Source organism: Prionailurus bengalensis, chromosome E4 (genome assembly GCF_016509475.1).
Source record: "Prionailurus bengalensis isolate Pbe53 chromosome E4, Fcat_Pben_1.1_paternal_pri, whole genome shotgun sequence".
Lineage (NCBI taxonomy): Eukaryota > Metazoa > Chordata > Mammalia > Carnivora > Felidae > Prionailurus > Prionailurus bengalensis.
In genome coordinates, this window is record NC_057360.1 from 66,375,540 (window position 1) to 66,434,194 (window position 58,655).

The 58,655-nt window shown below is 51.7% G+C and overlaps 1 protein-coding gene and 1 long non-coding RNA gene across 2 annotated transcripts; one reads left to right on the plus strand and one right to left on the minus strand.

The window, feature by feature from the left end:
* The first annotated feature begins 10,746 nt into the window (after positions 1–10,746).
* Positions 10,747–49,279, plus strand: FCRL5 (Fc receptor like 5). Its single transcript, XM_043569382.1, has 17 exons — positions 10,747–10,943; positions 21,773–21,793; positions 23,026–23,280; positions 25,173–25,427; positions 25,709–25,993; positions 27,413–27,685; positions 30,344–30,622; positions 36,907–37,185; positions 37,559–37,837; positions 38,211–38,489; positions 40,459–40,737; positions 43,395–43,673; positions 44,085–44,201; positions 44,766–44,793; positions 45,752–45,834; positions 46,042–46,110; positions 48,156–49,279. The coding sequence occupies exons 1-17, from the start codon at positions 10,802–10,804 to the stop codon at positions 48,308–48,310; spliced, it is 3,357 nt and encodes a 1,118-aa protein (XP_043425317.1). The 5' UTR covers positions 10,747–10,801; the 3' UTR covers positions 48,311–49,279.
* On the minus strand, positions 23,691–28,186 carry LOC122476549. The gene is made up of 4 exons (XR_006295525.1): positions 28,005–28,186; positions 27,489–27,594; positions 25,005–25,043; positions 23,691–23,926 (listed from the first exon to the last, which is right to left on the minus strand). It is a non-coding gene; the product is annotated as an uncharacterized LOC122476549 (long non-coding RNA).
* Positions 49,280–58,655: the final 9,376 nt, after the last annotated feature.

Below are 58,655 nucleotides of genomic sequence, written 5' to 3' on the forward strand. Positions count from 1 at the left end.
CAGGCCCAGTGAGAAAGAGAAACGCAAGACGGCTTGTTCAAAAAGCAAGGGGAAAAAAAGTGTTCAAAATACAGAAACATAAAGCTTCTTCCTTCTTTCCACGGTCTCTGCCTCAACTTGCCAAGATGTTTTTTGCTACTTAATTCTTAGTCCTTCTACGGAGAGAAAAAAATAACGTTGGAAATGATCCGCATGGATTTTACTGTTCATCTTTATAGCGTAACTGCAAACGTAAAAGCTTCTCCTGCATCTGTGGGATCACTGAGATCAGACAGCATACACCTAGTAGCCGATGCTGTGAGAGGAGTGGAGATGCGGCAAAAATCTCTCAACATTTTGCGTGTATCCCTTCATACGTGCACCTCCCGCCGACACAGCCTGCCTCTGGGAAGCTGGAAAGGAGGGTCTGGAAAGGAGCGGGCTGCACACTGCCCCGCCTTCCTCTTCCCTTCCTGCCGCCCTAGCCTAGGCCGTCAGCTAACTTGGGGAGGCACCGTCGAAGGAGCATGGTGCGCTTCCTTGGCTGTTCAGGTTACTCACTCAGGACACACCCGCCCTCTTCCTACGTTCAAGCAAGTTCTGGTTCACATGGAAAGTGCCGCTTCTCGGGGCTGTCAGTCATCGACGTAACATGCTTGCTTTTCACTCACTTTGAGTCCCGCTGAACCCCCATGCCTGCGGGGCCCGCCCAGAGTCCTGTGCTCGCCGGCATTCCCGGTGTGGATGTGCGGCGAGGAAGGCGGGCACGCCTACCGCAGGCCTTTCTCCTGCCCTGGCGCTGACTTCACGGCCCCATCAGACTTCAGAACACAAGCCCGGAGATAAAATTATCAGGACCTTCAGGATGGCAGCAGAGCATTCAGCCAAGTTCAGGGCCTTCCCGAGTGCAGGGCTGAGCATCCTCATGAGGCCAGCGGCAGCCTGAGGCTTCATGTCGAGGGGCACTGCTCAGAGGCCATCACCGACTGAGAACCGACCTTCTAGGATCAAACAGGCCCCAAACAAGTTCTAGGTCTCTTGTTCTGAGTTTGTTTGTTTGTTTCTTTCTTTGTTTGTTTGTTTGTTTGTTTGTTTTGAGACAGAGACAGAGAGAGAGCGTGCACAAGAAGGGGCAGAGAGGGAGGGACAGAGAGAGAATCCCAAGCAGGCTCAGCACCATCAGCACCGAGCCCGACGCGGGGCCTGAACTCACGAACTGTGAGATCATGACCTGAACCCCACTGAGCCTCCCAGGTGCCCCTCTTGTTCTAAGTCCTTCGTTAACGATTTGAACCACTGTTGCATTCATAAGTATGTTAGTCCTGGGGTGAGAGGCCAATTGGCCCCGGATGCCCGGGGCCGACAGCGGCCTGTGGGCGCAGTGACCGCGTGAGCGGAAAGAAGGCCCGGGGTCAGAGGTCAGGGTGACGGGCTCATGACCTCTCTGCCCTCTGTGCTGGCGGCATAGACTTTGGGAACATCTTCTCCAGTCCTGACAACTGGGCCGCAAGGAGACGTCACACCTGCTTTATACCTGGGGAAGCCAGGGCTCACACCTTGCCACTTGCCCAAAGTCACCCAGATGGTAAGTGGCAGCGCTGGGATTTGGCTCCACGTTTGCCCAACTCAGGCAACCCCCTGCCTCCCACACGGCAGCCTCCTCGCAGGCTGACAACCAGCGTTGAGAGGGTGAAGCTGGAAAGGAAGCACCGAGGGAAGAAGGGTCTGTGTGCGAAGACTCTGGGTGAGATTCACCTTGGCATGTCCCCAAGACGGGCAGAGGTTGGCTCGGCAAACCTACTGATGGGTGCCTGCCTCGGTTATTATTTTTTTCTACATATAACCAGGCAAATTAGGGAATTGACAAGAAATAAAAATCCACGGAGACGGGCTGCGCAGGGCGTCCAGAAGTTGAATTACGTGGGACAAGTGGGCGTGGCTTCGGAACTCGCAACAGGCCGGAAGGCGGGGGAGCGTCTGTCCCCGGAGCCCCGTGCAGGGCGCCAAAGCCACCGCACGCAAAAAGAATGGGCAGCATTTAAGGACAGGAGTTGAGGGCCAGGCTAACCTGAGCTAATATCCCCTCTGCACGCGGTCAGGAAAAGAGTAGCAAGTGTGCAAAGTTGACCCAAAGGCACGGGTGGTTTGCTTCCAAAGCCCGGAAAGTCGGATGGCAGACGGCCATCTCTGGCTATGGTGCGTGTTCATCAAACTGAGGCTGGAGTGGGCAGCACCCTAAAGGAAACTGAAATACTCCAGCAGATTCTTAATGCACCCTGGTACCCAAGCCAAGATCGAAACCACAGAACATCCATCCACAGAATACCGACACCCGCTGTCACGGGGCTGAGCCCCAGGATGAGCCCCAGGACCTCACACAAAGCACAATGAGCCAGCCACAGAAGAGCGCATAGAGTGTGGGTCCACGCCGAGCAGGTGCCCGCGGTCGGAACAGACGAGACTCCGGAGGAAGAAAGTAACTGAGTAATCTGTGTCCTGGGCTTGTGGGTGGGAGTGGAAAGTGCAAATGGGCGACGAGTTTCTATTTGGGGCGATGGAAATTTTTTAAACTTCGATTGTGGTGATAAAAACAAGTGAATTTTATCACCGAAAACTATACTCCCAAGCAGTTATTAAACATGTATGTATTCACTCGGCAATGTTTAATGAGCATTCGTTACCACAAGTGACGGCAATTTGGTGGAAGTGTTGCAGGGGAGGGAGCTGGAGGGGCACCAGGGGCCAGCAGGTCTGGGCCTTGACACTTTGCCGACCCAGTGAGATGGGCGTCGTTGCCTCTGTTTCTAAAGACGAGGAAACCTGGTCTCAGGTTTAATAATTTGTTCAAGGTCCTGCAGCTGGTAAGTGACAGAGCCTGTGCCCGTCACCCCCCCGCCCCCCGTCCTCACAAAACATGGCCTGTCAGGTGTCCCCTCAGGAAGACGACCAGATGTACCATTTAAGAAATTAAATCCTCCTGGGGCGCCAGGGTGACTCAGTGGGTTAAGAGTCAGACTTCAGCTCAGGTCATGATCTCACAGCTTATAGGTTCGAGCCCCGCGTCGGGCTCTGTGCTGACAGCTCCGAGCCTGGAGCCTGCTTCCGATTCTGTGTCTCCCTCTCCCTCTCTCTCTCTGCCCCTCCCCTGCTCACGCTCTGCCTCTCTGTGTCTCTCAAAAACAAAGTAAACATTGAAAACACTTTTTTAAAACAAGCAATTAAATCCTCCTTTTGTGCAGATTTTTGCCCACCTTTTCTCGTGGCTGCCTCCACGGAGCACCCTGGAGATTCCACCCCTTTCCCAGAGGGACTGACAGAGCCCTGAAGGACCACAAGACGAGTGTGCTTAACCCCCCTTCCCAGGACACCTGCTTCTCTGGCCCACCACAAACCTCTGGCTTTGATGTGCGTGTAAGCAGGGCAGTGGTACATATACACATATAAATAGCACAATGCTTATTTATAAACTGCAGAACACCAGGTTTCCATTTCCTGCCATCAGGGACCCAGAACAGGCCCTTAATTGCTCTTGAGAGTCATTTGACCGTGTCTGGCTTTAGCAGTGTCGGACCTGGCTGCCTGCTCCCATGTCAGTGGCTGGTGAATCTCTTCACTGAAGTTGTCAGGCTCATGCTCAGACAGATGTGGGTTCTAGTCCTGGCTGCTCTGAGTCTCTGGCCTCACAAGGCACTTGAAATTAAGGCACTTAATGTCTTTGAGCCTCAGTCTTCCTCACCTAGAAAATCAGGATCATACTGCCTGCCTGATAAGCTTTGCCTGCGTTATTCACCGATCCACACGCGTCAGCGTCGACGCAAAGATTAAACCAGCTAATGTACGCAGAGTACCTGGTGCGACGTACGGTAAAGCGTCCAACATATGGGATCTCGTTCAGTTCAGAATAAAAGCGTATCGACCACGCTTTACTCTCTGAGACCAGCCACAAACGACAAAGAGAACGAAAAAGCTGCACCTTTGATGAAACTTTTGAAAAGCCACAATGCCAAGTGCCAAACGGTGAAGGACGGCTCTTAACCACAGTGAAACTCAAATGTGAAACCAAAGCAGGGGAAGAAAGAAGGCGACAGTGAACACAGGCTCCCTACACACGCCTCTGGGAAGAGCTGCAGCTTCTCCAAAAGCTGGCGGCAAGGTCCAAAGCTTCAGGAAGTAACTGACCCCTTGCTCTGAAGGCCAGGTTTGGGGAGTGTGGGGGCTGCAGAAGCCCCCCGGAGCGCCCCCCACCCTCCCCGGAGGCCCTCCAGGCCTGGGACGGTAGGACCGAATGAAGCAGCCCGGGACACAGGAGGAGACGGCGGGCGACTCTGCCCGTGCAAACGCTGTCCGCTGGACGGAAGCCTGCTGACCCGTCTCGCAGAAATCCCGTGACATACAGGAAGACCTCCTCTTTGCCCCCAAGACAGAGGCCGTGGCGGAGAGGGACAGAAAAACGCCCTGCGGCAACATGGCTCAGCGCAAGCCGGCCGCGGCCCGACTCACATCCCCGATCCTTTCACGCCCTGTTCTTCAGCTCAGGGAGCCTGAGCCCCGTGCAGAGATAAGCCGCGTGACAATGTCACTGGCGAGGGGCTCACTGTCTATACGAGAGCAATTTGGGGAAAGGGCACGCACGGCGGAAGAAAAGCCAGACCTCTGAGTCCAAGGGGGGGGAATCAGATACTGTCTTCCCCGTGATATCAGAGGAGTTTGTTTAAAAGCTCTCTTTTTTTAATGTAATAGACTTGTTAGGAGTGAAAAATCCAAGAAACAAGACTGGAGGTAAATTAACAACGTTTGGAAAGGGAAGAGGAAAACGAGCTACGTTAGGAAACAGGAAAGATGAGAAACTGCTACGACGCACCGAGCACGGAAGGCAGATTCGAGAAAACTCTGCCAACTAAAATAGGAAAGAATCCAAAGGCTAAAGTTATTCTGGGAAAACAGTGGCATGAGTGCTACGCAGAAGAGCCCACGCAGCCATTCGTGGCACACGGAGCAAAGCCAACAGAGTAGACGCAGGTGGACGTGATGGAAGGGGGCATCTGACACATTCTGACGAAGTTACGCCACTTCAGAGGTCAAGGGTGAGTCACGGGGAACGCAGCCACAGCCGCGCCCCACGCCCCACGACGACGGCTGGTGCTGCAAGAGAGGCACGTTTAGCCCAAGAAGTTTAGAGCCAGTTATCTTCAGAACAAAGACAAGACAAATTCTTTCTAACGTGCAAGAGCTCGGTGACGGTGGCACCGTGGAGCCCTGAAGACAAAGACCCAGAGTCGGAGGGGACTCTGGAGCCCACGTAAACACGGCACCAACGTTCCGCAAGTGTGAGAACTATGGTTGTAGGACTCGGCACAAATGTTCTAACTTTAGAGAATGTGGAAGTTCTATTATTACTCATCAGGAGGTGAAAGGGAAGAAAACATGGCAAGAGGTAAAAGTGAGCTGGTCTCTTTTCTTTTTTATCAGAAAATAAATGGAGTCTAATCAAGAAAAGAGCTTTAAGAACACTAGAGTTGCACAGCTAGCCACTAAGAGAACTGAAAAGACACTATACACTCTTTGAAGTATAAGCAATGTAATACAACCGTAAAAGAAAATACTGACGAGGGATCGAAAGAAAATAAAGCGATTAGAAGAGAAAGTTTGGTAACACAAAATTAAGTGACAGGATTAAGACCAACACAGTTGTCATCTGAATGCATAGGTGATAAATAAATGTTACAAAAGCAGTAGATACATTTGGGATCTAAAAATGAAACCCAATAGGTTTTTGCATATATTATATGTGAGAAATCGTTCTAAAACAAAGTGACCTAAAAGGTAAAGTGAATTGATGCTAAAAAGCATACCAGACAGGGGCGCCTGAGTGGCTCCATTGGTGGAGTGTCCGACTTCAGCTCAGGTCATGATCTCACAGTCCGTGAGTTGGAGCCCTGTAATCAGGCTCTGTGCTGACAGCCCAGAACCTGGAGCCTGCTTCGGATTCTGTGTCTCCCTCTCTCTCCTACCTCCCCCCCACTCCCTCTCTCTCTCTCTCTCTCTCTCTCTCTCTGTCAAAAATAAATAAAACATTAAAAAAACAAAAAATAAAAAAGCATACCAGACAAATAGGGACAGGAATCCTGACATTAATTTCAGACAAATCTAATTCAAACTAAAAAAAAAAAAAAAAGGTGTTTAATTGGACCAAAAGAAGGGCAGTATATAATGATGAAAAACATAAGATTGACCACAACTTTCCATATATCAAATCACATAATTTTACAATTTATAAATCAACCAAAAGTATTACATGAGAACACTGAAGATCTACTTAACATATTTAACCAGCTGGTTATACTAAATATATGTAGAACTTTCTGTCCTGAAGATAAAGAATATACATTCTTCTCAAAGCCCCATGGAATGCTTAACAACTAACAACAACGACGACCATATTAGGTCACAGAAAATCTCAATAAATTCCAGAAAGTAGGATATACACACACCATATTTTTGGATTACAATGAAATGATGAACGAAACGTCATTAATAATAGCGAAAAGAGAAAAAGAAAAATCTACCATCTAGATATTTGAAAACTCTAAAAATTCTTGTTTCAAAGACAAAATCAAAACTGAAATTGTAAACTACCTAGAACATGTTATAATGAAAAGACTGTATCAGAACTTACAAAATATGGCCAAAGCACACACACACAAAAATCCAGAGCCATGAATATTCATATGGCTAAAGAGGAAAAAAATTAAACATTTCATTTAATAATTTGAAGAAAACAAAAAAATCTACGAAAAGTAAAAATTTATAAATTACAAAACAAAGAACTGTAGTTAAACTCGAGAGCTGGTTATTTTGAGATTAAAGTAAATAAATACTAGCAAATAAAAACCAGGGAAAATAACTAAAAATAAAAACTGTCCTGAGTTAGGGAAGAAAGTCTGAACAGATAAGGTATCATGGTAGAAATTTAGACCATCGCTAAAGAACACTCTTATTAAAAAACATCAGTTCAAGACAGTTTCATAGCTAGATTTTTGTAACATCATTAACTATATTCCCTACACCGTACCATAAAAGTTCATTTTTAACTCAAGTTCCACATCCAATATGAGTCAGGAGCAGACATTCGGTCACCAAGAAACCCCATAGGGGGAAGATGACACGGGCTTCACGACTTTGTGCCTGCACTCTCTGAATAATGGCCAAGAGAAAACATAAGAATTGGAAAGAATAAGGTAAAATTATACATGCACAAAACGCAGAAGCTGAGGCAGACTAAAATTAGTAAGTATGCAGATTTGAGTGACATGATTAACAAGCCTGATCTAATCACAAAAATAAACTTGAAGACAAAGGAAGTATTAGGGATAAATGAATTATTACTTGATGACTAAAAGAGTATGCCTGGGGCGCCTGAGTGGCTCAGTCGGTTGAGCGTCCGACTTCGGCTCAGGTCATGATCGCACGGTCCCTGAGTTCGAGTCCCGCGTGCTGCTCTGGGCTGACAGGTCAGAGCCTGGAGCCTGCTTCGGGTTCTGTGTCTCCCTCTCTCTCTGCCCCTCCCCCACTCACACTCTGTCTCTTTCTCTCAAAATAAATAAACATAATAAAAAAATTCTTAAAAAAAAGATGGCCTAATCCACATGTCTGGGGCCTGGTCTGGGAGGCTGGAGCAGCTCCCCTTGATGGGACTGTCCAGTAGGGCGGTCAGACTTCATACTCGGTGGTTCAGGGCTCCAAGATAAAAACAAACCTTGCCACGTCTCCGAAGGGCCAGACTCAAAATGTGCTCAGCTTTACGTCTGCACTTTCTACTGGGTGGCTAGATTCAAGTGTGAAGGATATATAAGGAACTTCTGATGGGAAGAGGGTGAGGTACATACAGATACAAGAACTGCTTCTTAGGAGGCAGTCCGCACTCTAGCCACAAATATTTACATCCTTCTTACACGAAAAATAAGCTCACCACCTCCAGAGACCCCCAAAGACTCATCCAGTCACAGGATAGGGTTATCAGATTCAGATTCAATCATCTAAATCAGGTCCAAAGGTAGATGGGCCCCACCAATGCGTTCTCAGGTTAGAAACATATAGAGACATTTAAGAGTGGTGAGTCAAACTACCAGAAAGAAATAATTATAATTATATAAATTTATAAATATATATAAATTATACATAACATACATAAATATAAATAAATTACATAATTACATAAATAAATAAGTAATTTTAAATGTATATGCACCCATAAAACAACTTCAAATTATAAAACAAAAAAAAGACAAGAAATTAAAGAAGAAATAGACAAATTCACAATTATAGAGGGAAACTTTAACATAATTCTCTTAGTAATTGACAGAAAATCAGAAAAAAAAAAAAGCTGTAGCTATATACCGACAAAAAATATTTAGAGAAAGCTTTTAATGATACCACTTACAATAACATGAAAAATACATATCAACTATTTAGGAATAAGCCTAACAAACAAATGTAACTTCTACAAGAAAGTTACTGACTCCTGGTTTTGGCTCAGGTCATGATTCCAGGGCTGTGGGACCAAGCCCCACGTTGGGCTCTGCACTGAGCGAGGAGCCTGCTTGAGATTCTCTCTCTCCCTCTGCCCTTTCCCCCCACTCCCGTGCTCTCACGCACGCACGTGCTCTTGCTCTGTATCTCTCTCTCTCTCCTCTCTCTCTCTCCTCTCTCTCTCTCTCTCTCAAGTTAAAAAAAAAAAGGCAACAATTAGGACACTGTGGTTCTGGCATGAGAATAAACAGACAACTGGACGAGAACAGAGTTTCCAGAAACAGACCCGCATGGCTGTTTGTTTTACAAGGAGGTGAAATTGCATGGTGCTGTGGAAAGCTTGGATTTTCAATAAATCTGAGACCCAGGCAAAGTGGCCATCTGTAAGTGAATATGAACCCTTGCTTATACATAGAAGTCAATTCCAATGATACTATGGATACAAAGTAAAAGTAAAAGAAATCAAGTTTCTAGAAAATAACTTGGGAGAATAGTTTCAAGAGCTTGGAGTAGACAACATTTCCTGGAAGGGACAGATAAAGCTCTGACCATAAAGGAAGAGACGGCTAGATGGACCACCAGAGTTACAGCAGGGATTTGTCAAAGGCTCTATCAAAGTGTGACAGAGACAGGGAAAGACATTCGCAACACGTTACCTGGAAAAAGGATCCATATCCAGCTTTAAAAGCCCCACAACACAGAATGAGAAAGACCGAAAAACTAGAAAAAGGGTTCTTTCTAGATTGGAAAAGAGATTTCACATTAAAAAGAATATCTAAATTGCCAATTAAATATGAAACATGCTCAGTTGCAAAATTCATCAGGGACACAACAATTGAAACCACACTGAGATCATCCCAGGAGAAGGGCTAAAATTTACAAGACTGTGTATAATACCAGTATCGATCGGCAAGGATTTTAGAGGGACGAGAACTCACACACACAGGTTGATGGGGTATGCATTAGCACAACCACCTTGGAAGGCAATTTAGCGGTGCCTTCTCAAAATATACGCAAGCCTTAGGAGCCGCAGACTCCACTCCTAGGGGTGTACCCAGTAGAAATGTGTGCGCACGCGCACACCAGGAGACCCGTCCAAGAGTATACATAGCGACGCTGTTTGTGTCCAAAGGCACGGGAAGGCTCCTGGCTCGCGTTGAGGTCCTGCTGGGCTGCCGTGGGTTAAACTCTGTTTACCCTTATGATGCTTCTCCCGTCTCCCAGCGCCGCAGGTCAGGGGGGCATCACGTATGCAACGGGATATGCATTTGTCCACGTGAAATTAAACGTCCCCTTAGGAGGACCGAGGTGTGGGCCCAGGGGGAGAAAAAAGGTGAGAAACACTACTTGAAAGGAAGAAAGTGGCAGTCCTCATGCTGCTAATGTCCTAGGGATCTTTGTTGACCAGTATGCCAGGATGGAAGCTTGACTTTTGCAAGTTATCAAAGCAACGCACCAACATAGTATTTGTCACTAATTATTAACATGGTGGTTGTTTATAGGGACGCCTGGGTGGCACCCGACTCTTGATTTCGACTCAGGTCATGGTGTCACAGTTGGTGGGATCGAGCCCCACGTTGGGCTCCGTGCTGACAGAGCAGAGCCTGCTTGGGATCCTCTCGCTCCTCTCTCTCTGCCCCTCCCCCGTTGGCTCACGCTCTCTCTCAAAATAAACAAACGTTTAAAAAAAATAAAAAAAAAAAAACAGTAAAGAAAGCCATAAAATGAAGTATTTCCTTTCCATCCACAGTTCTTATCAACACAACTACTATCTTAGGTATACTTTCCAGGAAAAAAAAAAAAAACAGCGTATTTGTATCAGCTTGCACACACATGTTCTATTTGTCACATCTACCCCACTGGGACGATATTACGAGTACCAACCCACTCCTGGGCTCTCTCTTCCCACTCACCAGGGCGCTGCACGCCTCTCCATGGGGGCTGATCCCATTCGTAACGGCTGCACTGCATCTCGCCGCAGAGATGTACAGAATCTTCATCCACGGTCCCGTGTTCATGACCTTTCACGTGCTTTCAGTGTTTGGGGCAGTTATGAGCGACACCGCTGTAAACATTCTCTTAGACAATCTGCACATACTTCCCTTAAGGTAATTTCCCAGCCTTAGAGATGTGGGGTCACGGAGCCGTGTGTGTGTTTTTTTAAGCCTAGAATTTATTTTCTCACCTTGGTCATAGGGCAGGACATTCTGATTCTCAGTTAAAGAAGGGTACTGCCACTTCCTTCTTTCTAATTCACTAGCACGACCTGCTCTTCGAAAAAGAACTTTCTCAGATGAGCTCCTCGGGGCTGCTGTGGAGCTGTGCTTCTCAAGAACCAAAACCAGCCCTGTTACTCCTGAGAAAAGCCCTCGTCTGGCCTCATCCCGGGGCAGGCCAGGCCTTCATGCTTCTGTGGGTGTCAGTGCTGGTCCTGGGTGAGTACAAGTGCCCAACGCGGGCCCAAGGTGGGACGAGGACAGCCTCTCTCTCCACCCTGGGGCCGGCCCTTTCATGGGGCTCAGACGTTCTCTCCTGCGAGGGGAGACTGTTCTCGGGACTCCCCATCCAGCTCAGGGGTTTCTCCCTTGAGTCTGAAGCGGTGGAGGGAGCTGGGATAAACCTTCACCCTTACGGAGAAGGAAACCCAGTGACCACACAGTGAAGGATCTATTCGTTGTTTTTCTGCGATAAATCTTACTTCATGAAGTCCAGAAAATGTATTGTTTGCTTGTTCCTATTGCCTGATTCAGAGGAGACCTTCCTTGTTTCTCTGCAAAGGAGATCATCTATTGCTTGTATGACCAGCCCAGACCCTGGTCCTGGGCACGGAAGGGCACGGTCTCTAACACGACGATGTCTCCTTCCCCTACACCATGCAGTGATGGGCAGATAAAGATCACAGGGGGAGGGGGACAGCAGGGCCCCAGAGGGAAGGCAGTGAGGCTCGGGGAAAGCCTGGGGCACCTGACATTCTTTCCCCCGGGGTTGACTGAAGTATAATTGGCAAATAAAAACTGTACATGTTTAAGATGCAAAAGATGATGTTTTGACATACATCTATTATTAAAATAATCACCACAATTGAGCTAATTAACATCTCTATCTTTTCACTTCACCTTTTGTGCGCGTGTGTGGTAAGAACTCACTGTCAGGATCTACTCTCCCTGCCAATTTCGAGTGTCTGTTCTTATTAACTATGGTCCCCGTGGTGTGCATTAGGTCTCCAGGATTTATTTATCTCGTAAGTGAAAGTTCATTTCCTTGGATCCACACCTCCCTGGCTCCCCCACCAGCTGGGAAATACCATTTTATTCTCTGCTTCTGTGAGTTCCAACTTTTTTGGACTCCACGTGAAAGTGAGGTCACACAGCATCCGTCTTTCTGGGTCTGGCTTGTGTCACTTGGCGTTGTGTCCTCCAGATTCATCCATGCTGTTACAATGGCAAGATTTCCTTCTTTTTTGAGGCTGCATAATACTCCATCATATATATACATATATGTCATATTTCCTTTCTCCATTCCTTGGTTGGTAGACTTCCATACTCCTTGGTATGGAAACTTAGCATGTTTCCATATCCTGGCTATTGCAAAGAATGTGGCAGTGAACGTGGGAATGAACGGAGGTGTCTCTTCAAGACACTGGTAACATTTCCGGGCCACCTGGGTGGCTCAGTAGGTGAAGCACCCTCTCTCTCTCTGCCCCTCCCCCACTCTCTCTTTCTCTCTCAAAATAAATAAACTTAAGGACAGAGATTTTTTTTTAAAGGTACTGGTATCATTTCCTTTGGATATATACCCAGAAATGGGATTGCTGAATCGTTATGATAGTTTTATTTTTAATTGTTTAAGGAATTTCCATACTGTTTTGCATAATGGCTAAGCCAAGTGCATTCTCACCAACACTGCACAAGGGTTTTCTTTTCTCCACTTCCTAACCAATGCTTGTTATCTTTTGTCTTCATGATAATAACCACTCTGACAGGTGTGATGTGATCTCACTGTGGTTTTGATTTGCATTTCCCTGATGACTGAGTGATGTTGAGCATCTTTTCATGTACTTACTGGCCATTTGTATGTCTTCTATTGAGAATATCTGTTCAGGTCTTTACCTGTTTTTCAGTGGGGCTATTTGTTTTCTTGTTGATTTGTTAGAGTTCCTCATACATTGTAGGTACTAACTCCTTACCAGAATCATGACTTACAAATACTTTCTCCCATTCCATAGGTTACCTCTTCATGCAGTTGATGGTTTCCTTTGCTGTGCAAAAGCTTTTTACTTAGATGCAACCCCGTTTGTCTATTCTGCTTTTGTTCCCAAGTGCTTTTGGGGTCATATCTAAAAAATTGTGTCCCAGACCAATGTCAAGAAGCTTCCTACCTATGTTTTCTTCTGGCAGTTTCACAGTTTGGGGTCTTACATGTAAGTCATTAATATACTTAGAGTTATTTTTGTACAAATAAAAACGGCACAGTATACAAAAGAGACTATTCTTTCCCAATTGTGTGTTCTTAGCACTTTTGTTGAAGGTCAGTCAGCTGTAAATGTGTGGATTTATTTCTGGGTCCTTGATTCTGTTCCATTGCTCTATATGTCTGCTTTTGTGCCAGTTGGGACGACTATATCTTTGTAATATGTTTTAAGTCAAGGAGTAGGTCTCGAGTTTTGTTTTTGTTCAGTATTGCATTGACTCTCAGTATCTTTTGTGGCTTCACACGAATTTTAGGATCCTTTCTTCTATTTCTGTGAAAAATGCCATTGGAATTTTGAGAGGGATTGCCTCAGATCTGTAGATCGCTTCGATAATGTGGTGTTTTAACATATGAATTGTCCCAAGCCGTGGTGTTTTAATATATGAATTGTCCCAAGCCGTAAACACAGGATGTCTTTATATTTATTTGTGTTTTCTTTCATTTCTTTCAATCTTTTATAGTTTTCAGTATAGAGATTCTTCGATTCCTTGGTTAAATCTAGCCCTAAATATTCTATTCTTGTTGATGCTAATGGAAGTGGGATTGTTTTCCTGTTTTTTCAAATAGTTTGTCGCTAGTATACGGGAATGTAACTTTTTTCTGTACATTGACTGTGTGTCTTGCCACTGTACTGAATTGCTTATCAGTTCTAACAGTATTTTCGTGGAGTCTTGAGGGTTTTCTATATATAAGATAACCATCTGCAAACAGAGACCGTTTTACTTCTTCCTTTCTGGTTTGGACATCTCTTATTTCTTTTTCTTGCCTAATGATTCTGGCTAGGACTTCCAGGACTATACCGAATGTAAGTGGCAAGAGTGGGCATTCTTGCCTTTTTCCTGAACTGAAAGGAAACGCTTTTAGCTTTTCACCATTAACTGTGATGTTAGTTATAGGTTCATCTCTAATGGCTTTTACTATGTTGAGATACTTTCCTTCTAGACATAATTTGTTGAGAGGTTTTTTTTTTTTATCATGAAAACGTGTTGAATGTTGTGAAATACTTTTTATACATCTATTGAGATGATCCTATGATTTTCAAAAAAAAATTTTTAACATTTATTTTTGAGAGACTGAGACAGACAGAGCAGGCATGGGGGAGGGGCAGAGAGAGAGGGAGGCATAGAATCGACGCGGGTTCCAGGCTCCAAGCTGTCAGCACAGAGCCCAGCACGGTGCTTGAACTCAGGAACCTCATCTGCTCAGGTGAGATCATGACCTGATCAGAAGTCAGATGTTTAACCGACTGAGCCACCCAGGCGCCCCTAGATGATCTGATGATTTTTATCATCCATTCTGTTAATGTAGTGTTATCAACTTTATTGCACTGCATACATTGAGTCATCCCAGGGGCAAATCTCACATGTTCCTTCTGTTTGCTAGCATTCCATTTTAGGATTGTTTTAATTCTATGTATATCAGAGACATTGGCCTGTAATTTTGTTTTCCTGTAGAATGCTTATTTGGCTGACCTCGCAAAGTGTGTTCTCTCCTCTTCATTTTTTGGGAAGCCTTTGAAATGGTTTGGAGTTAATTCTTTAAGTGTTTAGTAGAACTCACCAGTGAAGTCATCTGACTTCTTTGTTGGGGGGCGAGGGGTTGATTAACAATTAAATATCCTTACTTGTTATCGGTCTGTTCAGATTTTCTATCTCTTCAAGATCCATCCAGTCTTGGTAGATTGCATGTTTCTAGAACTTTATTGATTTCTTCTAAGTTATTCAATTTGTTGGGATATACTGTTCATAGTAGTCTTTTTAAAAATATTTCTGTGCTATCAGTTGCAATGCCTCCTCTCACTTCTGATTTTGAGTCTTCCTTTTTTCTTAGTCTACCTAAAGGTTTGTCAATTTACTTTATCTTTTGAAAACATAGCTCTTAGTTTTGTTTTCTTTTCTATTTTCTATCTTCTATTTATTTCTTCTCTAATTTTATTATTTCCTTTCTTCTGCCAACTTTGGGCTTCTCAAGGTATAAAGTTAGGGGGGGTTTTATTTTAGGGTTTTTTTTTTATTTGAGAGCTTTATCTTTTTCTTGAAGTAGGAATTTATGACTATTAACTTCTTTCTCAGAATTGCTTTGCTATGTCCCATAGGTTTTACAATGTGTTTCCATTTTTATTTCACTCAAGATAATTTCTGATTTCCCTTTAGATTTTTTTCTTTGACCGATTGACTGTTCAAGAGTATGTTGCTTCGCTTCCGTTATGTGTGAATTTTCCAGTCTCATCCTGTGAACGATTGCTAGTTTCATACCATCGTGGTCAGAAAACTCAATCCTCTCAAATTTGAGACTTGTTTTATAACCTAATACATAATCTGTGCTGGAGAATGTTTCGTGACCACCTGAGAAGAATGTGTGTTCTGCTACTGTAGGATAGAATGTTCTGTATACATCCATCAGGTGTACATGTTAGATATGCAAACTCTTCGGTTTAGAATCTTGTACAAGCCTGCCATTTCCTTATTGATTTCCTGTCTGAATGATCTACGCATTGTTGAAAATGGGGTATTAAGGCCCTTACTACTATTGTATTGTTACTATTCCTTATTTCGGTTCTCTTATTTGTCTTCTACGTTTAGGTGCTTTCATATGGGGTGCATGTACATTTATGGTTGCATATCCTCCTAATTCCACTTTACCCCTGTATAGTAACTTTCTTTGTCTCTTGTTACAATTTTTGACTTAAAATCTATTTTGTCTGATACAAGTAGAGTTGCTCCTGGTCTCTTTCAGTTACCATTTGCATGGAATATATTTTCCACCTTTTAAGTTGAGCCCATGTGTGCCCTTAAATGTAAAATGAATCTCTTGTAGGCAGCATACAGTTGGATTTTTTTTATTCATTCAGATATCCCACGTTTTTTATTGGAAAATTCAATCCTTTTACGTTAAAGGCAGTTATTGATGGGTAAGGACTTACTATTGCCATTTTGTTCATTGTTTTCCCACTATTTTGTAGTTCCTTTTTTTTTCTTCCTTCTCCTACCATCTTCCTTTGTGATCTGATGATTTTTTTGTAGTAGTATGCTTTAACTTCTCTTTTTATCTTTTGTGTTATCTACTATAGGTTTTTTTCTCTTTGTGATTTCCTTGTGATTTTTTTCTTTGTGAGGCTTATATTAAACATAACAGTCAATTAAGCTAAGAAATCTATTTCTATCACATATAAAAACTCTACACTTTTTCTTCTCCCTCCCCACATTTAGTTATTAATGTCACAATCTCCTTGTTTTTATATTCTGCATACATTAACAAATGATTGTAGCTATCGTTATTTGTAATACTTTTGTCTTTTTAAATTTATGCTACAGTTAAAAGTGATTATATATCACCACACAGTATGCTATCCTCTGAATATATGCACCCCCAAATATTCATATGTTAAAATTCTGACCTGTCAGGTGGTGGTTTTAGGAGATGGTGAGGTCTTGAGAGGTGATTAAGTCTTGAGGGCTCTGCAAGGCAATGAGATTAGTACCCTTATAAAAGAGAGCATAGAGAGCTCCCTCACCCTTCTGCCGCATTACATGAGAAGATGGCTGTCTATGACAAAGCAGGCCCTCACCAGAGATGAATCTGCTGGTGCCTTAATACTGGACTTTCCAGCCTCCAGAGCTGTGAGAAATACATTTCTCTTGTTTATAAGCCACCCACGACGGTATTGTTGTCATAGCAGACTGAATGCACTAAGGTACCATATTTAGAGGATTCTGAATTGGACTATACATTTACCTTCACCAGGGAGTGTGTGTTTTTATGTTCCTAATTAGTGTCCTTGCTTTAGTGCCCTTGAGGAACTCTTTTGCTTTTCTCATAAGGCAGGTCTAGTGGTGGTGAATTCCCCCCAGCTTTTGTCTCAGAAAGTGTTTTTTTTTAATGTTATTTATTTTTGAGAGAAAGAGCATGAATGGGGGAGGGGCAGAGAGAGAAAGGGAGACAGAGAATCCCAAGTAGGCTCTGAATTGTCAGTGTAGAGCCCAACGCAGGGCTCAAACTCACAAACTGCAAGATCATCACCTGAGCAGAAGTCAGATGATTAACCAGCTGAGCCACCCAGGAGCCCCTGTCTTGGAAAGTCTTTCTCTCTCCTTCATTTTGCTGGGTATAGTATTTCGACTGGCAGTGTTTTTTTTTTTCTTTCAGTGTTTTGAATATATGACCCCACTCTACCCTGGCCTACAATATTGCTAAAGAAATCCACTATAAATCTTAAGGGGGGTTCTTTGTATGAGACTCTTTGATGCATTGTTTTTCTCTTACTGATTTCAAAATTCTCCTTGTCTTTGACTTTTGAGAATTTGAGTGTAACGTTGCCTCAGTTTAGACCTTTTGATGTTCAGCCTGTTAGGGGTTGGTTATTTGGGAGCCATGAACCTAGATACAGATTTCCCTCCCCAGATTTGGGAAGTTCTTGGTTGTTATATCTTTAAATAATCTTTCTGTTCTTGTTCTCTGCTCCTTCTGGGACTTCAGTAATAGGTACATTGATTCACTTATTGTTTTCCCAGAAGTCACCGAAGCTTTGTTCACTTTTTCATTTTTTCTTTTTCTTCTAACTGGGTAATTTCAAACAGCCTGTCTTCAAATTTGCTCATTCTTTCTCCTAAGGGACCAATTATGCTGTTGCCGCTACTGAATTTTTCAGTTTGGTCACTGTATTCTTTAGTGCCAAGATTCCTGGTTGAATCTTTTTCATGTTTTCTATTTGTTAAACTTCTCATTTGGTTTGTGTATCGTTTTCCTGGTTTCATTTAGTTGTGTCCTTATAGTTCACCGAGCTTCCTTAAGACTATTATTTTGAGGGGCGCCTGGGTGGCGCAGTCGGTTAAGCGTCCGACTTCAGCCAGGTCACGATCTCACGGTCCGTGAGTTCGAGCCCCGCGTCAGGCTCTGGGCTGATGGCTCAGAGCCCGGAGCCTGTTTCTGATTCTGTGTCTCCCTCTCTCTCTGCCCCTCCCCCATTCATGCTCTGTCTCTCTCTGTCCCAAAAATAAATAAACGTTGAAAAAAAAAATTTTTTTTAATAAAAAAAAAAGACTATTATTTTGAGTTCTGTGTCAAATAGTTCGTGAATCTCCTTTTCTTTAGGTTCAGTTGCTGGAGCTTTATTAGTTTCCACTGATGTTGTCATATTTGCCTGACTTTTCATGATCAGTGCAACTCTGCATTGGTGTCTCTATTTAGAAGAGCTGATACCTTCACAGACTGGTTTTGGAAGGTAAATACCTTCTGCAGCTTCCCTGGGGTTATAAGGCTGCCTCCAAGATATGGTTGAACAGAGCTGGAGCTGGGTTTCACGGCTGTTGCTGGGTCTGCAGTTGGCGGTTCCATTGCCAGGGGTATGAACGGATCTCATTTCTGCTGGGTCCTTGAGTACTCTCCCACTGAGTTAGGCTGATTCCTAGATGGCCAAGACTGCCTCTCTAGACTGCAGCAGAATGGCACTGGAGCTGGGGTCACAGGACTACTTTCGCAACAACAGTTGGGTCTGAGCTCAGCGGGCCATGATGCTGGGGCATAGAAGGGGATGGTTCCTCTCGAGTCTGTCGGCAGTAGGATCTAGATGCAAGACCATGAACAAATGAGACCAGATTTGAGTCCCCAGAAAGACGAGGCAGCTCTAGGTCTGCAGCTGGGCTCACAGTCAGTGAGTCTTCTGCCAGGGCATGTGCCCACCTTTTCAAAGTGATCCTCCTTGGTCTTGGGCTCCAATGGGATTGCGCAATCTCCTACCCAGGTCCCAAAGCTTCCCCGCTTTTATCTATGGATGGCTGCCAAATACTTGCTTCTGTGGGAGACACAGGTTGGAGAACTCCTATTCCATCATCTCACTCGTGTCATTTTTCTTTTTTTTTTTTAATTTTTTTTAATGTTTATTTATTTATTTATTTATTTATTTTTTAATTTTTTTTTTCAACGTTTATTTATTTTGGGGACAGAGAGAGACAGAGCATGAACGGGGGAGGGGCAGAGAGAGAGGGAGACGCAGAATCGGAAACAGGCTCCAGGCTCTGAGCGATCAGCCCAGAGCCCGACGCGGGGCTCGAACTCACGGACCGCGAGATCGTGACCTGGCTGAAGTCGGACGCTTAACCGACTGCGCCACCCAGGCGCCCCTGTTTATTTATTTTTGAGACAGAGAGAGACAGAGCATGAATGGGAGAGGGTCAGAGAGAGGGAGACACAGAATCCGAAGCAGGCTCCAGGCTCTGACCTGTCAGCACAGAGCCCGGCGCAGGGCTCAAACTCATGGACCGTGAGATCATGACCTGAGCCGAAGTCGGATGCCCAACCGACTGAGCCGCCCAGGCGCCCCTCGTGTCATTTTTCTAGTACACGGCACTAACTGCATCTGCGAGTGTGTTTCAGTCTCTAACAGTTCACACACACAAAGGGGTTTGTTTTTACCAACATTGAAAACCTTAGAATAAAATATTTATTCATGTATTTCACAAAAACTTTCAGTGACACGTATGCACAGCCCTGTACGGGGTGCTGAGAATGATGGGAAAGCATGGGAGGCAGCATTTCTGTGCTCAGAAAGCTCACGATCTAAAAGGGCCTCCAGGGGCGCCTGGGGGGGCTCAGTCGGTTAAGCATCCGACTCTCGATTTCGGCTCAGGTCGTGACCTCACAGTTCAGGAGTTCAAGCCCTATATCAGGCTCTGTGCTGACAGCGCAGAGCCTGCTTGGGATTTTCTCTCTCCCTCTCTCTCTGCCCTTCTACTTGTGCTCTCTCAAAATAAATACACAATAAGTGAATAAATAAATAAGTAGGCCTCCAGCAGACCCAGTGGACAAGAAACATCCACCTAACAAGAGCCCAGTTAAATAAATGCCCAAAGTTACCAACAGTGGTGTAAGCAAATACCACACTGCCTGCCAAGGAGCTGGTAATGCCTTCAGGAGACAGAGAGCAGGAGCTAGAGGAGGCAGACGTGTAGCGGGGCCCAGTGGCAGGAAAGAGACCCCATAGTTGGAAGCTGCACCGAACACTCCAGAAATAGGACATCCCGATGTTGTGCCAACACAGAGGGACAGGTTAGGGTAATGGCCTGGAGCACATGCTTTGGGGCCAAATAGCACGTGTTCAGACAAATGGCCCCAAACTCCATTCTGCTGCCTACTGGCTACTTAAACCAGTTTACAGCCTGTAAGACAGGGATGATCCTAGAACTTACTTCACAGAGATGCTGACAAGATCGCCTAAAACACCACACGTAAACATCTACCACACAGAATATACTCGGGAAAATTTTAGCCACATTTAAAACCATACAAAATCCACAGTGACCAAGATACTTGGGCAATGGGAAATAATCCACTGTTCTCTATAAAGCTCGTAGGTCTGGATTACTTCTCCCCACCAGCCTCGTGTGGAGAGGGACAGTGCCGCTTGCTCACTGCTGGATCTCCTTTGTCCTATCCAGGCCCTGGCACGTAGTCGGCATCTTAAAATTTGCTGAATAGGGGCGCCTGGGTGGCTCAGTCGGTTGAGCGACCGACTTTGGCTCAGGTCATGATCTGGCGGTTCGTGGGTTTGAGCCCCGCGTCGGGCTTTGTGCTGACAGCTCGGAGCCTGGAGCCTGCTTGGGATTCTGTGTCTCCCTCTCTCTCTGCCCCTCCCCCACTCAAGCTCTGTCTCTGTCTCAGAAATAAAATAAACATTTAAAAAAAATTTTTTTTAATTTGTTGAATAAACGAACGGCCCCTCATCTGGAGTGTCTAAGCAGTTTATAAACTTGCCAACTTTGCCTCCTCTGTCTTCCCGTTACCCATTTCTCAAACCTGTACCTCCTACCTCTATTCACTTAGTTACTTAATTCATTACTTAATAAATACACATTCAATATTTACGGAATGTCTCTTAAATGCCAGGCACTGTTGTAGATCCAGGGGGGCATCTAACAAACCTAAGAAGCCCCTGCTCTCACAGAACATCTATTCTAGAGGTGGGAAAGTGAACAAGCAAGTAATTTGGGATAAACACTCTGAAGAAAAGTAAACATCATCATCTCTCGCCCCTGCCTTCTAATCAGCCTCTCTGCCTCACATCCGGTCTCACGGACGTCTACCCACCGTCCTAATGCTCCATCGAAGTTACAAATTCTAACCTTACTGTTCTCCTACTTGAAGCCTTTCCATGGCTCCCTGTTGATGATGGTAACGCTGCAGCTTTTAGAAGAAACCCACAGCTACTTACCGCCCACGACGTGAGCCCCGCATGCCTCTCCGACCCCAGTCCTCCTCACTCCCTTCCTTCCAGAACTCCGTCTCAGCCCCCCTGAACACCAGTGGTATTTCTCCACTTCTGTGCCCCTGCTGCCTTTCTTACCTCCTCCACCATGTCTCGCCAGGTACAGACACCCTTGCCTGGCTGACTCCTGTTTTCATTCGGTTTTCTCAAGGATCACTCTTTCAGGTACATGTCACAGCCCATCCCCCTCACCACACATTCACACACACACCCACTGGCCCCGCTGGCCCTTCCGCCCTCAAGATGCCCATGTGTGTTTCTACTACTGCACTTCCATTCCGCACTACGTTATTTTGCTTCCTGCTTCTGCTCCCCCAGCCATCAACTCCTTGCCAGCAGGTACCGTTTTGTTTTTTTTTTTTATTCATCTTAGAAGTCCAAGGAGGAGACATTTGACAAGTGTCTGTTAAGTTTTTTAAATGAATTTCTATTGAAAGAAATAATAAAATGAACAGAAAACAACAGCCATGACTTTTGAAAAACCGAAGAATCCTTGCTCTGTGTTCATCTCTGGCTAATTTATTTATTTTGCAGCTCCTGTCAGTGGAAAATCTGGTGAGTTCTCGTCTCTTTTGCTCTTCGGGTGTCCCTGGATAAGAATGTCTCCCTAAAAAACACGAGGTGCTTGCAATGTCTGTCTGAGGGTCTCCAATAGCTCCTGTTCTCGCCGAGACCAGAAGGGATGTGAAAGTGTCACGTGCTCTACTGGCATCACCCAAGGGCCAGGACAGCCACACGCCACCCCCCCCCCACCCCCCCCACCCCCGCCTCTCCCTGGAAGAACTAAGAAATGCACAAGCGGCTCCTGGCCTTCGGTAGACCCTGAACTTAACCCTACCGCAGATGGAACCCACTTGACCATGCAGGACATCCTCAACTCCACGGCAAACGTGCAGGGCTTGGGATAAGGTTTTCTCCCATCAGCAAGCTCGAAAAGCGTCTCTGTAAGCATCGCACTGTGAAGACGCGAGCAGGAATACTACGTTCTCTACACATTTAGAAGTAAAATCCTGCAGGAAATGTTCCTCCTCCAGAAGAACATCCAGCAACTAGGCCCTCAAAAAGAAGAAATGCACCCAAAATAGGAATTGGGGGAGAAGACATATTATCTGTGTCACACATTTTCTTAGTTCTGACTCCCACCACCATTCCCCTGGGTCAGACAATGTCCTGAACATTTGAGGATTCACGAACGGCAATACAACCGCTCTCCTTGCCCGAAATCAGCTGCCCCGGGATTTCATCCTTGTCTGGCTCACTTCTGGATTCCAGCAAACGACCTGTCCGTTCCTTGCTCTGCCACAATTAGCTGTGACAAGAGTCTCTGGGCATCTGAAACATCATCTGTCACACGAAGGTGTTAGACAAGTTAATCTCTCAGGCTTTACTCAGTGCCAAAACCTTCAGAAAATAGGATTTATCCCGTGAGAGAAAGTGCACACCTGTGATGCGCACAGCTCCCTGGGAGGTCCCCGTGAGTTGGTGGACGTGGTGGAGGAGGAGGGCAGGAGCGGCCTTCTCTAGCACCCGTAAAAAGCCAACTGGCCATCGGTCCCACTGCCATTCGGCGGCGAACCCCACTGCTTATACTGTCGGCTTGAAATCATTTCTCTCATTGCCATCCCCTGGGGGCTCCAATCCACAAACAGCCATGAGCAACCACTGACCCTCCCGGGAGGCTTTCCTGGGGATCCCCCCAAGCCTGGTCCTCGGGTCCGTCCCACACAGATGACCGCGGCGGGGACCACAGGCGTCCCCATCTCAGGCTCTGTCTCTCTCTTCCTCAGAAGCTGCAGCCAAACCCGTGATTTCCCTCCATCCTCCATGGACCGTCGTCTTCACAGGAGAGACAGTGACCCTGACTTGTCACGTATTGCACTCCCACGCTCCAGAGAAAATAAAACGGTTCCTTTGGTACCTCGAGGGTAGAATACTACGCGAAACCCCAGGCAACACCCTGGAGGTCCGTGACTCCGGACAGTACAGATGCCAGACCCAGGACTCGCTCCCAAGTGACCATGTGAGCTTGACCTTTTCTTCAGGTGAGACAAAAAGAAAAGAAACAAACCAGTTTCTTTAGAAACCACACAGTTACCCAGAAGCTGCCTATATTTACGGAATAATAATCTATACAGATGAGACCCAGAGATTTGTTGCTCAGATCCAAGAAAATTGGAGAAGCAAATTATTTGAATGGTTTCTGAATCTACGTATAGTTTTGGTTTTTTTAGTTATTTTAATTTTTTATTTTTTATTTTTTATTTTTGAAGGCGAGACAGAGTGAGAGTGGGGGAGGGGCAGAGAGAGAGGGAGACACAGAATCCGAAGCAGGCTCTGGGCTCTGAGCTGTCAGCCCAGAGCCTGATACGGGCTCGAACTCACAAACTGTGAGATCACGACCTGAGCTGAAGTTGGACGTTCAGCTGACTGAGCCACCCAGGCACCCCACACGTGTAGTTTCAAACTTATAAAATTTATTTGGAATAATAAGCAGCATGAGGATTTTTCAGATGGACAGGCAGACAGACAGACAGAGGTACAGCTGACCCATGAATGCCACGGGGTTGAAATGCACGGGTCCCCTTCCCTGCAGACTTTCTACAGGACAGGACTGTAAATGTATTTTCTCTTCCTGATGATTTTCTTAATAACATTTCCCTCCAGTTTACTTCCTTCCAACAATACGGTCTATGATATAGAGCACATACAAAATACGTGTTAATGTCACAAAATGCGTAATACTCAGATTTTCCACTGCATGGGGGGTCGGTGCCCCACCCCCATGTTGTGCAAGGGTATAATGTATACAGACAACTAGAAAAAAAGAGGAAACAGTTCTCTTTTTCCCTGTGTCCTAAAGCCACCTGTTTTTTGTTTTTTGATGTAAAGAGATTCTGATTTATTTTGGTGTAATTTCCTTCTGAATTAAAAAGAAGAGAGAGAATCCCAAGCAGGCTCTGCCCTGCCAGCACAGAGCCCAACACGGGGCTCGATCTCACCAACCGTGAGATCACGACCTGAGTGAGATCGGGAGTCTGATGCTTAACTCACTGAGCCACCCAGGCACCCCAGAAAGAATAACAAATAAAGCCACCTGTTTGAATTCGAAGCAAGTTATGATGTTCTCTGATTTCATGAACAAGGAAGCGGTATGGTAACAAGGAGAAAGTAAGATGCTTATCCTCTCTGAGCTGGCAATTCCCCTCTCAAGAATTTACCTACTGGGGGGGCGCCTGGGTGGCTCAGGCAGTTAAGCCGCCGACTTCAGGTCAGGTCATGATCTTATGGTTCGTGGGTTCGAGCCCCGCGTCGGGCTCTGTGCCGACAGCTGGGAGCCTGGAGCCTGGAGCCTGCTTCGGATTCTGCGTCTCCCTCTCTCTCCGGTCCTCCCCCGCTCACACTCCGTCTCTCTCTGCTTCAAAAATAAATATTAAAAAAAAAAAAAAAAAGAATTCACCTACTGGAATCATAGACACACTCCCCCCAAACTGAAGGACGCTGAACGGTCAAGAAAAGAAAGCTCATTAAGTAAATTACATGGCATCGCACTGAAGGGAAACTTTGCGGCCGTTAGAAGCCAGGTTCGGTAGCGAGACCGACGGCCTAGAGAAGGGTTCGTAGCAGAGTAGGTTGTCAAATACGCAAACACTGCTGCAGTTTCATAAAGGGAACACGGCAGACTCTCACGTATGTGCCCGTGGAAAAGAGCACCCGACACGTGCACGTCCACATCTGGGCCGCGAGGCGGGAAGGGATCTGTACTTACATTTCTGCTTTCCGAGTCTTCTCAGGACACGTGTTCACTCTAAAATCAGAATAAAAGCGGATTGTAGTTATTTTATGCGTTCTTCTCCCCCATCCCAATCCTAGAAAATCCGTTGGGGACACTAATCAAGAGAAGGCACCGAGTGACCAGGCTCGCGTTGTCTTGCAGCGAACCTGATCCTGCAGGCTCCCCCCTTCGTGTTTGAAGGCGACTCTGTGGTTCTGAGATGCCGAGCAAACGCAGAAATCACTCTGGATACCACGACACTGCACAGGCGGGGCGAGGTCCTGAGCGTCTCCGATGAAAGTTCCGACTTCCGCATCGAGCAAGCAAGTCTCAAAGATAACGGAGACTATCGCTGTTCCGGATTTAAGAATGGCTGCTGTTCCTACTCTTCCAACACGATCAACATCGAAGTCCAAGGTAAAGCCTTCGTTATCTGCGAGACGGGCTTGCTGAAAGGACGCTCCCCGAGGCAGCAGAGGGTGAGAAGGGTGGGCTGGGATACCCCCGCACCTCAAGGCTCACTCCTGTGAGAATCGGAGGAAGCCCAGGAGTGCTTTGAGCTGAAGGGGGTTGGGGATGGAAAGCGGCCTCCCCCCTGCCTGCTGTGCACCTTCCGCGGCTGCTGCAGACGGGCTGTATTTCTCTCCAGAGCAGTTCCGGGCCTCACTGCTCTGGGGACCATTGTGATCCTTCTCTAGAGCTGTTTCCACGTCCCGTGCTGACAGCCAGCCTCTCACCGACCGTCTCTGGGAAGTCAGTGACCCTGACCTGCAAGACCCAGCTCCCTCCGCTGAGGTCGGACGTCAAACTCTGGTTCCGCTTCTTCAAAGACGACCACATGCTGCAGTTGGGCTCGGAAAGCGTTCTGAAAATCTCGACCCTCACCACGAGGAGCAGAGACCCGCCGTATTACTGGTGCGAGGCCCAGAGAGGGTCTTCCGGCGTCTGCAAACAGAGCCAGAAATCCCAGCTACGCGTGCAGAGTGAGTGTCAGCGGGTTCTGATCCGCCAGGACCCGGGGACGGGGCAGGAGCCAGGCGGAGCCGCACATCAGTGCTTGATTGTCCTGCTGGTCAACTGGAGCCCAGCCCCTCCGGCTTCTTCGGGCCTTGTTCTGCCTCCCAACCCATCTCTTGCCTTACCCGCTTCCTGCCTCCTCCCCAAGTCACCTGCGTGGGTCTGCTCAGGCTGCATGGCCTGCACGCAGAAGTGCATTCTCTCACAGCCCTGGAGACTACGAGTCCAAGATCAAGGAGCAGTAGATTGGTGTCTCAAGAGAGCTCTTTCCATCCTGCAGCTGGCCAGCTTCTCGCCGAGTCCTACCTGGGCCTCTTTCCTCTGCTGTCATAAGAGCCCCGGTCTGACCTGATTAGGGCCCCACCTATAGCCTCCTTTAACTTGAATTACCTCCTCAAAGGCCCTGTCTCCAAATACAGCCACCTCTGGGGTTAGGGCTTCCACATAGGCATTTTGGAGGAACACGGTGCAGCCAGTGACGTCCTGATGTCTCTGCTGTCTCCCAGATCTCTGAGCAAGGGTGTCTCTCTATCTGTCGTGGGCCTCGTGCTCTGTCCAGCCCAGGACCGTCACGCCCTTCAATGTGTCTGCAGCGTCTCTTCCCTCCCTCCCTCGTTCTCTCTCCCTCCCTCCCTGTTTGTCTCCATCTCTCTTTCTCCCAGAGATGCAGAAGTATCTTTTCCCAATTAGCAGTTAATTTTTGACAATAACCAACACACACATCCTCGTAGGATACAGAGATGGGTAATAACATCGTAGCCACTCCAGAGATGTAGTCGGGGGTGAGGAGGACCCCCGAAACCACCACTCCTTGACCAGGGCACTCAAGGCCCTTAGGGAAGTCATGGCTGCCTAACCCAGCCCGGCCTAAGGAGACTCTTCATTCAGCACTGGACCAGTACTCAGCAGGCAGACCCCAGTCCTGGCCTCTGGAAACTCACAGGCCTCCCATCCTCTTCCTGACCCTGTTCTCTCCAAGGGAAACAGAGGGGGTCAGGATGGATGCAGGGAGAGTGCGGGGACAGGGGAAGGGATCCTGGAACAGTGTGTGAATCCGGAAGGGAAAGGATGAAGGGTGGTGCACTGAGCCCAGCCCCAGTGAGTGGAGAAGCGGAGAACAGGGACTGAGCGGAAGACCCCAGGGCTTGGGCAGGTGGGGGCAGCTCTTCCAGGGTCACAGGCAGAAGGAAGGAACAGGGAGAGGTAAAAGAAGGGACTTCTTCCACCAGAGCATCATTTACCCTGGAAAACGGGAGTGGGGTCACCTCAAGGGGGGCGGATGGGGAGAAGGGGGCACGTGGAAGGCAGGGGCTGAAGCCCGGCCAGCACCGGAAATGTGCAGGGAGGAGGCCCAGCACCCGCTGACTGAAGATTCTTTCCCTCAGTCCCCGTGTCTCGTCCTGTCCTCACCCTCAGCCCCCATGGGGCCTCGGTTCCTGAAGGACATACAGTGACGCTTACCTGTAAAGCCGAGAGTGGCTCCTTCCCAATCTTGTACCAATTCCTTCGCGAAGAAGTCGTCATCCAGAAGATGGAGCCCACTCGGGGCATGAAGTCCGTCATGTCTCTGAGGGCAGAGCATTCTGGAAACTACTACTGCACCGCAGACAACGGCCTGGGTGCCCAACGCAGCCTGCCCGTGTACCTCACTGTGACTGGTAAGTCCTGGGCTTGCGGCCCTCCATCCTCGGCCTCCTTCCCCCAGCCCTCCCGTAGTGCGCTCCCGCCTCCAAGGCCCACCGATGTTCCCGGGGACAGCTGCCTGCCTCTCTGCACCTGGTCACTGGCACAGTGCAGGCTCCATCACAGCCCGGGACGTCTGCACTGCAGCCCCCCTCCCGGCCCCACCCGAGGAGCCCAGTGCTTTCTCGTGCCCACCCCTCGTCCTGCGAGGCCCCATCCTCGCACGTGCTCTCAGTAACTGCAGAATCAGTCCCCGAGGCCCAGAGGTGACGTCAATTACTGATCACCACACACCTTGATCACTTGGCTCTCGAACGTCACGTATGGATCACAGCGGGGTACAGAGCCACCAAAGGTACTCAGCCCGCGCGGCGCGATCAGCGTTTCCTCCGCGGGCGCCGGGGAGCATAAGTGCAGGGGAGAGCGAGTCTGGGAAGCACGGATGACCCTCCCCCCCCCCGCCCGATGGCCTTAAGGCCCCCAAAGTGACAAAGGCGAGTGTCGAAAAAGTTACGAACCTACCCGGTTTCTGCGGAGCCTCGAGTCTCAGCGTTGTACCGTCGACACAGAACCAGTTCCGGGCGCACCTTTGGGGGCGGGGGTGGGGGGGCGGTGTACTCATGCGCAGTCCGGTCCCGGCGCAGGACCCGCGCAGCCTCAGTTTCTGCTTCTGGAGAAAACACACACAACCAGGCCGGCGACGAGCCGGAGTGCAGCCGCTCCCGCAGCTACTGCGCAGAAGGTCGTACGGAACTGGGCCAGGGAGCCCCGACGGAGGCATCGGACCAGGAGGGCAGGGGCTCCGCGCTGCGAACACCCAGAGGCCCGAGGACATCGGGCAGTGACGTCACCGCGAGCGCCCGCCGCGGCGGAAGTGCCTACGTGACGGCGCATGCGCTCGGCTAGCGCTGCGCGCCTTCTGCAGAGGCCTGAGGCGAGCCCGGCCCGGCCTTGCGCACGGCTCTGGGGGCGACCGGCGGGTGTGGACCGGCACCCCGGCCAGCCCCGGGCCGAGGCCCACGAGTACCTGCGGCCGTGGGGGCAGGGGGGCACCCCGATCTGCGCTGCCCGGGACAGGACTCGAGGAGAGCTCACGGGGGAGCTGAGGGCTGGGAGAGAGCCTGGGACCCGGGCGGAGGCAGGCGCCGAAAGACGCGCAGCGGAAACGAGGGACCCGTCCGGGACCCGGCGGGAGGCTGGCGGTGCAGACTGCAGCGAGCGTGGAAGGGCGGAGGGGCGGAGGGTGGGCGGCAGGAGGCCTCAGACCCATGCTCAGGGCTTGGGCCTTATTCCAAAGGGAGCTCCAGGCTCCGCGATCGGGACTCACACCGGAGAGATCACTCGGGCCGCCGGGGTGACGAATGGATGGCAGAAAAGAGAAGAGCCCGCCCTGGGAGCCGCCAGGAGCAGAGCAGAGGCTCCAGAAGAGAGGCCAGACAGGACCTCAGGCCAGCCCCGCCGAAGGGGAAGGGCCCTGAGCACCGTGGCTCGTGGGAGGAGGTGCCGTGACCCAGAAACCGCAGAAACCAAGGGAAGAACGTGTTTGAAGCAGAAGATGTGGCCGCTTCAGACAAAGCAGAAATGCGAGCTGATGAGAGACAAGAACTGAGTCACCTCCCCTGGGTTCAGCCACAAAGCGCTGCATGCAAAAGCAGGAGACGCAAAGGAGAAAAGGGAGTCTGGGTGTGACCGCTGCCTCGCTTACCAGCCGCGCGGTTGACTGTTTTGGGCTTCAGTTTCCTCTTCCATAAGATAGGGGCAGTAATAGCACCTGCCCCATTGGCTTGTTTGATAATTAGTGCTGCATGCATGTGTTTACAAATTGTACACGACAGACACCCGTACAGCAGATGCAGATGTGACAGCGCTATATTCTCATTATAATCGCAAACGCCGAAGATCAACGTTATAGATTGGCGGCGATAAGGCAAAAAAAGCAGGTTTTCACAGACAAAAACAGGAGTGTGAGGCAAAGGAATGGAGACAGGAAATGTAGGCCCCTTCTCTCAGAAATCGGTCCACAGGAGAAAGGGATGACGGGGAAGAGTACACAGAGATGCGGAAGGTTTTCTGTGGTTGATTTTTTAAATTTTTTGAAGTTTATTTACTTATTTTGAGAGCAAGAAAGAGAGCAAGCAGGGGAGAGGCAGAGAGAGAGGATCCCAAGCAGGCTTCATCAGCACGGAGCCCAGCATGGGCCTCGAACCCATGAACCATGAGATCATGACCTGAGCCGAAACAAAGAGCTGGGCGCTTAACCAACCGCGTCACCCGAGCGCCCCATGCTTTGCTGATTTTCTAATGTTCGAGAGGATTAAATACGTCTACGTGGAGTTTGGAAGAAGCAGGCGGAGCCAGAGAATCTGTATGTGGGACAGAGGCAGGTGGAGAAGGAGGAGGATTCTTCTGGGGTGGGCAGGTGGGGGCAGCTCTTCCAGGGTCACAGGGAGGGGTAAAAGAAGGGACTTCCTCCACAAGAGCGTCACTTACACCGGACAACAGGAGTGGGGTCACCTCAAGGGGGCAGATGGGGAGAAGGGGGCGCGTGGAAGGCAGGGGCTGAGGCCCAGCCAGCACCGGAAATGTGCAGGGAGGAGGCCCAGCACCCGCTGACTGATGATTCTTTCCCTCAGTCCCCGTGTCTCGTCCTGTCCTCACCCTCAGCCCCCGTGGGGCCTTGGTTCCTGAAGGACGTACAGTGACACTTTCCTGTAAAGCCGAGAGAGGTTCGCCTCGCATCCTGTACAAGTTTTATCACGAGAATATCAGCCTGGGGAGCAGGTCGGTCCTGTCTGCAGGAGGAGTGTCCCTCCGTGTCACCGTGACGGTGCAGGACTCTGGGAACTACTTCTGTACCGCTGACAATGGCTTCGGGCCCCAGCGCAGTGAGGCCAAGAGCCTCTCTGTCAAAGGTAAGCCCTGCATTCTTGTCAGCCACTCATCTCTGCTTTGCCACTATGTTAAGAGGAAACTGAGGCCCGATGCGACAAGTGGCGAGGCAGCCGTCACACCCAGACTCCCTTCTCCTTTGCGTCTTCTGCTTTTGCATGCGGCGTTTTGTGGCTGAACCCTGGGGGCGCTGACTCAGTTCTTGCCTCTCACAGGGTTCTTGCCTTTCAGAAGTCTGCATGGATCTCGCAGTCTCCACCTCCCCAACCTGGCGCCCCTGGCAGCCAGCTGTGGGCCTTAGCCCTCCCAGCCCTGGCTCAGCCTGACCCCTGGATAGCTCAAGGGACTCCCCAGCTTTTACCAGAGGAATGCATTCCCTCCGAGGTTTTCGCATGTTCTGTAGATCCCATCCCGGGAGACTCTTTCTTAACCCAGTGCCCAGAAGCACTAACACTCACGCGTGCACTTGGCTGCAAGCAGGGTCACGCAGCCAAGTAGGCGGCAAGCCCTCAACCGGTCCAGAGTTCCCAAGCCGTTGAAGCACTCACGGCAGGGTCGACGAGGGAAGGAGGGAGGGTTTTCTGGAGTTTCCGTGATCTTTTGCCTGAATCCGTGAAAATAAGTTTCATTTTATCGTATCACATTTTTTAAGTTGTTGTTGAAATACGCCATACGTTCAGAAAAGCACACAAATCAGAGGCATACAGCTCATGGTGACCCACGTAACCACCCAAATAGGTGGCATCACATTTGGAGTGAAGTTGCTTGTGTTTACGCTTGGATCTTTGCTTCTTAGGGAGTGAAAGCCCAGTTGTTTGTGGGTTTGGCCGTTTTTTTTGTTTTTAATTTTTTTTAATGTTATTTATTTTTGAAAGAGAGAGAGAGACAGAGTGTGAGTGGGGGAGGAGCAGAGACAAGGAGACACAGAATCAGATGCAAGCTCCAGGCCCCAAGCTGTCAGCACAGACCCTGAGGCGGGCCTCGAACCCACGTAACCGTGAGATCATGACCTGAGCCGAAGTCAGATGCTCAACCCTCTGAGCCACCCAGGCGCCCCTGTTGGTTTCTCTGTTTTTATGAGAAATAGAAGGATGATGGAAAAACCATGAGCGGGGTTCACCAGACCATTCTACGTCATGAGGAAACTGAGACCGGGTGTCCCCAGAGGGGAGGGTTGTTTCGTGGACGTCCAGGGAGCGAGAAAAACAAGAGAACACTTGCAGGCACAAGGAAGAGCTGGGAGATCTCTCAGAAAATCACTTACTTCTCCAGAGCAGGTGATACTGGCCTGTGACGAGCTCAAAGCTCACTCTGCTCACAGGCCACCAGCTATTTTCCTGTGTCCCCACCGTCACCCCTGCTGCTCCTAAGCGCCCTCCCTTCTCTCCACCTCGCGACCTCTGCCACGCCGGCATCAACTGCTCGGCTTCTGGCTGAGACTCCTTGCCGTGTATCTCAGCCTCTGCCCGGCCTCCAGGGCCGGATGGCTCGAGCCAAGGCAGCGGGTGGACCGGGCGGGCAGCCAGGCCCCGGGGGGCCGCAGGCCATGCACTGCCCACCTCCAGCCCAACAAAAGCGTGGAGACGACACAGCACAGCATGAACTACGGTTCAGAAAATACTTGCTTTAGGGACCCGTGTGCACGGCAGGGAGTCTGGGGTTTCCTAGAAAGAGCCAGCGTACCTGAAAACACTTGGGTCGTCCGATCTAAGTATGAGTCAGAAAACCTGAATTCTGGCTCTGGCTATGAAAATGTGGTTCGTAATTCGGGCAAAACGTGTAGACTGCCTTTGTCTTACTGTTTCCACCATATGCTGGAAGTTAGGCAAGATGGTGATTAGCGTCCCTCCGAGCCCCAGAGAAGACAGCAGGGGCAGAGCGGGGCGTGCTGCCGAGCTGGGCCCGTTTGCCCGGCCCCCCGGGGGGAGAGCGCCACCGACAGCTTCACTGTCGCTCCCGGCGGCGCGAGGGGAGGCACCGCCGGGGCCATGGGAGGGGGCAGGAGTCGGAGCACGATTGCGGCTGGAGGCAGCAGCTGGTGAGTGTGTAAACTGGCAACGTGCTGGTCTTAGGAACACATGAGTCCGGGTGGAGTTGTCTTATCTTTGAACAGACAGATCTGAAGGCTCTCTTCCTCCTGGACAACCTCTGTCTCAGGTCACAGAAATCAGGAATGACCAAAGGCAGACATTCCCCCAATGTAAATTGTGGGGTCAAGAGATTAGTTAAGAAATTTAAGTGTTGTGAGACCCGGCTCCGAAGCCGGAATGTAACCTACCTAGGAAAGGCCCCAGCCCTAAGGCGCCGTCCATCCCATTACCACGTTTTATTTTCTTCTCAAACTTCGCAATGCCTCAAACTTCTTTATCTCCTGTTTCTTGCCTGCCTCCCTCAAAACTACATTGTAAGCTTCATGAGAACAGAGCCTCGTCACTCGGTCTCCGCCACATCCCTGTGCCTACTTGGCACCTGGCACAGTGCAGGTCCTCAGTCGGCATTCATAAAACGATGAACAAAAAGCCTTTGAGGCAAGATGAGGAAGAGAACGCTGATCTTTGCATCCACTCCTGCACGTGGGCAGAAGTTCATGAGCCCTAGATTCGCAGACAACTGTCTGTGAGCTGGGAAGCTTCACTGTGAACCATGCAGATACTCTGACAAAACTATGTACTTTTTTGAGGGACTGTGCCCCAAAGAAACGACAAAGAGAGTTTGCGGGAAGGTGTTCTGATAAGATATACCCATTTGGAACGTATCACCAGCCCTGGGTCAACGAAACACACACACACACACACACACACACACACACACACACACAGCATTCTCAAGCAGATACAAGACTCTGAATATACCTCCATCCATTGAAGGATTAGTTATAAGCAAAAAGAAGCAGAATATGGGAGTTTTGCACTGATGCATTTGAAACTATAAAAGGGGAAGAAGGGACACGTAATTCATAATACTTTTAAAAAGAATTGCCATAGGAAACAAAAAAAACCCACAAATTCTTCTAACTATTCTCAATACAATTAAAGACAATATGGACTCCAGAAAAAAAAAAAACTGCAAAAAGGAAGAAACAGGTTAAAGGAGAGATGATAAGAAAACAGAAGATATTTTATAAATTAGCAGAGCTCGGAAGAAAAGCCAAAAAACCCCCACAAAGCTCTCTTAGAAATGAAATCCGAGTTCGAAGCCTTAAGAACAGGATGTATCCTTCTGAAAACCGTTAATCAAAGGGAGAATTGGTTTGAGAAAACATGACAGAATGCAAAGTAGAAAAAGAGAAGCGAAAGCAACAAAGTGTTCGAAATATGGAGACCAGTGAAGACCCCGTGTGGAATGTCCCTAAGATAGGAAACCAAACTGAAGACAAAAAACAAAAGTCCAAGATGTAATAAAAAATTTTCCCAAAGTGAAGAAAATTGAGTATGTAGATCGAAAGGCCTGGGTGGCTCGGTCGGTTGAGCGTCCGACTTCGGCTCAGGTCATGATCTCACGGTTCATGAGTTCAAGCCCTGCGTTGGGCTCTGTGCTGACAGCTCGGAGCCTGGAGCCTGTTTCGGCTTCTGTGTCTCCCTCTCTGCCCCTCCCCACTGTGTGTGTGTGTGTGTGTGTGTGTGTGTGTGTGTGTGTGTGTGTCTTAAAATAAATAAACATTTAAGACTAAAAAAAAACATACTCTGATAAGGTTACTGAATTTCGAGGTTATATATGCACACGTGTGTACATGTGTGTGCATGTGTTTGTTGTGTGCACATGCATTGTGTGTGGGTGTGCGTGCACATGTGATCACGGCAAAAATAAATGAAATTGGTCATCTCAGAAAGAAAGATTATTAGATTGGTCTTAGACTTTGCACAGAAACCAATGCTGGGAGAGAGGAGTCATGTCCAGATTTGCTCGTTCTTTCTTTCTTTCTTTCTTTTTTAATTTACATCCAAATTAGCATGTAGTGCAACAATGATTTCAGGAGTAGATTCCTTAGTGCCCCTTACCCATTTAGCCCATCCCTCCTCCCATATCCCCTCCAGTAACCCTCAGTTTGTTCTCCATATTTATGAGTCTCTTCTGTTTTGTCCCCCTCCCTGTTTTTATATTATTTTTGTTTCCCTTCCCTTATGTTCCTCTGTTTTGTCTCTTAAAGTCCTCATATGAATGAAGTCATACGATTTTTGCCTTTCTCTGACTAATTTCACTTAGCATAATACCCCCCAGTTCCATCCACGTCGTTGCAAATGAAAAGATTTCATTCTTTTTGATTGCCGAGTAATACTCCACATCTCCTTTATCCATTCACCCATCCACGGACATTTGGGCCCTTTCCATCCTTTGACTATTGTCAATAGGGCTGCTATAAACATGGGGGTGCATGTGTCCCTTTGAAACAGCACACCTGTATCCGTGGTTAAATGCCTAGTAGTGCAATGGCTGGGTCGTAGGGTAGTTCTATTTTTAGTTTTATGAGGAACCTCCATACTGTTTTCCAGAGTGGCTGCACCAGCTTGCATTCCCACCAGCAGTGCAAAAGAGATCCTCTTTCTCCGCAGATTTACACTTTCAAAGGAGGAAAAAGAATGGAGAATTTTATACCAAATCCAAAAGACATGCTCAAGCATGCAGGGACCCAGGGAACTTAGTATCCATTAAACCTTCTCGAACAAGTTATATGATGACAAAATCCAGCCAGCCAAAATATGAATCGATACAAAGGGCTCAAAAGGAGTTAGCTGTAAGAAGTGCAAGCTGGATCTCTTTGGACCAGCGACCAGCAGAGCCCCGCCTTGGCTGCAGGCTAGAGTCTGGGAGCTCTGAAAACAGGCTCATTACTAATCATCTCTCCAGACCGATTACATTCAGAATCTCTCAGATGTGGTCTCAGAATCTCTATTTTTTTTTTTACACGTCCTTAGTTAAGAATATTGTACACATAGGGTTGAAAACCACTGAATCAGATATGAAAACAAGCCTAATCAACTGTGAGAGTTATGGTCACAGAGAGTGCCAAAGGTGTAAAAAATATATACATAACAAAGAAAAGCTAGTTGGCCAGATGGGGAAAAAGAAATAAGAGAACAAGAATTTTCTCATGATTACTACTGTTATTTCATAGGGGAGCACAAAAAAGAATTGACTTGATACATTTTGAAAAATTAACGACAGCTGTCAAATTTTCCATTTTGTAAGCAATATCTGAATACGTTGCAGGCAGTAACTTCTCATTCATGGATTATAGTTCACCAGCAGCCCATGGAAAATCAGCAAGTAGACAGAAGAGTCACATAGGATAGATACACGGGGGAGTTGTTCAGATAGAAAAACTGTAGGGGCACCTGGGTGGCTCGGTCGGTTGAGCATCTGACTTCGGCTCAGGTCATGATCTCACGGCTTGTGAGTTCAAGCCCCCCATCGGGCTCTGTGCCGACAGCTCAGAGCCTGGAGCCGGCTTCCGATTCTATGTCTCCCTCTCTCTCTGCCCCTCCCCTGCGCCCTCTCTCTCTCTCTCTCTCTCTCTCTCTCTCTCTCAAAAATACATAATCATTAAAAGAATAACTGTAGAACTTAGGATTAGGAAGAGACAAGAAATAATAAAAATGAGCCTCTGCATTTCTGTGACCATCACTCATGACAGTGTGGGAGCAGGAGCTCTTACCTCCGTTAATGCAAAGGGAAAAGGGTCCAAAGTTTTTGAAGAACAATCTAGCATAATATATGGTTACTTGAAATGTTCATATTCCTCACCCGAGAAAAGTCCGCTTCTAAGAATTCATGCTCAGAAGCTCATGTGCAAATGTACCATGACGTGTATGCAGGACTGTGGGACATGACATTGTAGGAGAGCTGGGACATAAACACCTGCTCGTGGGGAACTGCTTCAGTGTACCGTGGTGAGTCCATGCACTGGAATGCTTTGCGGATATTAAAGTAATCGAGCAATGTTTATCCCAAGTTAGCAAATTGTAGATTTCAGAGAGTTGCATTTTGTGGCGTGTGAATCATACCACAATGAGTTGGATCTCTAAAAGCAAATGAGACAGATCTTCAAGCAATGACGTGGAAAGATGTTCATGGTGCGTTCCTGAAGGAAAGACCAGGCCACAGACCAGTGCGTATATTGTGGTCCTGTGCATGTGCGTGCCTGTGTGCTTTTATGTGTCTATTGATGTGTTGATATGCATGAGTGTTCTGGTACAGGGAAAGATCTAGAAAACTTCATCAATACAGTGCAGAGGTCATGTCTGAAAAATAAAAATACAAGAAATGTGAAAAGATACAGATGTCAACTAACTTACTTTTCTTCCCTCAGTCCCAGTGTCCCGCCCCATCCTCACCATCAGGAGGCCCAGATCCCAGGTCATGGAGGGGGACGTGGTGGAGCTTCGCTGCGAGGCCCAGAGGGGCTCTCCCCCCATCCTGTACCGGTTTTATCACGAGGACAACGCCCTGGGGAGCAGCAGGGTCCACAGCAGAGGAGGAGCGTCCTTCAAACTCCCCCTGTCCGCAGAACATTCTGGAAAATATGCCTGTGAGGCCGACAATGGCCTGGGGGCCTGGCGCAGTGAGACAGTATCACTCGACGTCAAAGGTGAGTTGAGTCTTCCAACTTGGGCCTCGTTTCCGACGCGGCCCAGGCTCCGTGACGTCCCTGGCTGTGTGAGTCACGGGTCTCCTGTCCCTCCTTTCCCCCAACTGTCTCCTGACTTCTCGGCAGTCCCTGTAACCTTTGCCTTCAGGCCCCCAAACACACTGGAGACTGTGTATCCCAGTCCTCGGAACTGGATACGGCACCACATGGATCTCACTGTGTCCTCAGATCTGAGGAAATCATCACTGGGCTCTGATAATGTCACAAGGTCACTAAAGACCGAGGAAAACAGTTTCTGGTTTGAAACGTCTTTCCTGTGGAGGGAAATGTTCAAACAGCATGAACTGATGGTTAACTGTTTTTCCTCCCTCAGTCCCTGCGTCCCACCCCGTCCTCACCGTCAGGATGCCCAGGGCCCAGGCCGTGGAGGGGGACGTGGTGGAGCTTCGCTGCGAGGCCCAGAGGGGCTCTCCCCCCATCCTGTACCGGTTTTATCACGAGGACAACGCCCTGGGGAGCAGCAGGGTCCACAGCAGAGGAGGAGCGTCCTTCAAACTCCCCCTGTCCGCAGAACATTCTGGAAAATATGCCTGTGAGGCCGACAATGGCCTGGGGGCCTGGCGCAGTGAGACGGTATCACTCGACGTCAAAGGTGAGTTGAGTCTTCCAACTTGGGCCTCGTTTCCGACGTGGCCCAGGCTCCGTGACATCCCTGGCTGTGTGAGTCACGGGTCTCCTGTCCCTCCTTTCCCCCAACTGTCTCCTGACTTCTCGGCAGTCCCTGTAACCTTTGCCTTCAGGCCCCCAAACACACTGGAGACTGTGTATCCCAGTCCTCGGAACTGGATACGGCACCACATGGGTCTTACTGCGTCCTCAGATCTGAGGAAATCATCACTGGGCTCTGATAATGTCACAAGGTCACTAAAGACCGAGGAAAACAGTTTCTGGTCTGAAACTCCTTTCCTGTGGAGGGAGATGTTCAAACAGCATGAACTGATAGTTAACTGTTTTTCCTCCCTCAGTCCCAGCGTCCCTCCCCGTCCTCACCGTCAGGACACCCAGGGCCCAGGCCGTGGAGGGGGACGTGGTGGAGCTTCGCTGCGAGGCCCAGAGGGGCTCTCCCCCCATCCTGTACCGGTTTTATCACGAGGACAACGCCCTGGGGAGCAGCAGGGTCCACAGCAGAGGAGGAGCGTCCTTCAAACTCCCCCTGTCCGCAGAACATTCTGGAAAATATGCCTGTGAGGCTGACAATGGCCTGGGGGCCCGGCGCAGTGAGACGGTGTCACTCAACGTCACAGGTGAGTTGAGTCTTCCAACGACGGCACCACCAGGGGCCGACCGTGCCCCCAACTTCCCCGGGGGCCCAGGCTGGAGGTGCCACAGGGCCGTTTGCTATGACATCACAGCCGGCCCCTGCCCTCATAGCCTCCATCTGGGAGGTCTGGACTCTCCATTTCCAGGAACCTGCACCTTCCCCTTGCTGTGTGTTCCCCAGAAGCCATCCTGCAGCCACTGTGACCAAGAATGCCCTCATGTAGAAGTAAAGGCTTTCAGACCACAGACCGCATCCTGGTCCGCAATGATGGGCAGGAAAGGACACTTGACGTGGGCGCGTCTCAGCCCAGAAGAGGCCGGGGTGGGTTTCCTCTGTTTGTCCATCAGGACAAAGGCCGCCTCGCTGTCTCACTGGCCCTTGAACTTCTGTCTGGCTCCTCCGGCCCCCTCCCGGAGCTCTGGCTACGAGACTTGCCAGAGCTTCTCCCGACTTTGTCCCCGCCCCTATTGCCGGGGGCTGGACCACCGTGTCCCAGCGTGTGCACCTGGCCCCGTCGCGGGCCGGCCTCCCCGAGATGCCCCTTTCCCCGCAGGGCAGCATCTCACCCACAGCTCTGCCCTCCACCCTGCCGTCAGGCCATGGCTCTGACGTGTAGCCGCTGGCGACTGGACCCCACGCCTCGTCACCTGCTCCACGCCAGCCTGCACCCCCCTGTACACGCGCCACTCCAGCAACCTGCCCTGCTTGCTGCTTCAACCCCTGTGGCCACCACTGTCCTCGGACCCCAGCAGAGCCCCAGTTCACCGACCTGTGTGCTCCCTCCCGGACGCTGGCCCCCGACTCCACCGCCATACCGCTTGTCTTGGTGCCCACTCAGTGGCCCCTCCGTCCTCTGCCTAAGGCCCAGAGGAGAGGCCTCCGCTCCCCGTGAGTCTCCACCTGATCCCTAGGTTCTGTCTTTCTCGCATTCCCGACACTTTGCACACCGATTAGCCCGTTGTGTCCTCCTCCTCCTCTCCCAGTGTCTCCCTCTCTCTAGGACCTTTCCCCAGACATTTATTTAGCGTGATGAGTCAGGGCCAATCGGATTACCTCACAGCCCTGTGCAGATGCACTTAGCGACTTCCTGCGGCTGTGTGAAGGGGGGTCAGTGTCCTCCCTGAGGCTCCCCGAGCCCAGCCTCCCTCCCCGACTCATGCCACCCCTCAGACCGCCTCTCACTGCTGCTGCCACCTTGTTACAGTAATTCCAGGGCTCCAGCCTTCTTCTAACTCAGGGCCTTTGCACATGCTGTCTGCCTGCCGGGCACGCGCTGCATTTTCCTCTTCACCTGGTTGATTTCAGATGTCCCTGTGAGGAAGCATTCCCTGACCAGCCCCTGCGAGACCGGGTCCCTGGGATGACACGTTTCACAGCACATTAGTCTCCACTTTGCATCAGTCATCGCTGTGTTCGTTCTGCACCTGCTGTTCACGTGATCGCTGCCTATCCCGTCCTCTGGATTGAGGCTTCGGGAGGGCTGGGACGGGGTCTTTCTCGCTCTTGAATCCCTAGCACATAGCGCACTTCCCGGGACTTACTTAGTGCCCCGTTAATTTTGGATGAGTGAATGACTATAAAATGAGCGAATAAGGTGATCAGCACCCATTCTCTGTGGACCTCGTTTCCGACGCGGCCCAGGCTCCGTGACGTCGTCCCTGGCTGTGTGAGTCACGTGTCTCCTGTCCCTCCTTTCCCCCAACTGTCTCCCGACTTCTCGGCAGTCCCTGTAACCTTTGCCTTCAGGCCCCCAAACACGCTGGAGACTGTGTATCCCAGTCCTCGGAACTGGATACGGCACCACATGGGTCTTACTGTGTCCTCAGATCTGAGGAAATCATCACAAGGTCACTGAAGACCGAGGAAAACAGTTTCTGGTTTGAAACGTCTTTCCTGTGGAGGGAGATGTTCAAACAGCATGAACTGATGGTTAACTGTTTTTCCTCCCTCAGTCCCAGCGTCCCGCCCCGTCCTCACCGTCAGGACGCCCAGGGCCCAGGCCGTGGAGGGGGACGTGGTGGAGCTTCGCTGCGAGGCCCAGAGGGGCTCTCCCCCCATCCTGTACCGGTTTTATCGTGAGGACGTCCCCTTGGAGAGCAGCTCGGCCCCCTCTGGGGGAGGAACGTCTTTCTACCTGTCTCTGACTACAGAACATTCTGGAAACTACTCCTGCGAAGCCGACAATGGCCTGGGAGCTCAGCGCAGTGAGGTGGTGCCACTCAGTGTCATCGGTGAGTTCGTCCTGCCCCAGCAGCAGCACAGGCAAGGACCAGCCCCTGGAGGGGAGCTGAGGTCCTCCCCCCACCTGCCAAGACGGCTCGGGCCCCCAGTACTTCCTGCCGCCACAACCTCCCTCTGTGCATCCAGGATCCTCCCTGTGGTTTCCCCTACAAGAACCTGGACCTTCCTGGCCACCCAGCCCAAGCGGTCTTCCTCAGTGGCATCGAAACTCCTCACTAAAAATGCAAAGGGTTTTTACACCATAGACTATATTCTGATCTGTGGTTAAGATTACAAAGGGAGACTATGGGTCTCTTTGCTCCAGAAACAGGTTTGGCTGTTCCTTGTCTGGGTTTTTCTCTCCTTGACCCCCCCATCAAGCCTTTACTCTTATGTTTTTGTTTTTTTTTTTACGTTTATTTTTGAGACAGAGAGAGACAGAGCATGAACGGGGGAGGGTTAGAGAGAGGGAGACACAGAATCTGAAACAAGCTCCAGGCTCTAAGCGATCAGCACAGAGCCCGACGCGGGGCTCGAACTCACGGACCGCGAGATCGTGACCTGGCTGAAGTCGGACGCTTAACCGACTGCGCCACCCAGGTGCCCCTGTTCTTATGCTTCTGTATTCCCAGGAATATAAATATGCCTCAGACTTCCATATTAAAACCTCCATATTAACATTAGCTCTGTGCGTGGCCTTTTAGGAGACACAACCAGTCCACGTTTTGTTTTTGTTTTTTTTTTTACAAAGTGAATCTCAAGGCAGTGGGGCCGCGGGAGAGCAGCACAGAGAGGTTAGAACAGGACAGCATGGATGCCACGAGCCACTCTCCACCAAATCCCTCCGTTCTCTATGCTGCCCTCTGACCACTTGCCATTCAGTGTTGAATCCAAAGGGAAACGGCTTCTTGTGAGCTCTGAACCAGTTGTGGCAGCCCTACAGACCGAACCTCCAACCTCCTGTTCCGGGGGACCCGGGGGAGGGTAGCACAAATATGCTAAGGGCCATAGAGGTGAGCGTTCTGGTCTCAGCTCTGGAGGCAACTAGCCGCATGACCTTGGCCGAGCGTACTTCCCCGTATGTTGACCTCGATTTCCACACCCATAAAGTGGGAAAACCAGCCTAGATGGCCATTGTGGTCATCCCCAGCCCTAAAATTCTGTGATTTTGGTGCACAGTGACTGTGGAGTATTTTGGACTCAAAGTTTCCTGGAAGGAGATATTCAAAAGGAGAAACTGCAGAGACTCTTACACACTTACCTCTCAGATCCACCACGCAGGCGTGTAACGTGAGCTAAATGCCACTCCCTCTCTCTTCACGACACAGCGGACCGCGCATCGTACCCGCCGCACTCAGTGTTCCTGACGTTCTGCTCACCTTCATGCCTTTGTTTCTATGATTCCTTCACACGATGCAGGCTGTTTCTGCTGCTGCTGAGGGACTCCTTGCCTGGACTCTGTGAGTTATGTCTTAGCTCTGCGACCAGGGTGCCGATCACAGAGAACTGCGGGAAAGGGAGAGATTTCTCACCACCACCACCACCGCCGCCATCATTGTCCTTGTCCTTGTCATCATCATCATCCTCACTGAGCCCTTGCATGTGCCTGGCCCCGTGCTTAGTAGTTGGCATGCGAGATCCCATTTCATCTTGGAGATAAACCGCCGTTATCCCCAATTTGCAGGAGAGCAAGATGAGACTCAAGAGGTGGGAAGCAGGCAGTCTGCACACAGCTAGCGATGGGAAAGCCGGGCTTCCGCGGGCCTGCCCTGGTCTCCACCGTGGCATTCCTTCATCCTTCATGGCCGTGTTTCAGCACAACTTTCGAGTTGTTAACGATTCGTTATTCTGAAGGGATACATAAATCTTCGTAAGAAAACCGATGGTACAGCAGGGAGAACATAAAAAGTGAAGGTCTCCACCTGCAGGCACACACTTTTATGTCGGTGTACTTCCAAGATATAACTGCTATTAATAGTTTCATGGGCGTTTTTCTAGAAGTATTCAAATGTATTATAAATATATACATAACGATGCAACTTGCGTTTTTCACTTAAAACATACATCTTGGCTTTAGTTTAAAAAATAGATCTTGGCTCTCTCTTGTGTTTCTTTAGTCAGCCAACTAGGCTACCTCTAGTTTTTAGCTATTGTAAAAATTCTAGCATAGAAATCCTTGCACAAAGACCTTTGCACATCTGACGTCAGTATCCCTAAAGGAAGCAGTCTTAGAGGTAGATTTGTTGGGTCAAAGTTGATGTGCATTTTGAACTTGGCAGGTGTGGCCAAATCGCCGTGCAAGAAAGTGTCTCAAATTTGCGTTCCCGCCTAGAGCATCTCAAGGCACCTCTTTCTCCATAACTCTATCAGTGTCGTCTGTCCTTTTAAGTTTTGCCCATCTGATGGGTGTTTTTATTTGTACGTCTTTAATTAGTAATGAAAGTAACTGTTCATTGGCTATTTAAAGTTTTTAGTGATTCATACCCTTTCACACTCTTCTATTGGGTATTTCGTGCATTTGTAGATTAAGGTTGTTAGCTTTGTCTGCCGTATGAGTTTCAGCCTGTTTTCCAAGATCAACATCTGACTTCTGCCATTTGTTTATAATTACTGCTCCTTTATGGATACATTAGAAGCAGGAACTTCTATTGGCTTTTGTCTCCCTCAGTCCCAGCGTCGCACCCCACCCTCACCCTCAGGGCGCCCGGGGCCCAGGCCAAGGTGGGAGACATGGTGGAGCTTCGCTGCGAGGCCCAGAGGGGCTCTCCCCCCATCTGGTACCGGTTTTATCACGAGGACGTCCCCCTGGGGAACAGCTCGGCCCCCTCTGGAGGAGGAGCGTCCCTCAACCTCTCTCTGACCGCCGAACATTCTGGAAACTACTCTTGCGAGGCCGACAACGGCCTGGGGGCCCGGCGCAGCGAGGCGGTGCCACTCAGCATGTCAGGTAAGTTTCCTGTTCCCAGGCCACAGATGTGGACAGTTCTGGTACCCCTGCTGATGTTTGACCAGGACGTTCTCAGGGGCAGGTGCGCAAAGCTGGGAGTTCTCTAACTTGTCATTTTCTGAAGCGTTTCTGGAGTGCTGGTACCTGAGTGGGAGCAGGAGGCCCGAGAGGATCGTTGACTTTAGCGCTCACTGATGGGCTCTGTCCACCCTGGCCCCCCACCCTTGCCCCAGCCGCAGACAGGAGCTTCCTCTCAAAGAGAAGAGCCGTCTCCTGTGCTGCTGCCTCGGGAGTCCTGGCTCTCCAGATTCTTCCCCTCCTCCTCCAGGCCCGGGCACCATCTCCAGGGGTCAGGGCAGGTCAAGGCTACGAGCCTCTCCCTCCAGCTCATGCGTGGGCTCTCCTCTCCAGGGCTGACCGGGAGCAGAAGTGGCCCCATTGCTACGGGTGTCACCGGGGGGCTGTTCAGCACCCTGGGCTTTGGGGTCGTGGCCCTGCTGTTGTATTGCCGGCTCCCAAGGAAAGCAGGTGGGTCACCTCTGCGGGAGCCCCTGCCCTCCCCGTCCTGTCCCCACAGGCTCGTGCTGACCTCTCAGCCGCTGCCCCCGCCACCATCCCGGTCCCCCCTTCCCCTCCTGGTCCCCCGGAATTCCTCTTCACAAACACAGAGTTCCCCAAATAGCCCTAGTGTGTGGAAGATGCCCAGAGGAGAGGAGTTTATCCAGCATCATACACTTGAGTGCACTCCCCTCTCCACCCTTACGAGGCCCCCAAGGATTGGGAGGAAGAGAAGGAAGACCGAGAAACAGGAGTGGGGACAGAAACCCAGTGGGGCCTCGTGACTTGCTGAGTGTCTCCACGGGCAGTGTTGTCACAGCCCATCAGGTCTGCTTCCCCCTGCAGCCGTCGAGCGTTGCTCTTTACGGAGCCCCCTTTCACATTGCAACGCGGCCCTTCTGGAAGCCAGGCTCAGGAATTTTCATGCCATCTGCCGCCTCCCTCGGGCTTAGCAGAGAAGGGTCCGCCTCTTGGTGCCTGCCCCTCCCTGCGGCCGTGCTCCCGTGGCTCCAAATGCTCTGCTTTCCTTTGCAGGAGGAAGGCCGACCTCTGACCCCTCCAGGTAAGACCCGGGCTATGATCTCGTGTGCTCCGGGAGATGCCCGCAGGGGATAAAAGTTGACCTGGGTCTGGTGACCGCTGAGGACGCAGACAGGTTGTGCCGTCTGCACACTGTGGTCTCCCTTGGCGTAGGTCAAGGCAGTTCCCAGGTAGCAACTCACTGCTGCCTCAGCTACCTGGGCCTCCGTGCGTCAAGGGCCAGTTCCTTTTTATGTATTAACTTGCACCCGGCACCACTGTTGCCCTGCACCACTGTTGCTGCTGTAAACACTGGATCCACCCGTGCCCGAAGCTAATCTTAGCTCAGCCGGCCTGGAAATCTCTGAATGTGAGCAACCTAACCCGCGCCTGCCGTGGGGACAGCCGAGGAGATGGAGCCGCGCGACTTGGCCGTCCAGAGAGGCGGTCCGCCAGCCCGACGTGGTGCCCGTGAAGAAGCTTGGCCGTCTTGGATCCCAGCGGCTGACCTCGGGAGGCACGCCACAGCTCAGAACCCTCTCCAGGCAAGCCCGTGGCGGCAGCATCCTGACCACGCGGGTTCCTCTGAGCGCTCATCATGACTGATCCCTCTGAGATGCGGATCTCTCTGAGAGGGGAGGCTTTGGAGCCAGGTTCTAGTTTGCCGTGTCTAGTTCCACGGTCTTGAGCAAGTCACTTTCTCTCTCAGAACCACCATTTTCTCCATCGATAAGAGAAGGATAATTAATAACAGAATCGCCCTGATACTGTCACAAGCATTAGCGCAGTGCCTGGTCGGTGTCACGTGCCCACCACGTCCGGGAACACGTTGCAGTTTGTAACGTGCTCGTTCATAGCAGCAAACCACCCGGGACGCGTTCGTCTGTGTCTCCAGGCTTGGCAGCCACCTTGCGCAAAGAAAGACCTGCCAACGGGGCACGGTTATTACTTGGGCTCCTTCATCAGGGCTCCCGGGAGACACGGCCGTTTCTGTCCCACAGGAGCCCTTCAGACCCCGACGTCCGAGAGCCCGTCTACCACAATGCACCAGCCTGGCTGGAACTGCAGCCAGTATACAGCAATGGTGAGGAGCCAGGTGCCCCTGTTTGGGCAGCGAGCCGGGGCTGGTCCGGCAGGGGTGGGGCGGGAGAGGACGGGGGGGGGGGGGGGGCGTGCGGACGCCGGGGGGACGCGTGTCCCCGCAGAGAGCGAACTCCAGCTGGGGGAGGAGGAAGTAACTCAGACCAGTGGCAAGAGCCCTGCAGTCTCTCAAACTGCAATCTCTTTCCAGTAAATCCTAAAGGAAGAGAAGTTGTGTACTCGGAAGTCCGGAGGATTCCGCAGGGGAGCAAACCTGCAGGTAAGACCTGGGGACCCTGGGCTTTGACAGCGCTGGCCGCGCGTGGCCCCGCCTCCGTCCTTCAGGCAGGTCTGGGGCAGACCGGGCGCGGAGCCGCCCTCACGCAGGGTCGCCCTCACTTGCGCCCGCCTGCCCTGCTGTTGTCCCCGGGCCCACCGTGCGGTGCCGCTCTGCCATTCGCCGCGGACGCCGCGGGATGGCCTGAGGACCGGCTATGCCATCAGGGCTTCTGCACTCGCAGCTGTCACGGGACACAGGGCTACCCTCCCTGTCCTGCCTCCGTCCGATTTCTACTGCTGTCGTGGCAAATGGCCACGAGCTCCGGAGGGGTGGGGGGTGGGGGGGGAAGGAGAAGTCAGACCGGCGTCTCCCTGGGCCGCGCTCCTTTCTGGAGGCCCCGGGGGTGAAAGTATTTCCTGACCCTTTCCTGCTTCTCAAGGGCACCCCCTCCCCGGTCTTCAAAGTGCTACATCTCTGACCTTTTGTCCCAAGTCAGGTCTCCCTCTGAGTGCAGCTGGGAAACGTTCTCTGATTTAAAGTTCTCAAAATCCCACCTGGATAATTCAGAATCATTTCCCCTTAATCTTTTTTTTTTTAATGTTTATTTATTTTGAGAAAGAGAGAGAGAGAGAGAACATGAGCAGGGGAGGGGCAGAGAGAGAGGGAGACACAGAATCCCAAGCAGGCTCCAGGCTCCGAGCTGTCAGCACAGAGCCTGACGCGGGGCTCGAACCCATGAACCTCGAGATCATGACCTGAGCTGAGGTCTGACGCTTAACCGACGGAGCCCCCCAGGCGGCCCGATCCTTAATCTTAATCACATCTGCAGAGTCCCTTTTTGTAGGGTCACACACTCACAGGTTCCGGGAATCAGGACATGGACATCTTGGGGGCATTATTCTGCACCCCCACACTGTCTCATAGGGGTGAGAGAGCAGATGTGGAAATGCCATTACAGCAGCTTTGAGGGTGACTGACTGCTGGTGGTCTGGCTGTGTCCTTGCCCGCTCGTGAGTGGTCTGCCAGGACCGGTCCCAGCCCAACCCCTCCGGCGTCAGGGAGACAACCCGCTCCCAGCTGCGCTCCGTAAAGAGTGCTGTGTGACTCTAGCCGTTCTGCTTCCCTCTCTGGTTTTCCGATCCTCTTGTATAAACTCAGATGAACCGTGTTTGTGCCCGTTCTTGGTTCAACGGCGCACCTGTAACACATGGAGTCACACACGCTCACAACCCCCTTTGAGGCGAGTACTGTCTTACCTCAATCTTGGAAACGAGGGAACTAAGGCAGAGGACCTGAAACGACTGGCCCGAAGTCGCAAAGCAAGTGCATCACTGAACGGTCTGTCTCCAGAGTCCCAGCTCCCGACTGAGCTCTGCTCCTCGGTGTGGCTCCAGGAAGCCTAGAGGGCCACACCGAGCCACAAGGACAGAGCCTGCTTGCAGACTGCCCTATTCCATTCCAGCTTAAGACCATGGACAAGTGATGATAACGTCTGACATCACATCCACATGTGTTCCGAAGTCCCTGTGTGCCAAGTAGTTTTAAGTGCTAAATGTGAATACGCCATAAACGTGCACACGTGTGTGTCTGCACCGTACCTGGCACACAGCAAACACGCGACACATGACAGACGCACACACACGTGAGCTCACGTGAGGTCACAGTAACCCCGGAGGCGGGTGACGTTATCGCTCCCACCCCGTGGACGAGACCACCAGGGCAGAAGTGGCGGCGACCCGTCCGAGGCCACAGAGGGGCACAGCGCCCCGCTCGGTCAGGGGTCTGCGCTCAAAGCACTAACAAGATTAGAGGGAGGTTCCTGCTCGCGGACTCCCGGGGAGCGGCGTGGGGAGCAGAGTGGGAAGTGAGGCCGAGGAGGGGCCGGGCCCGGCCAGAGGCGAAGGGCTCAGGAGAGGGCCCCTGCGGTACAGGGCGGCTGCCGCGTGGGTGGGGAGAGGCGCCAGGGTGGGACAGGGACACGGGGGCTGGGGCGCGGGGAGCTCTGGGCCTCCTTTCCCGGCTGAGCGGTGCTCTTTCTCCCTCAGCGAACTCGGACTCCGTGTTAGGGCTCCTCCGGACCCACCTGCCCTCCCACGGCCAGGCCACCAGCCACCGGCCTTCTGACCCCCCGGGCTCGTCTGTCATCTACTCCCAGGTGAAGGTGGCATGCCCCTCGGCCTACGTGGCTCCTCAAAGCTGAGTCCACACACACGCCCTGCGTCCCACGCCATCCTGGGGGCAAGGACATCGGCATGGGGTGACTTGAACGGGTCCAGGCCCCGTCCCCTGGCCTCTGCCCTCGGTGTGACCGGAGCACGGGACTACGGGACGCTGCCGTTTCCCAAGTGACAGCCCGTGCGCCTCGCCGTCTCTCTGTCTGGTGACGCGTTGCTCCCCCCGGGGCCATCCCGTCCCCTGGCTTCCTTAGCGGGCTTCAGCCACGGTCCCTGTTCTGGGTCCCACTCCCCTGCACACACCAGCCACTCCTAGTGGAGCCTGCTCCTGGACTTCGAGGAGGCCACCTGCCCCCTTCCTGTGGACACCCATCACCTGTAGAGACCTCCACCATAGACACCTGCTCCCCCTGGACACCCGCCCCCCCCCCGGACACCTGCTCCCCTGCAGCTCCTTTCTTCAGTGCCCTTCCGTCTGGTGGGGCTACCGTGGGACTCTACCAAGTGGGGACGGGCGCAGCTGGCTGTGGACCTCCACACCATGGGGCTGCATTTCATGCCCCCATCTGCCTGGGACGTTAAGGCCAGCCCCTGACAGCAGGAGAGCTTCTCCCCTGCATGCGGCCCACACCCCTGCCAGTGGGCTCACATCCCCTTCCCGTGAGCCCTCCGGTGTGGGTGCAGGAACGCGTCTCACCTGCACAGAGCTCCTGTCGGGAGGCTCGCCCTGATCCCCGTGAGGAGACCGGCACATTCCGACAGAGGCACCTCAGGGCATCGGGGGACGGAGGAGGCCCGACAGGTGCGAACCTCAACCGGGTTCTGGGTCAAGAAAAAGCCACAGGAGAAACTTCGGAGGCAGTTAGGGAAAACTGAATATGAACTATATATTACTGATACTATTGAATCAATAACCTGGCATTACTTTAAGAATATTTGAAAATATCTGAAATGCCTTGAGGTGATTCAGTAAACATTTTTTCATGTGCATGTTAGCGTCTGTGTTAGCGTGTGTCTATCTGAGTGTGCATTCGTGTGTGCGTGTGTGTACGGAGAGAGCACAAACGTGGCAAAAACCCGCAACTGGTGAATGCAGAGAAGGGCATACGGCATCGGTTGTATCATTCTGTTAACTTTTCTGAGATTTCATTTTTTTAAGTAAAACATTGAGGGTGGAGCCCGGAGCGCGTCGGACCCTGGGTGTCGGTTGAGGGGCGCCGCCCGGGCCGGCACCCCTCCCGCCACCAGGGGCTCAGGAGGGAGCCCAGCAAGACCTGGAGGAGGCGGGCCGGGGATTTTGCAGGGAAAACATTTCCCTTCCCCGTCGCTCCTCCCTGAGGCTTTCCTGGTGGAACAGTTGGCTCCCACCATCGGAGCACCTGCCACGGGCATTGGAGGGGCGGGGCTCGCGTGGAGGGGCGGGGCTTGCGTGGAGGGGCGTGGGCAGAGGGTGCTGGTGCCCTGGCGGGGTCTGGGGCTCGCGTGGCAGGGAATTCAGACGAAGTGACTTGCGGAGGGGAGCGGGGCAGAGAGGGGCTCTCGGCTTCGGGTGCGAGGGACCTGGAGTGGCCTCTGACACGTTTGCCCTTCTGACCCGCTTTGGAGCTGGAGTGTCGAGGGACAAAACCCCAGTGCCCGGGAGCTCCCGGGAGGAGGCCGCACAGAGGTCGAACGTCGGGTCTGGGGGAGCACCCTGCAGTGGTGGGGTCGGCACCGATACTCCTTCTGCCCACCTCACCCCTGACCGGCTGCGGGCCTCAAGGGTGAGCACGACGGGCCCAACAAAAAGCTAGGGGGGGCGCCTGGGGGGCGCAGTCGGTGAAGCGTCCGACTTCAGCCAGGTCACGATCTCGCGGTCCGGGAGTTCACGATCTCGCGAGATCTCGAGTGATCTCGCGTGAGTTCGAGCCCCCCGTCGGCTCTGGGCTGATGGCTCGGAGCCTGGAGCCCGTTTCCGATTCTGTGTCTCCCTCTCTCTCTGCCCCTCCCCCGTTCATGCTCTGTCTCTCTCTGTCCCAAAAATAAATAAACGTTGAAAAAAAAAATTAATTAAAAAAAAAAAAAAGAAGCTAGGGAAACGCTGGAATTTTCCCCGAGCACCCCTCAGGCTTCCCCAGTTAGTGGGTGACGATACATCTTTACCGGGCCCTGTGCACGGCCTGAGCACGGGGATCTGTTTCCTTCCTCCTTCCCCCCCAACCCCAGTCGGATCCCCGGGTCTTCTCTGGAGGCGGAGGCTGTCCCTGGGGCGGGCTGCCGCAGGTTCCAGCCCGGAGAACAGGCGGCCGGCCAGCCCGCTGGGCTCTCTCTCCTCAGCTTTCCTAGTCGTGCGCTAGCGTTGTCCAGAGAAACAGAACCAGAGGGAGATGCAGAGACATAGGTGTTCATTTGCTGTCAGGAACTGGCTCGTGGGGCTATGGGGGCTGACAAGTCCCGAGATTGGCAGTTGGCAAACTGAGCACTCACAGCTGGTATGGTTTCAGGCCAAAGGCCAGTGGGTTCGAGAGCCCGGAGGAGCCGACATTTCAGTCGGAGTCCGAGGCAGGAAGGAGCCTGATGCCCGCACTCGGAGCGGGTCAGGCAAGAGAAGTTGTCCTCTCACTCGGAGGAGGTTCAGCTCTCTTTGTCCCAGCCGGGCCTTCGCCTGATTGGACGAGGCCCACCCACACTCAGGAGAACAATCTGCTTCACTCCAGCCGATCCAGATGTTAACCTCTTCCAGAAACACCCTCACGGACACGCCCAGAACAGTGTCCAAATATCCGGGCACCCTGTGGCCGGGTCAAATTGACACACGAAAACCACCACCCCGATCATAACGGTGGCCTCTTGCCTCCACTACACCTTTGGGGGTTTTCCTCAGTCAGCTCAGAACAACGAATCCTCATTTGGGGGGGTCTCCTCGAACAGGACGGGTGCCTGCCTGGCCTCCCTCACGTTTGGGGTTAAGAGAATGTCGACCGCTCCCGGGTCACAGCTGCTTTCTCTTTGTTGTGCTTTCTGTGCCTCCCCGAGGTCCGTCTTCCTCTGTGACAGTGCGCTGACCTGCACCCCGTCTCCCGATTTAACCTCTTCTATTTCAGCTAGCCAGCCTCGTGGTCACTCCCGTCCTCTCAGCCCCGCTGGTTAGTACTGCCCGCCCAACAGAGACCTAACTCACTGAAGCAGCTACTATTTATTATTCATGAGCACCAGGTAGCGCGTGAGGCGTTCCGCATCAATCACGCGACCCTCCCAGGAAGTCCGTGCAACAAGTACTCGTCAGCGTCCCTTTTACAGATGGGGAAACTGAGGCTGAGAGTACCCCACTTGCCTGAGGCCACGCATCGGTCAGTTGGAGCCAGAAGTGCCCACACTCTTCGCTACCTGACCAACGTCCCCGGCAGGCTTCACGGGTCACCGGTCCCGTGTGGACAGAGGCGTTTGTGAAGCACGGGCGACCTGGAGTCCGAAGGTCCTACCGCTCCCCATCTGGCCTCCCCGGGCTCTGGTTACCTCATCCGCAAAACAGAAAAAGTAGCGACAGCTGCTTGACTGGAGTACAGGTGGGGACACTGTTTATGTACACACGGAGCAGGTGTTCTCGGGAGCAGGCAGTGAGGCACCCGTGCTCGTGGTTTCGTTTGCCTTTATTGCTTCCTGGTTACGAGGAAGCAGCTGCTGAACTGCCACAAAGATGCTCCAGAGAAAACGGTGGAAGATGACCCGGTGTCCTTTTTTTAGACGTGCTGCCGAAACGAGCACTTCGGCGTCCTTTCTAACGCGAGAGCAGGGTGATCAGGGAGGAGGCGGAGGAATGGATGTGCTCAGCGCTTCGGGAATGGACTTCCGTGATTTGGGGGCTGTCTGGTCATTTTCCAGAGAAATGGGAGCGAAGGAGTGACTTCTCCAGATGCATTCTCTGGGGGCTCTGACCGACAAAAGCGAGGAGGGCCTCGCGTCGGTGCCGGGCGCACCTGCAGCTCCCGGGTTCGCGTCCCCCGGCAGCAGGAAAGATCAAGGCCAGGAGGAGAGAGAGGACCCACCGGGGCTCGGCTGGTGGGCACGCTGACGGACAAGGGGCCCGAGGAGGGCGGGGCCGGGCCAGCCCGCATGAGGAGGGAAGGCGGGGGAAGGCGGCAGCGTGAGAGCCACAGACGCCAGTGAGCGAGACGCGATGGCCTCCGGCCGGAGGGCTGAGGCCAAGCTCCCCAGATCTGCCGCAGGGCCGGCGTGCGCCCTGGGCAGGCCGCCTGGCCCCGGGGGGGTGCTGAGTGCCCTCGCCTGGAGAGCGGGACCACGAGAGCACCTGCCCCAAACGGTTGCGGTGAGCACGAAGATGTACAAATCGTAAAAACCAAAAAAAAAAAGTTTTCTCTGGCCGTTTCCCATAAAGTTAAACCCACACTTACTGCACCCGCCCGCCGTCCGGCCCCCTGTGTACTCGCCCGAGGGAAACGAAAACCACCATTCGCACCCCAAACCGGCACGCGGATGGTTTTAGCAGTTTTGATTACAGTCACCAAAAAGTGGAAACAACGCAAACAAATATCCCCGATGCGGTAAACTCATAAATGGAAGGAGCAAATGGCACACGGCGGAATCCCACGCGGCCCTGAACGGACCAAACTCCTGGCAGGTGTGACCAGGGGCCTGAACCCGGGACGCGTCCCAGCGAGCGAAAGAGGCCATTTCCACACCCTGGAGGCGGCGCGCCCCCGTCTTCGCGATGTCCTCGCAAGGGGCAGCGGACAGGTCGGCGGCTGCCCGAGTTGGCGGGGTGGGGGGAGGGTTCCCCACGGTGGGCACGGGGGAGCTCGTGGCAGGGGTGGAATGGTCTCTCCTGACCGCGAGGCGGGGGGGGGGGGGGGTCCGTGATTGTGTGTACTTGCCGAGACTCCCGGACCACGCGCTGAAAGGAACGTACGCTTTTAAGTTGAAGGAGGCCTGCCTTTCGGTGAAGTTCAAGGCCTGCTCCGAGGCGCTGGCCATGGAACTGGCAGGTGGCGCGGGGTCTCCCGGAGCAGCCTGGGAGCGATGCAGGACTGGTGTTCGCAGCGGGCCGGGCGCGTGGAAGGGCTCCTCAAACAGCAGCTACAGCACCATCGCCTGTGATCACACTTATCACGGGGGGGGGGGGGCGGGGGGGGGTTGCGATGATGCCAGTGCACTTGTCACCTTTATTAAAATGACAAACGTTGGGGCGCCTGGGTGGCACAGTCGGTTAAGCGTCCGACTTCAGCCAGGTCACGATCTCGCGGTCCGTGAGTTCGAGCCCCGCGTCAGGCTCTGGGCTGATGGCTCAGAGCCTGGAGCCTGTTTCCGATTCTGTGTCTCCCTCTCTCTCTGCCCCTCCCCCGTTCATGCTCTGTCTCTCTCTGTCCCAAAAATAAATAAACGTTGAAAAAAAAATTATAAAATGACAAACGTCCCTGGGGGTGACGAAAGTCGGTCTCCCTCCTCTTCCGGCTCAAGGACACACACACAACGACAAAGGCTCAGCCAAAGCCCGGTCACGTTGTTCCGACCGCACGGGCCCAGAAAGGCCTCTCCAAAACCCAAGGAGGGACCGGACGGGGCGAGCGTGGGGCCACCAGGCCACTGCGGCCGACACCCTGTGACGAGGGCCTGTCCTGCCCCGGGGGGCTCAGCCCTGCCGAGGGGACGGGCCCGCGGGGAGGACCATGTGGTCTCCTACCTCAGGACAACCCGGGAGCTCTCAAGCTCTTTCTGTCCAGGCTGGGCCTGTGTGCACGTGCTGGCCGGCCCCCGCACATGTCACCGCAGCAACAAACAATGGCACTGCTGGGCAGCCTGGGTCCCGGGCTGGGGTGTCTGTGACGGAGGCAGGACGGTGGGATCCGGTGCCCAGACTCGTCCCCCGGGACACTCGGTTTGTCCACATTTCTTCTGGTCTGGTCTGTCGTCTGTGGTCAACGTGAAGAAAGTGGTTGGGAGAAATGGCGTGGGCGAGGGACGGGCAACTCGGGGAGGCCCGGTGAAGGCCCCCGAGCCTCCGCCAGCCACTTAGGGGATGAGCCCAGAGCCCCCGAACCCACGGGGTGCGTGCGGTTTAAGCCCCCCGGCCCGATGGCAGCCGTGATGGTTAGCTTTATGCGTCCACTTGACTGAGCTGAGCGAGGCCTGGAGAACTGGCACAGCCTTAATCCCACGTGCATCTGCGAGGGCGTCCCCAGAAGAAGACAGCACTTGCATCCGTAGACGGAGCGAAAATCACCCTCGACACTGCCGGTGGCATCAGCCAATCGGTTGAGGCCCCACCAGAAGAAGAAACGGGGGGACGGAGGGCACATCCACCCGTCCTCGAGTGGGGCGCCCGCCTTCTCCCACCCCCAGTCCTGCCGACGGGGACTCCCCGGCCTCGGCGTATGGCGAGCCAACCCTCATAACGCGACTCTTCCCCTCTGGCGGTGGGTCTGCCTGGACCGTTGGCTCTGTTCCCCCGGAGAACCCGGCTGACCCAGCGACCCCAGGCGGCCAAGACCACTCGTCACCAGGAAAGTCCCTGCTATTGAGACTTAAAGAAAAAGGAAAAATCTTTGGTTTGTTTGCGCTTTGGTTTTGATTTTGGTTTTCGTCTTGTTCCCGCCTCAAACTCCTAACGACCCACAGAAAGGGAAGACCACCCCCCAATGCAAGGACGCTTCCTTTGTTTTTACAGAATCATACACATTAAAACCTTGGTGTTCTCGGGGCGCCTGGGGGGCGCAGTCGGTTAAGCGTCCGACTTCAGCCAGGTCACGATCTCGCGGTCCGGGAGTTCGAGCCCCGCGTCAGGCTCTGGGCTGATGGCTCAGAGCCTGGAGCCTGTTTCCGATTCTGTGTCTCCCTCTCTCTCTGCCCCTCCCCCATCCATGCTCTGTCTCTCTCTGTCGCAAAAATAAATAAACGTTGAAAAAAAAAAAAAAAAAACCTTGGTGTTCCAATGGTGTAAAGGGTGAGATGTTTAGATAAGTTTGTGAAGTCCTAAGAAGCCAATCAGGTGAAAGTTAGAGCTGATTTGGAAAACGAGGGAGGTCTGCACAAATGATTCGGCAGCTTGCTCGTCAAACGGCCCCAGTGCCTGGTGCTGGGGGACTTGCTGGAAGGATCATCGTGCCAGAGGAGAGATTCCACTGCTCTCTTCCAGCAAAACAAAAATTTTAGGGATTTCTGAATTTTTTTTTATTAAAACCTAAACCTAGGGGCACGTGGCTGGCTCAGTCGGTTGAGCGTCCGACTTCGGCTCAGGTCACGATCTCACGGCTCGCGAGTTCGAGCCCCGCGTCGGGCTCTGTGCTGACAGCTCGGAGCCTGGAGCCTGCTTCCGATTCTGTGTCTCCCTCTCTCTCTGCCCCTCCCCCACTCATGCTCTGTCTCTGTCTCTCTCAAAAATAAGTAAACATTAAAAAAAAATTTTTTTTTAAACTGAACCTAATGTAGGATTCTTATTGCAGAAACTTCCTATTTCATACCTAAACAAGACCTGACTGATCCCAGCTCCCACCAACACTGGAGAAGGACACCTGGAGGTTTTGGCCACCACCTCCCCACCCGGTCTCCCCTCCGTCCCCCTGGAAGCTCCCCCAGAGCCGCTGCCTGTGTGGTTTTCACAAAAACTCTCAGCTGCTGGTAAGCCTCAGGTCACATCTATAGGAGTTCTTGAATTTTCTTAAGCATTTTATTTTTTAAAATTTATTTTTACTATTTTTATTTATCTTGAGAGAGAGAGAGAGAGAGCATGAGCAGGGGAGGGGCAGAGAGAGAGAGACTCCCAAGCAGGCTCCGCACCGTCAGCACAGAGCCTGACACGGGGCTCGAACCCACGAACCGTGAGATCGTGACCTGGGCTGAAACCAAGAGTTGGACGCTTAACCGACGGAGCCACCCAGGCGTCCCAGGAGTTCTTGAATTGTGTAACTTGCCTATTTTGTGCCCCTCGTCTCTGTCCCCAGATGAAAAACCAGTAAAACCCTGAAAGAGGCCCAGGAATATCCAAGCACAAAGGAGCTTAGTCCAAAGTCAGGGACAAGGGAGGAGGAAACCCACATTTAAGTGGCTGGTGAAAGCTGCCTTCAGAGAAAGGAGGGCAAGTTGGGCCGGGGGCCCCGTGGGAGGGAAGGAGGGGCCGAGATAGCTCACAAGGAGGCTGGTCAGACCCCCAGACACTCCCGAGACTCTCGGTCCCACTGGGCCTGGGCCACATTCACGAGGTCAGCAGCTTCTGAAGGAAAAGAACAGTTCTGTCCTTTACATGAGGCCCTTGACTGCCAGTGACCCCGTGTGGTGGGGACGGATTGCACAGGCACCCTCGCAGGGACACGGAAACACGACAGGTGCAAGGCTCAAGGGACCAACACACAGCAGGACGCGTGGCGGCTGTGTGGCCAGTGAGTGAGGCAGGCTTTGTCGCCAACAGTGTTTTCTCAAAGGGCTGGTGACGATAAGCACCTGGCTTCAGAGCAACATTTTCCTCCCCACAAGCGCGAAATGAAGGAGACGAAGCTTGAGAAAAATACACACCAAGCAAATACGCAACAGTCGAAACTGAGTGTTTCAAACCAAGTCTGGCTCTGGGTAACAGAGCCCCTGGCACAGTCTGCCGCCCACAACCAGACCGTGGCTCCCGTCTGGCCGGCTACACGAGAGGGCGGAAGGGCCCTCGGCAGAGCTCTGGACAGGCGGAAAGCTGCCTGACGGGGCAGAATGGCGCGTACGGGCGTCTGCAGGGACAGCGGCCGGTGGCCTCGGCCCACAGGGACGACAGTCCTCCACGAGGGGCATTTCCAGTCCCTCCGGGAGCGTGCCAGCGTTGGAAGTGAGGGAGGGCAGCAAGCACTCACCCTCAAAGCCCAGAAGCATCCGGAAAGAGAGCCGCTGGGGAAGGTGGGAGCGCCGGCCTCTGCCCGGTCTTCGGGCGACAACCGGGCACAAGGTGACAGACTTGCCCTTGTGTCCCACGTGAGGCAGCCGGGTCCGGAGCAGACCCGCGCGGCTTTCTTCCAGCTGGGGGCAAGAGGCGAGCAGGGCTCAGGAGCCCACGCCCCTCGGTGAACACGTGTTTTGTCAACCATGATGGTGGAAAGGTGGCACCGTGGTGACGGGCCAGAGTTTCGGTGACACAGAGGCACGTCAGTTTCTTTGCCCTATTTGGTCAGAGTGCCGGCGCCCCGGCTCAACGTCTCATTGTAAAAAGGTCCCCAGAGCGTCAGTGCCGCTTCCAGACACGTTAGCGCGGCGCTCTCACGCCCTGACGTCATGCACTTGGCCGCCGGGCAGGAGACCTCCAGCCCCGTTCCCCAGAGGGTCAGCTTCCGATGGGAGCCGGGAGCCTGGGCCCGTCCCCGCCCCTGCTGGACGGGCGCCGTGAGCGTCTGCTCAGATGCTGGTTAAGCCCTTCTGCTGGCAGGGCGTTGATTCCCCAAAACATCAGTCCGGCGCGACTCCAGCCACGCCGCGTGCATCGTGGGACCACCGTGGTTCTTGGAAACGCCTAACTGGAAACTTCCTCTAAAAGACACATGGCGCCCACTTCTCTCCATACAGTTGCTTCCAGAGGCCGGAGAGCCGCAGTGCACACAGACGGGACAGCACAGACGAGGGACGGCTGGTCACCCCGTGTCAAGACTCCTTCCCAAGAAAGGGGAGCGTATCCAGGAGGGACGTGTCAGCGGGGCTGCAGTTCCGCCTCGTGCCACCGGGTGTCGCTGACACCACAAGCACAGGCCTTCCCGCCAGGATCTCCGATCCTCTTCAAACTCCCGGTGCCCAGGGCGCCTGGGTGGCTCAGTCGGCTAAGCGGAATTCGGCCCAGGTCATGATCTCGCAGTCCGTGAGTTCGAGCCCCGCGTCGGGCTCTGTGCCGACAGCTCATAGCCTGGAGCCTGTTTCAGATTCTGTGTCTCCCTCTCTCTGACCCTCCCCCGTTCATGCTTTGTTTCTCTCTGTCTCAAAAATAAATAAACGTTAAAAAAAAAAAAAAACCTCCCGGTGCCCACTTTGAACTCAGCGTTGATTTACAAACAATTTGATTACTACACGACCCAAATGCAGGCAAGTACGAAACCCCTACGCCTTCTGCTTCTCGAATAACCACAAAAATTTGAAGCATAAAACCAGACACACAGCAATAAAACGCAAGGTAAAACTGATTCAATGCCGTGGCTGATGTCATGCCAGCTGGACCTAAATCGGGGATTTGGAATTTCATGGGACAAGAGAGCAGTCACGTTTCTTGGTCCACTGGTTACTTGAGGCCATTCACTATAAACATGATCAGCCATTCATTGAGTCATTTTTTAGGTTCAACTTGACCCATTTTAGGGGCACCTGGGTGGCTCGGTTGGTTGAGCGTCCGACTTCGGCTCAAGTCACGGTCTCACAGTTGGTGAG

What these genes read in the sequence shown, in the direction of transcription:
- FCRL5 (XM_043569382.1), top strand. Translation starts at nt 10,802, where the DNA reads ATGAGCTCCTCGGGGCTGCTGTGGAGCTGTGCTTCTCAAGAACCAAAA. An exon ending in ATCCCAGCTACGCGTGCAGA is followed by an intron (nt 25,994 to 27,412) that starts GTGAGTGTCAGC and finishes TCTTTCCCTCAG; the next exon opens with TCCCCGTGTCTCGTCCTGTC. An exon ending in CAAGAGCCTCTCTGTCAAAG is followed by an intron (nt 30,623 to 36,906) that starts GTAAGCCCTGCA and finishes TTCTTCCCTCAG; the next exon opens with TCCCAGTGTCCCGCCCCATC.